Raw genomic sequence first — 70225 nt, forward strand, 5'->3', positions numbered from 1 at the left:
TACTCCTTTCTCTCAGACCCTGGCCAGTAAGTCTGACTGCACATGTACCCTAGCAAGAGACTTGCCCCGCTCCTCCCGTGTTAGGTCAGTCTCTGCTCTGTCACGTCACCAGGGAGTTTCGTCCGCATGCAGTCATGGCAGCGATGCATTGACCGAGCTATTGATCGAGCTGGGCAAAGAAAGGTCATTCCATTTCATGGAAGATTTGGATATTTCGAAATCTGGTTTCACTCCAATTTGGAACAAAACCCCAAATATCATGTGAAAGGGAATGGAGTCCCCGTTTCAGGACAGTCTGCCTGCCGGGCTGCCCCAGACCCAAAGACCCTGGAAACTCGGGGGTTCTTGATGCTGAGGCAGTCCAGGAGGTGGGCTGCAGAGGAGGTGGGTGGGTGGGTGAGCTGCCAGCAAGTTTCTGTCGGAACTTCATAGAAATCAAACATCTCTGAAAAAGGTTTTGATTTTGACAAATCGGCAAATTCCAATGACAGAATGTGACGTATCCATTGACTGATGTGGCATTACTCCTGATTACAAAGGGTGTGTCAGAATCACACTCACCTGTATAAACCTCAAGACAGCTCTCATTTGAATTCCTAAGTACCTGTGAGAATAACTGAGGTTCAATGTATACATCAATAGCTAATTTGAAGGAAAAAAAGGAACACCACTATAATTTAATGCTTCAGCAAAGCCTAAAGGGATTGGAGCACAAAAAACCTACTCTTCCATCTTTAGCTTGGCGTGGTACTTTAAACCTCATGCGGCACCTCCGTAGGAGCCATTTCATCATTGGGGGGGAATTACATCAGAGAAGAAATTGACATTCTGCTCTGTGATATTCCTCAGCCATCTGCATTAGGGCTAAACTAATTGGATCCAACCATCTCTCTCCATCTGGAGAACGAGCAGTTTCCTTCTAAGGCCTTTGGAAATTTGGAACAAGAAAAAACACAAATAAGAATATTTTATGTTGTTCAATCTGGAGGATCCGTTACAAAGGGTCAGTTATTCAGAGGAGAGCACGACCCAGTCAGTTGTCACTATACAAATAATAATTCCATCTACAACAAAACTGACATGGACAAGATGTTCAAGCTGCCTGGCTGAGTACTCAGGTTGGGAAATGCTTGATTTAAAGCTGCGTGGCTAGTTTGTATGCATTACAATAGCGCTTCAGTCCCAGGATCCTCTCTTGTTTCTCAGCTAACGCAGTAGCGTCTCACTCCCTCTCCTTGCACATGCTTCGTGTAGCGCCGTGCACCACAGTGTGTCTGTCAAACCAGCTGCGAAAGTCACTCATGTGCATGATGCCAGTGTGGCCATGATCGAAAGCCACGGAGGTCAAGGGGAGTCTTTCCACTGATTTCAGTGCCATTTGGTGGGGCGCATGTCGCACCCGACACCTTTCCCTGTGTACCTTACAAGACATGTCTCACCAAGAGGTGGACGACCCTGCATGGTATGATCTGATAAATATCACTGGGTGTGTTATTTGAGAAGCGGTACGTGGCATGTACTACAGCCGGTGTCCTAAGACATCTAAGGGAGTGAGGCACAATTAACTTGAGCATTTCCTTCGTTTTTGAATCTTTGCAGTCTTCATTTTTTTTTTAAATAAAGTTTTTTGATGGAAATTCCTAGGTGTTTTTCCTTACTCCCCTCCCCCCAAATTAGAAAAAAGGAAAGATGCCTTCCACACCGAGGTTCATAGCAGGGAGCACCTGACCTGTGTACAGAGTCTATCCTACAAGACACCTTCCCGGGGACAGTAAATTCTGTTCCTTGCTGCTTGTGGAATGAACTGCTGGTCCTGCTCTGTGCGCCGCAAGGCAACCTGGGGGCCTTGTGCCTCGACTTGGAATGCTCATGGATGTGTCAAGCAGGGCTGGGCTGGGCTGGGCTGGGCTGGGCGGTCCCTTGTTCCGGGCAAGAATGGCTGGGAATGTCTGTGTCTGCCAAGTGACAGCTGTATCCTGCTACGAACCTCACCGGGGGGTAGGGCTTGCTGTGCTCACATCGTGCCTTTTCTGGGCATGTGGGCAAAGGCTGCATGGCATGAACCAGGCAGGGGCTCTCCGTGGCCCAGCTGGCTGGAGCAGCTGGTCTCTCCTCCTCAGGCTGTGAGGGGCTCGTCCCAGCCGCTCTGGCCGAGCCTCAGCATCATCTCTCTAGCTTTGCAACGGACTGTTCGTGACCCCGGCTCACTCTGTGCAAATGCCTCCGCTCGAGCCTTGTCCATTTCCGGCCCAGCTCTCGCGACTGTCTGTCAGCTACACTAATGCGTTGAAGCTGCGTTTTAAGAGCCCCTAATGTGATAAACATTTTCAGCTTTACAGCCCTTCCTGGGCCCTCATCTGCTTACCCTTTAGAAATCTTTGGTTGAAGCACACGTCTGCTCCCTCCTTTGTAAGGCCAAATGTAAAGGAACTGTCTGATATTGCAGTGCTTCCCTCAGCCCCCGCCCTATTTCCTACGCAGACGCTATTGTTGGGAGGCTCAGTCTTGGGCCTCCTCGGCAGTGGGTTGGAAATGGCTTTTCTGCCAGGAGTGTGGGATTCGTGGGCCTCGTGGTCAATGTTTCTCCCGTTTTCCTGTAGGAATTCTCAATCTTCCAACTGCCCCCAGCCCTGGCTTTGCATCACCTCGACACTCCCCTCCTGGCCACAGGGCCTTCGGCAGCTGCTCCTAACCAATAGATTTGTGTGGGAATAAATGCAGATAGGGCTCTCGTTAGATGTCCATTAATGACTTCCATTTTTTCCTATGGACAATAACCATTTCCCATGAGGTCTCTCAAACCCATTCCCTCAGTTTGCTGTATCTGCCTCATGTAACGCTAGTTACTTTGAAATATCCTCCTCCCTTTACCATGGTTGCTGACTCCCTGAATGCACAGGACAGGGCAATGCAGATGGGAGCATTAGGACAGGGCCTGGCTTGCCAGGTTCACTGTCCTTTCCTGGCTCTGCGCCTCTACTCAGACCTGCCTTCGGGTTCTTCAGGGGCTCCTGCCTCTGTATCAGGGGGTTGTTTTCTGGGACTTGGCAGATTGTTTTCCCATCGGTAGCAATTCCACAGTGGCACTTCTGGCAGAGAAGTTGTTGATGTGCTTGTGACACTTTGTACCTCAAAGCAGCACCCTGGAACCCCCGTATTCACCACTGTCCTATAATGATGCTATGTTGTGTAGAAAGTCTGCCTTGTGAGGTATCATTTTAAAAGTCTTGATCTGTTGAATGTTAATATCCTGGTGGATTGTATGTGCTATCATTGTGTGTGAGGTTATGAAGTATTGTTGTCTATGGTACTGAAATATGTTGGGAACACCCACAACCAGCCTTTCAGGTACAACAGTGGAGCACCCAGACAGCATTAATGGTTCAGCAACACCCATCAAGGAAAAATCCACTATCCCTTGACCAATGGGAACTGCCTGATCCCCATGTCACAGCAAAGATCTTTCCAGCAAGCTGGAAGAAAGTATAAAAGAAGGGAAGTGACATCATCACTTGGCCTCTCTCACCCCCCCAGCTCCACACCTGGAGGACGGTCTGGAGGAGGACAAAGACTTTGAATGGGGAAGGGTGGTCCCAGGCTCGGAAAGCATCTCAGTCTGTGTGTGGAGGATCTGTAACCTGCTTGTATCATCTGGCAGGGTGAGACACTGCTTGATTCAAATCCTGCTTATTTGTAGAACTTAAACTGCAAATTTATTTTTATCAATTACTCTGACCTCCATGCTTGCTCCTTATAGTCACTTAAAATCTCTCTGTAGTTAATAATAAATCTGTTTTGCATTTTACCTAAAACAGTATGTCTTGGTTGGAGTGATTGAAAAATCTCAGCTCCGTTTACAAAGGCTGGTGTGTGTCCATTCCACGTTGAGGGGGGGAGATCTCGGTAATGAGCTTACACTGGCCAGACTTCTGACTTGTGCAGGAGGGCGCAGTTCTGGGCTGCAAGGCTGGGGCACTGCGGGGAATTAGCTGGAATCTCTCTATTGTTGGTTGATGAGTGGGTGGGAGATCATTCATGTAGCTCAGTAGGGGGGGCGGCTATGGATGTGCGGTGCCTGTCAGAGGCTTGTAGATTGACGTCAGCATCACAGAGGGAGAGACAACCCAGTTGATGGGAAATAAGGGCCCAGCTGTCCCACAGTCCAGGTTCCACCCTGGGAACCCCGTCATAGCCCCCCAACAACTGCATCTAGAGCACATACGCAAGTAAGTGGAGGAGTCTATTTGTGGCCCATGTGCAAGTGTGTGTACTTGTGTGCAAGAGCCTCTGGGTGTGTGTGTGAGGGAGCACACCTGTGTGAGTGTGCACGGGCACACACATCCGTACAGCGTGGGTCAGGTTCTCTTGTTTCCTGTGCTGGCTGTTTGCTGAAAGCCAAGCAGGGCCAGACGATTGCATAGCCGCAGACAGGACTGGCCTGGTTCCTGCAGGGCCCTCCCTACGCGAGGCAAGATGGGAGGGCTCCTCTCCAGCTCCCTTCCCACATCGCTGTGAGTAGAGTCAGGCGCGTGTGGGGAGGGGCTGTCGCAGGGGTGGCGTCGGCCTGCAGGCAGTTGGGCCCCGTTCCCTGCGTGCGTTTTCAGTGAGTTCCCACGGAGGGCGGGAATAGCTGGGAGCTGGCAAAGCCGCCTGGGCTCTACATGCCAACAAGCATGTGGCTCCTGCCTTCCTGCCAGCCCTGGCACTGCCGCGGGCACGTCATCCAGCCGTGGGCACAGGAGCAGCGTGAAGTGCTCTTGGCCTCCCCTCGGGTGCTATTCCCAGCCCCCTTACCCTGTAGCCATCGGTTGCGTTACAGCCTGGATCAGCGCCCCCCTGTGTGGTGTATTGGCTGCGTCTGGCCCGACCAATAGAACACGACCCTGACACCTGCACCGTGCCTCACGCAGCCTGGCGAGTGCGTGCTGTTACCTGCGACGCGGCAGCCCTGCTCTGCAAAGGGGGGGCAGGGAGGGAAACCTCTGTAACCAGCTAAAGGTGCCCTAAAACTGTCCCCACCGCTTCCCGGCGAGAGCTCCTTGGCATGTCCTGCCCTACAGGGCTGGAGTGTTCCTGCCGGCATCACCGCGGGGTGCTGTTACAGTCTGCCCGCACGAGAGCAAGGTTTGCTCCTTGGGGGCACGGGGCTGCTAGCTTTCGTTACACGAGGGGGGCTTTGGAGGAAGGGAGCTGTGTGAGCAGAGCTGCTCTCCGGGAGCTGGGCTGAGACTCCTGGAGGAAGGGGCTGCCCTGTGTGCAGTGGGCCGAGCGCCCCTCCGGACTGGCGTGTGTGTACATAAAGCAAGTGACACATAGCCTGCGCTCAGGCTCTGCCCCACAGGAGGCTTCCTAGTGCTGCAGAAAATCTGCAAGGCCCCAGGAACCTGCTCCCCCTTGGCAGAGGAGGGGCAACAGGATGCTGGTGCTGGGAGCTGTTCTGCAGCTGCTGCGTTTCAGGCCGGGGTGGAAGCACTGCTGGGGTGTGTAACTGAGCCTTGGGTGTGGTTTGTCTCGTTTAACAGTACGGGGTTCTTCTGAAGCCTTTGGGGATGAAGTGGCCGAGGGAAGTGTAAGCTCGTTATCACGTATTAGCTGTTCTCGCTAGCTGCAGACAGACCCACGGGGGCACCAGTTCTCTTTTCTAGCCTGCTCCCCTCGTCCACCAGCTGCCCTCTGAAGCCCAGCTGACTGGCAGTGGGGGGAGGGCGCTGCAGGCAACCCGACTAGTACCACTTGCAAGCGGAATAGCAGCCTGAGCTGGGCACGGGACGGCAGCTTTCTCCCCAGTCCCTTGTGCCCTGCTCGGCTCTGGCCTTACCAATGGCAGTTTAACAGCTGCGGGGAGCATCTTGCTCCTCCCTGGTGAGGCATTTTGGGAGGGGCTGGGGAGCAGAGGTTGTTACCTGCTAATGCTGCGCTTCCTTTGGCACCAGGAGACCAGTTCAGTTGGGCGTTTCCTGGCCCCCCAGGGGAGACCGGCTCAGTGGTTTCCAAAATGATACTTTAAACTTTTTTACAATCACACGGAGGAGGCTGGAAGCAGCGGCCACTCCACTGTGATTTAGATGCGAGTGGTAAATTGTCACCTTTGACAGAAATAGTTGAGATTTACTACAGAAATCAATAGATGATTCACCCAGGCCAGCACTTGACGAGGCAAATAACACTGCACCACCGTGCTGGCAGGCGTCCGCCTTGATAGTCAGTGAAAGGGGCCACTTGTTCCAGCAGCTGGGCACAGGCTAGTGAGATGGATTGCTGCAGGAGTGTGTAATTGCACAACCCCCTCTCCCTTTCCTGAACACACACAATCACTGACAGCAGGTTGGAGAAGACTTAAGCCAGCGGTAATACTGTCCAGCGCTTAGAGATGGAGGTTTCTATTGCCAAAACACCCTACAGACTTTAACCAGGAGCCTAGATACCCCGGTGACGGGTGTGGTCTAATGACCTGAGTAGAATGGACTAGAATACACCACCCCCAGGAGGCTGGAATTTGTTCTGAATCCCAGTTTTCAGCTGGGGAAAGCGAGGCACGGGCTTGGTCAAGGCCACCCCAAGGGCGGTGGCAGAGGTGGGGTTAAAACTGAGGCGCTCCTGCCCCCCCCACCTGTGCTCAGCCCTCTCCTCTATTTACGAGCACCCCATAAAGGAGGTTGAGGGATTCCCTGGGCGCGACCGACTCATACAGGCATGTGACTGGCTGGAGAGGAGAGGTTCTCTCCCTTTGCAGGCTGGGCTGCTGGAAACCCTGCTGCAGTGACCCCCAGGTAGTGGTGTAATGTGCTCGTCATCAAAGAGGCGTAATCAATGAGCCTCTGCGTGATGGGAGGGGCCCCAGGTGTGACTGGCCCTTTGCCCGGTTGTGGCTGGGCAGGGCGTCGGAGGAGTTAAGGTAGGTGTTTCTTCTAGACACTTAACAAGTCAGCAGTTCATTTCCTGGGGGGCCCGGAGGGGAGTGGGACTGCTCAGCACGGAGACAAGGCATGTTACACCCCAGAGAACTGAAAGAAACAACCCCATGATCACGAGCCGCTTCCCTCAGCCCCAGCCCAGCCCTGGTGCTGGCTCTCTCAGGGGCTCCAGCAGCTACTCAGACTCCTCCCAGGTAACTGAGGGTGGCTGGGGCGTTAGCTGGACTGGGAGTGAGGTGCTAAGCCAGGGATGTAGCAGGTTTGTTCACTCTTGTGGGCGCTTTTTATCCCAGCCCTGCTCTAGGCCCCAGGCACAGCGCTACCAACTTCACAGCCATGAAAAACACTCACGGACTGTGACAGCGGGTCTCCCCCATGACATCTGGCTGCTGTTGGGGATCACGGTATTGGCACCTTTACTTCTGTGCTGCTACAGCTGGGCGGCTGGAGAGCGGCGGGTGCTGGCCGAGTGCCCAGCTCTGAAGGCAACGTCGCCACCAGCAGCAGCGCAGATGTAAGTGTGGCAATATCAGGCCCCCCCCCCTTACAATAGCCTTGTAGCCCCACCCCCCCACCCTCTTTTGGGTCAAGACCCCCATGGTTACAACATCGAGATCTGATCATGTGACATTTAAGATTTTAAAAATCCTATGACAGTGAAATTGATCAAAATGGCCTGTGAGTGTGGTAGAGCCCCCGCCATTGGGGCGCTGTTGGGTGCTTTGCCGCACTGGCCCTTGTCTCGCCAGAGCCGAGGGCATCGTGAGCCTCTGCCGTGGGTTCTGCCTCCTCCTGACACCGCAGGGCTGGAGCCGGGGGAGCCGGCGGGATGGTGCTCGCGGCAGAGGGAATTTCTGTGAAGTCCCTCGGGCCGTGTTAAACGATCGGGGAAAACAAACCATCTGGTCCGGGCTGTAGCTGACAAATTAATTAGGAAAACACAGACGTCAGTGTCTGTGCTGCGGCGTCTCCTGAGGAAGGCCATTCCGAGGCACCAGGACGCTCCATCACCCGCTGCACGTGCTCAGCTGCATCAGTGCATGGTTTGTTTGAATGCACAACTGCCCAGAGCGGGGATGTAACTTTCCTCTGCCCCCCCCCCGCCCCCCCCCCCCCCCCGGGATAGTTCTGCACAGCGGCGTGTGGGAGATTTGACTCCGCTTCTCTTTGCAACGAGAGCAAGGGGCCCGGCCCAGCCCAGAACCAGCCCAAAGGGGCCGCGTGGGCCACGGGGAGGAGAAGGCAGGGAGGGGATTTGAATTAAAGAATTAATATGAGAAAATGAACTACGTGGTGTTCACGGCAAGAGTCACGGCACTCTTATAAACTCCCCCCCCCCCCCCCCCCAGGTGCGGCCGTAGCCTACTATTGCGTGTGATGCCCCAGTCACTAGCTAGTACCTGGCCTAAGGAGACGGTGCTACCAATCGGACCTGTGCCTTGGGCTCGTTTATTGGCTGTAGGGCCGCCCCTGGACGCCCTGCGGGTAGGAGCAGGGCTGGGGCAAAGGCCTTGTCACTTCTAGTCCGGCATTGGGCTTTGCTGAGGATGGGGCCTGGAGAGACCTGCCTTGACCCAGCGCTGGCTCTGTGCAGCCTAGGCCAGGTGAAGCGAATCATTTCCCTCTGCCAGTGCCCCCCCGATTGCCCATATCTGAGCTATTCAAGCGCCAGGCTCTGGAGGCGCGTCACCTTCGGCTTGGCTCCGATGTGCCGTATGAAACCGGGAACGGGTGGGCTGAGTGGAGCTGGGCGGGGCTAAGTGTGATAAGGGCATGTGAGGTGCAAAATTCACCCCCACTGCTCCTCCAATGCCCCTCGATCCCACCCCTTAGCCTCCCTCTGCTATGCCAGGCCTGGGCACTACCCCCCCCCCCGCCAGCTCTGCTATTGCCCCTCAATCCTGACCCACGGCTCCCTGCTGTCCCAGGGCTGGGCTCCCTCTTCCCCCTTGGCTCTGCTGCAGAGCCTGAGTCCCCACCCAACGCTCCCGGCTCGGCCAGCGCTGGGTGCCCGTCACAGCACCAGGAACCTCCGGCCATGCCTCAGCTAGGGCCCTTGGGGGTTGGGAGCCTCCCCTCAGACAGGCCTTTCCCTCCCAGCACACGGAAACACCTCAGTGCTTCTGGCAAACAGGCGCTGCTGGGGCTATTCATGGCGTGACCCACTCAAGGAGCAACTTGCCCCCCAGAGAACAAGGCAGGCCTGGGTGAGGCGCTGGGCTGGGAGCGGCTCCCCGGTGCTGCCGTGTGCCCTGCCTGGCGCTTGGCTCACCCTGCTGACTGCTCAGGCCAGAGGAAGGGGCCTCGGGCTAGCCCCTGGTGACGTCCCATGTTCCGTTTTGGGAAATACGGTCACCCCAGGCCAGCAAGAATCTCCCCTGCCAGAGCCACAGAAACGCCTTGAACATGCAGATTTCCCCACAAACCCCCCAGACAGGAGCTGACATAAATGTGCTGGGTGCGCCCCAGGCAGGGCCCATCCGTCATGCTAAGGGCAGGCCAGGCACAGAGAGGGCCCGGGCCTGACGAAAGGAGAGTTTCATACCTGTTATCAGTCGGGATCAATCGGTGCCTCATCAGGGTGGAAAATGGCAGCTCCAGCAATTTCCCCCGGTCATAGCAACCTGTCTCCTTTATAGCCTGAAATCCCCGCCACCCCGGGATACCCGGGGACTGCTCCCCCTAGCACCCATCCCATGGGTGTCACATCTCAATCCATCCTGGGTTGAACAGTCGGTATCTGTCCCCTCCTAGGTGCTCTGAGAGCACTGGTTCATATGGACAGGTTTTCTCTCGATTTCTCTCCCTCGTTTCTTCTCTGGCACCCGTCACTGCAGAATCTGGCCAGCGCCTGATGCTTTGGTGGTTTTGCATCGTGTATGAGGGCGTGTTTGAGCACAGACCCCGTGCTGGGTGCAGGGCGAACCCAGCTGTGGAAAGACCATTCCTAAGAAAAGTACCTTAATAAGGACCAGTTCTATTCATCTTTATTTCACAGGAAGTCACATGCTGAACAAGAAAACTAGTGGCACTAGAGTACCCGTACCAGCAGAAATCTGTGCTTTATTCACAGGACAAAGTATCATCACAATGTGGTTGGAAACATTTTTTTTCAAGCATACACATCACCATCTTCATGGGTACATACTTCGCTCAGGTGACAAAAGGCAAAATGGAGAGGCCCACCCCAGCCTCAGACGCATGGCTTCCCATGGGTCATAGAGCCCCATGCAGGCCCCAGCCCCTGCGGGCGTGGGGCATTCATCCTAGTCCTGGTAAACTGGACTAGGAGACGAGAGAGACTGACCCACCCAGAGCCCGGGAAGCTTTAGCCAGGGAATGCTCCAATTGGTGGTTATTTTCGGAACATGCACAAGGTACATGCCAGGTAGACGCTTGAGCCAGTTTGCGCATGGGCAGCAGTGTGTATCGACCAGCCATTATTAAAAATCAGATGGCCCGTGGCCTCCACACGGCCCATCAGGCCCTTTTCTGGCTGCTCGGGGTGTGCCCCGTCACAGTATAAAAACCAAATGCAAAACAAGCCCCCCCCAGCTGCTGACAGAATCTGGTGAAGGCTTGGCTGTGTCCAGCTGTCTCTGCCTGGCACATGTTGGGCTGCGGACATAACTCCACATCCTCCTTGGCCTTTGGCCTGGAAAAGCCTGGCCTCCCACAGGGTCTGGAAAGCCGCTCTCGCCAGCACCCGCGAGGAAGGACAAGATGGCCGACGGAGGGGGTGGCTTGCACGTTGGCCTCCAGTTTGAACCCTCATGGAAGACTGCGGCATGCTCGCCTCACCACCGCTCTGGGCCTGGACATTTATTCCCACCTGAAGTCCTGCCCAACGGTTTCATAGAATTTAATATTATATGGTCTATAAAAGTCCCGGAGCTGCTCTATCACCTCAGGGTCTATCTGCACATGAGTTCTCCCTTTGGACTTGCCCAGGCAACGCGGTAAAGTGCTGCTCTCCGTTTTTTTCAGGCAAGGAAACCCTTTTGTCTTGTTGAAGTAGAAGTGCTTGTCCGTGATCACACGCTTGATGCCCAGGAAGTCCTGCACTTTGCCCATCTCCCCGGCCGGGTCTGTGATCAGCTTTTCCCCGCTGACAAAGTGGATCTGGGAGAGGGGGAAGTACTGGAGCCAGCTCTGCAGGTGCACCACGTACATCCCGATGCGGATGGCGTTCCACGAGGTGTCCACCAGCCCCAGGCTGCGGTTCTGGAAGGACAGCCCTTCGAAGGTGGGGATGTCGGGCTTCTTGGAGAGCGTCTGCGTGTAGTCCGAGATGGCCCTGGTGACCGGGTTCCGCACCACCACGATCAGCTTGGTGTCTCTGGACATGTTGAAGATCCGCCGTGGGGCCTCCTTGGTGACAAAGTAACTGGGTGTCTTTTCCATTGTGATTTGCCTGCTGAGCGTCCTGGGCATCAAGCTTCTGTAAGCAAAGAAACGCACAGGTGAGGACAGGAGCTGGGACCCACACGAGGCGCTTGCAAACACAGCCCAGGCACCCCGTTCTCAGAGCCCAGGCAGCTGGTGATTGCCAGGTAGGGCACCGATAATAGCCAGACTAATGCGGACCAGGCAAGAGACTCATTCCCATCCGGACGGGACCACACCACCAAGAGGCCAGGAGAAGACAGAAGCCCCCGACAGTCAGCAGAAGCATGCAACGCCAGACGAGGGACATGGGAAACTTGCCCTGCACTGTAGCTACTGATGGGACAACTGCCACAGTCTGGCAGGTTCAGAGAAGCAACCAAGCAACCTTCCTCACCTGACCGAAGGAGCGCAATTGTCATTGCTTACGTCAGCTCACTGGCAGGACAAAGCCCCAGGAGAGGCACTGTCGGGGTTGCTTTTCTGTGGCCCCAGGGAAAGGGATTATTGATCTTCTAAGGCTTTCCCAGCTCTTGGGCTCCGTGAAAAACCCACCCAGGTTTTTTTTCCAAGAATGTTAATCCCACATTCATGTTTCAGCCATTCCCAGCCTCCCTGTTGTGTGCGGTTGGGCTTTGTAAGGTGGAAAAGGACTTGAGTTCAGACAGACAGACGGACATGTAGAACATCTGTCTCAGAAACAGAGAGAGCCCAGCTCAAAGTCCCCACCATGGAGGTGGGCCACAGGGACATTAACCAGGCAAGTGCAGGAACTGAAAACAAGACGGTTCCTGATTGAAACTTCCGGAGGGATTGAGAGCGGCCCAATGGACTTGGCCAGGGCTCGGGTTATCACCCCTACTCCTGTGAAAAGTCTGAAAGTGCCTTTGAATGACCAGGCTCTCAGACCTCCAGCTCAGCAGTGCACCTCCAGCACCACAGTGCCCCTAGCACCAAAGTGGGGTGTCGGCGTCAGCAGTAACGCGAAGAGGAGAGTGTGACCGACTGACTCACCCACATCATTTCCTGCTGCACCGGCGCGTAGGCGTCCCTGGGACGGCGCCCACCCATGCACTGACTCAGCCACAGCACAAGGTTGTAGTGCTGCCCGAGAACTAACCTCTGACGTGGTAATCTGCCGCTTCGCCCGCCCGGGGGCAGGTCAGTAACACTGCGTTAGTGCTAAGGTTGGGCGATACACAGATGGGTCGAGGAGAAGCTGGCCTGTCACATTACAGGCAATTACCCCGCTCTGGCAGACGGGGAGCGGTTTACACAGGATGCTGGCAGACTGCAACAGGGAAGCTTACGCACCCCTGACAAGGGAAGCTCTGGGTTTGAATACAGAGGAGCTGGCCACACCTGCTCCCTTCCCCAACCCCTCAGCTAGGACACGTAGGATTCAGACACCGACTCCCCCTGGGGCCTGAGGCGCAGTGAAGCGGTGGGATTTTCATGCACCCAGTGCTTCTCCCTTTGAGCAGCTGGCGGAGACTGAGCGCCAAGCCAGAGCCAGGCTGTGCAGACGAGCGTCTCCTGCTCTGCTCTGGATCCAGACAAGCTGGCCAAGGTGCCAGCAGCAATGTGCCAGGGCATCTCCGAGCCCTGCTCTGGCGTCGCTCGCGCGGCCCTCTCACAGCTCGAGCCACAAACAGAGGCCGGGCTGAGGTGCAGAAAATAAACCCTGGGGGAGACAGTCACGCTGTTCTGCCGCCGGTCTGGGCGCCACAAGCCAGTCCCTCTCAGGGACAGTATCTTCACTGACAGAACCGGCCCCTCTAGCCATCAGCAGAGTCTGCAGGGGCGTGACTGGGAGCTCGCCCCCTCGCTGAGGATTACCACCAGGGCAAGGGCCTGCTGTCTGCTAATGTTGTGCGATATCAATCGCCCAGCTGAACAATCAAGAGGCCCAGGGGGTTCCTTGCTTTATTAAGGCTCGGTTCTGTCACACGACTCCTCGAAGGTCCTTTCAGTCACTTATAGCCCATAGTGTGGGGGAGATCGTCACAGAGACCTGGGGCTGTGAGAGATGCAGAGGTCCCAGGGAGACCTCGGGAGTGGCTTGCTGCCGCAGGACCCCATCTGCCCTTGAAATAGTCATGATGGGATCTGTCCTAGTGCCACCGGCCCTGCCTCCAAGCAGCCCCAGCCGCCCGAGACGGGCATGCAGCCGAGATGGTTAAACAGACCCTGAGAGCCTGGGCAGGCCCCAGACATGAGCTGTTAGTGGTGGGGAAGGTCCCGGGGCTCAATCTCAACGACTGCTCTAAGGAGAGGGGCGTGTGCTGGGTATCTGGATGTGCCGTAGCACTGTTCACAACTTGTGGCCGCAACTGCGCACACGGCCTGTTGCCCCCAGGACACTGGGTCAAGTGGGCAAAGGTTGTCCCTGTCTGCCGGTGCTTGGGTTGGCCTGTGTGGCCGGAACGGGGGGCCCCAGGCCAGCAGGGCTGTGAGACTCGGGCCCAGTGAAAAACACCCCCTAGCTGCTGGGGGTGGGCGGGCACTGCGCCCACGGGGCCAGTCCCCACTGCTCGAGTGATTGACACACTTCATGGACCCTGGCGCCCTGAATTCAATTCCTGCTCTGCCACAGGGTCCATGTGAGTTGGGGCAAGTCTATGAATCTCCCTGTGCCTCAGTTCCCCTCCGTACAGGGAGGCCTGCACTGCTGGGCTGCACGGGGGCTGGGAGGGTTGGAGACTAGCATGAGGAGGGCCATGGACATACGGAGACAGGGCGATTTCCCCACACTGAGCATCGCTGGGCCAGCGGGATGGGGCCAGCTGAGCCCACCCCTCATCCCGGGCTGTACCTCTAAGCACAGATGCGTCAGCGCGGTTTCCAGCTACGGCCGTGCCCTGGGGGGCCTCCCAGAGCAGCAGGAACGATAGCATGGAGAACAATGGAGGCAGGGACGTATAACCTGCTGGGCGCCAGGCTGCCAGCGCCCAGGATGCTTGTCTCCATAGCCCCCTGGCTGTGCACTGAGGTCTGGAGCTGGAAAAGCTTTACCAATAGCCCTGCAGTGTATCAGGTTCTGTCCTAGCCCAGCGTCCAGGCACGTGCCTCCAGGCCCAGGGCTTTACCCAGTGGCATTGGACTAGTGATAAAATCACGAGCGCTCACAACATTGCCTCTGTTTCCGCGCTGAGCGGCACCAGGCGGCACCGGGGTGTGCTGCCCAGATCGCCGATACAAGGAGCTCCTCTGCACCCCGCGCATGGACACGAGCAGGATTAGGCCTTCACAGCCAGACCAGAACCTGACAGACATGCCCCCCCGCCTCACTTGGCCAGCAGGGAGGGGCCCCGGCAGCGCCATGGGGCAGGCAGAGCGGCAGTCGTAGGGGGCTGCACGTCAGGCCCGAGGGGCATGGGCAGCGCTGCAGAAGGAAGCCGGTGTTGAGCCGGGGCCGTTCTTCCTTCATTTTAAAGCAGTAAATTCCTTTGCGGTTTGAAAAGAAAGCCACGTGAACTGAGCGCAGGGCTGCCAGCGCTGTGCAGCGTCAGGCACCTGCGAGCCGTTCTGCTCACAGCCCCCTCTCCGCTCACAAGCCTGGCTCCCGGGAGCTGCAGGCCAGGCGGATCCCCTTGGTTACTACAGCACTTCTGCCATTTGCAAAACAAATTGCAGCTGGCGCCTTCTGGCATTATTGCCCTTGCATTGTTTCATTGTGCCCTGATTGCATTAACGAGCGAACAAAGCCAGAGCGCTGGCCCCACACCCTGCCCTTATGTGGGGCACAGCGCCAAAGACAAACCCACCGGCCTCGACGGGTCTGAGCTCATGGCAGGAGCCACAAGCCAGCCCTTCGCCAGGGGCTGCACAGCTACTAGCCAGCGGAGGAGCCGGGGAACCCTGTGCTCTCTAATGGGTCCCCCAACACAGAGCTAGTGGACAAACCAGTGCAGCCCGGAGCCGGCCCATGTGTCCAGCTACCGCGGGGCAAAAGCAGAGCCGCTACTCCGGTCCCCTCAGCCCTGGCCAACACGGGACGGCTGTGCCGGTGGGGGGGCCTCGCTCAGGGAGAGGGAGACGCAGCGTGAAGGGGCAGGGCCTGGCCTCAATGGGCCGCTCCTTGGAACCCAGCACCTGCTCCCCGATACCACCCACCCCCGACAAACTCAAGCCAGGCCTTGGCCTGGCCCTCGGGGCCCGCGGTGGGTTTCCTCCTTTCCACGGCTGCTCCCGGGACCCCTCCACGGCGAAGGCCGTGCCCTGGCCCAAGATGCAGGGGGCCCAGGCCCTTGGAGCAGCCTGGTGTCCTGCTGGCGATAAAGGGGCTGACCCAGGCTCGCGATGGAGCATTACCCGTTCCACGGGGGGCTGCACAGCACCTGACCCCTGTACTCCCTGCCCTGCCCCTGGGCACATGCTGCACCGGACCGGCAGGGAGCTCCCCATCCTGCACGTGCGCCACTGACGCCCCGACTGCTGTGCCTGATTTACACCAGGGCCTGTGCGGGGCGACTTCAACCCAGTGTCTGGCCCCCAGCTCAGGCTCCAGCTGTGCACCCAGCAGCTGCCCCACACCTGTGCTCAGCACCCTGGCAACGGTTTCCTGGGAACACTCGCTATGCGCAAGCGCCGTATCCCTAGTGCCGTCGGCCCGCGCGCTGGTTCCCGGGGGCGGCCGCTGCCTACCTCCTGCGGTGCTCCGGCCCCACTCCCCGACACAAGCTAACGCTAGCGTGAAAGAAGCCAGCCCGTGAGCGCTCTGAGCCAACTAGGCCAGAGGGGGCCGAGCGCCTGTCTGCCGTGACGCTGTTGGTTTCTGCGGCGCATGTGGCCCGGCCTGTTGAAAGCAAAGCAGGAGCCAGCGTGGGGCTGGCTCGGGAACCACTGGACAGGTCGGGTGGCCACGCACCAGCACTCAGCGGCCAGGCTGGTCAGCAAGGGCATTGCACTTGGAACGGGGCCAGGCCCAGAGTGGAGGGGGCCAGGCCCTCTGCAAACCGTGCCTGCCTTCCCAGCACGGGGCTACTGAAATCATGGGCTTTGACGGCCGAGCAGCCCAATCAAGTAAGCCAATGGGCAGGACAGATTTATCCATCAATCTTGCTTATTAGGAATAAATGGTTAAATCAATCAGGGCTGGATTTATTGCCGGGTGGGTTGCTCCCGGCTCGAGCTGGGCAGAGCCGGTGGATGCCTGGCTGAAAGCCGCCACGCCGACAGGTTTGCAGCCGCTCGTATTTGCTTTGCGACATGAGCGGGGCTGGCCTTGGGGAGCGGGCGGGCCAGGGCTCTGCACGGGGACAGGCTTTTGCACCAGGGAGTTCCATGCCACCACATGCGCCGTGTGAGGCTGGGCACCTCCCTGGCAGGGGGCAGGTGCCGCCGTGTGAGACAGGTGCCCCATCACGCCGCGGCTGCACCCAGCTGTAGTCACAGGAACAGCCCAGGGGCTGAAAGCGGCTCCTAGCAGCCTCCTCCAGCCACCACACCGATCGCTCGGCCCTGAAGGCCACAAGCCGGTAAGAGCGCAATCCTGTGTCCATTGCTGGCTGAGACCAGCTCGCCCAGCCCTGCTCCAGACAGACCAAGCACTCCCACAGCTGCCAACCCTGGCGACGGCAGCAGGGCGAGGGAGGTTGCTGATGCCCACTCCCAGCCAACCCTATTTCCCACCCACGAGGCCTGGGAGCGAGAGGAAATGTGGGGACAACGCCTGACTGCTGCGTGCGCCACGGGGCCCTGCTGCTCGCAGAGAATGAGGGGATTTGGGGGAACGAGATTCTTGGGGTGGGGAGGGGAGCCCCAAGGGATGGGCCCACGAAGTCTGATCGCGCTCTGGGATGCCCTGGGCTCACACCTCCTCGGCAGCATGGCGATAATCCTGCTGTGGGGCTTGGAGCCGGAGAGCCTCCCTGTGCAGGCAGCGGCCCAGCCCTGGAGCTGCGCTCAGGGACTGACCCCGTGTGAGAGAGCAGTGTGTGCACACGCTGCACGGCCCTTTCTCATGGTCTGCGGCACCCAACCTCCGGCACCCTCCAGGGACCCCCCACCCAGTAACCAATGGTCACAAGAACGAGGCCCTAGAACATAGGACCTGCCATGTGGGCAAACTGTGTCTGTGTCACTGCTGCCCCCTCTGCTGGGGGCGGGTTGGAGGCTGGCACCTGAGCTGCACGGGACAGGCGGGGGAATTGCACGCAGACTGCAGCTGCTGCTTGGGCCAGGTGGCGCATGACACCTGCTGACTTTCCCAGGTGTGACCGAGACGGCTGCTGATTGCCCCAGGCTATTAACGGGGTGGCTGTCGGTGTGGAGGTGGAACCGGGAGTTGAACTGCTGGGCAATAACCTGCTGCAGGAGTTTCTTCAGGGCAGCCCATTCTCACCATCTGCCCCCGCAGCAGCCACCGCCACGTCGCCCATGTCCTTTCCAGAGGGGCAGGGCCCAGGGAGCCGCTTTGTGCTAGTCCCGCAGTGCTGCAGGCTGTGGTGCCCTTTCTGTACCTCTCCTGACCCACAGCATCAGAGCCATTCAGCCTGGTGCTAGGCTGCCCCTGCCTGCAACACCATGGCCTCAGCCCGGCGTCTGTCTGGCACCCTTCGGGCAGGGAGCTGGGGAGGATGCCTGGGCAGAGACGGGCATTCCTTGCTCCTGTCAACCCCCCAAGCTGATAGTAGGACTCCTGCGTGGGGCCCCAGCCCCGCTTTCTCTGCGGAGCCATGCACCGGCTTGCTGGGTAAAGGAGAGATTTAATTTCAGTTGCTTGGTGCCCTCAGACAATGCCCACGCCCCTGCCTCGGCTTCACAGCAGGAAGTCAGAGCTTCCCAGGGCTGCTTCTCCCCTGGCACCCTCAGCTTCAGTGGGCATGTCTACACTGCAATAAAGACCCATGGCTGCCCCTCACCGGGAGGGGGAGGTCCCACAACCCATGCTCCAGCCCAAGCCCAAATGTCTACACAGCAATTTGTAGCCCTGCAGCCGAGCCCTGGGAGCTCAAGTCAGCTGTCCCAGGCCAGCGGGTCTCTGATCCCAGTGTAGACGTACCCAGTCTGGCGCCTGCTGCACCCCTGAGGAGCGTGTGCACGGCCCGTTGAGGTTCCCCGGCCCAGGAGCTGGGTCTCCTGCTGCTCCTCTTCACATTCAGGTGTGACAGAACGACCAGATGCTGCAATTCTATTAGCCCAGCGTCTCCACCCAATGGCAGGTTATCGGTTTCGTCAGCCAGGAAAACGAGGGTCCGCCTTCCAGAGGGAGCCTCGCACATTGGTTCCCAGCACAGCAAACCTATTCTGGGGGCTGCAGCGAGGCAGAATTCGGCAGCCAGGACGCTGCCCTCTGGCTTAATTTACACTCCAGCAGCCCCCAGTGAAAGTGACAGCCTGACGGATTTCAGTGCATGCTGGGAGCCAGCAGCATCAACACTGGCCCTAACAGCTTGTTCGGCTGCGGCGTGCTCTCCCCTACAGGTCATAACTCTGCAAGAGTTCATCTAACGCAACACCGTGCAAGGTGCTGAGTCCCTTGCAAACACAGCCTAGCTGGACTGCTGACCAAGGTGAAGTTCTGCAGCTGACATGCACCCCCCTCTCCCTCCCCTGCTTTCCCCCCATGGCACCGGGCACTCTGCTTTACTCTGCCCCTCTGATCCTCCTCAGCAGCATAGTGCAGGCCTAAGAACCACCATCTGAAGCACCGCTGGGTCAGCTCGGAGAGACTCACAGATGAATTAAACCTAATTATGTGCTCCACGGGAATTCTACAAGGGCTGGGGAAGACCAGTGGAGGTTCTCAGGCAGTCCTGGCGCGAGAGGGAGCCCACGGAGCAGGGTGGAGAAGGACCCAGAGCACGAGTCATTTTAATAGATGAGACCTGGTGGTGTGCAGTCTGGCCAGGATCAAGGCAGACAGGGACAGCAACGGCAGCAGTACTGCGCGCCCCTGCCCATACCCACTTATAGCAGCACAAGCACCCGCTGCAAGGGCTGCGAGCTCCTCTGAGCTTCCCCAGCTGTGCACAACCCCCTTGCCAGGGACACGGATTTGCCAGCGCTTCCGTTTGCAGTGACCAGGCAGGAGCACGAAGCTGGAGCCTGAACTCCCGGACCGTCGGAGTCTTAACCCCACTTCGTTCCTGCCATTTACTTCAGCCATTAGCCCCACAGCCACTGTCAGCATTTCCATCAGCCCCCAGTGTTGCCTTTGCCTTGCGCCAGCATGGCACCCTAGGCCCCAGCCAGCACCTCCCCCCAAGCAGGGACGGCAGGTGCCTTCCAGGGGTTGCAGTATTTCTATTGGTCTGTGCAGTGCCCATTTGCTCTACCAAATTTCTCATTAGTAAGAGAGCCAAGTAATTAGTTTGCATAAATTAATAGGCCTGTTCTACATAGGTACCAGAGCATGGGCCTGTCCCACTGCCCTGCTTTAGACCCCATAAATCCAGGTTATGATTCCTATTGTTCAATGACTGCCAGGAAATGCTCATTTAGGGCCCGGCCCCACTGCTGCTCTCTCTAGATCACAAACAAGTTTTTGTCATAAATCAGGGCAGGGCAGCTTGAGACGCGATTCCCCATTACGATCTATTGGCAGAGAATCATAAAACTGCTGTTTCATTAATGGCCCATCTTCAGGCTTGTTAGAGTTTCATTACGTGAGCTATTAGGTCTATGTATTTAAAAATGAAATTACATGTTCTAATCAATTATGAAAAATACAAAATAACTGCCTAGTAAATTACTGAAATGAGACAAGAGGATTTTTTTTTTAAATGAACTTCCAGCGCTCGCTGCTCCGGAGCAACGGAGATTGCTGAGACAACAAACCAGCCTGACTCGAGGCGTAAATCACCTCTGAAACCAGGCAAGGGGGAGAAGTGTCAGCCAGCCTTCAGCGTTGCGGTAACGGTGGGCTCCCAGGCCTGCAGGAGCTGGAACACGCATTGAAACTTAATTACAGTTCACTTTAAAACGATAGCTCTGGACTTCTGCATTGGCAGAGTTATTTGCATGCAAGTAGCACGTCATAGTCTTCAGCTTTATTTTTCACAGGTGATTTAGATTTGAAACCTTGCCGTGTCCTGCTCCTCGTGGAACACACCGAGGGCTCCCAGCAGAGATCCAGCTTATGGGGATTGTGGGTGGTGGGAGCGTCTTACCGTGTCAACAATCCCCAGTGCGTTACCCTGCGCTACCCGGGCTCATGCTAAATGAGCCACAGTAGGCTGTAGTCCACGAAAGCTTATGCTCTAATAAATTTGTTAGTCTCACAGGAGTGGGGCTGAGCTAAGGGCAAACATGGTTTGTCTTACTGCCACTGAAGGGAACAATAGCCAGGCAGTGGCTGCGCCAGGGACGGAGAGGAGGAGCAGCCGACGCTGCGGTTTGTGAAGCAGGACAGGTCGGAGAGGTGGCCAGTGGCGCTGTTTTCCTCTTCATGTGCTAGTGCTCCGCCCTGAGGCTGGCGTGCAGGGAGAACGTTCGAACGATGCTGCTCCTGCCAGACCCTTCAGTCAAGGGCAGCCCCAGGGAAAGAGGTTTCTCATGGTTCGCACTCGGGTCAACGCCCTGGCCAAGAGCAATGGGTCTGATCCTGCTCTGGCTGCCCTAACCCTGTGCAGCGCGACGGCCAATGCAAGTTCCTAAGGAGTTCCGAACAGGCCTGGGAGGGGCGGAGATCCTGAGTTCAGCTGGACCTGCGGAAAGTTAGGGCCAAGTACAAAAAGCCTCAATTGTGGAGCTGTATCTAACTGTCACCATGGAAACATCCAGGTCCAATCAGACTCCTCTCCAGGAGCCTCAGACCCCCAAAAGCTCTGGGACAGCAGGTGCACAAATGCCAGGGGGAAGGCCTGGAAGAGGAAGGACTGAAAAATAAACGAATGCGTCCAGCAGCCAGTGCGGCACCTTGATCCACCTTGGAGCCGATTTGAGAGGCGAGGGGCCATCGTAGAACCCCAGCACTGCTTCCGGGACAGGTCGAGGATGCCCCGGAGAGGAGCCACAGCGGGTGCGCTGTAGGATGAAATAGTTTGCCAGGGGCCCAAGTGCCCCGCCAAGAGATTTGAGTCATTTAGGCGCCGCTAGTCCTGGCCCCTCCCCAGTGAATGGCTTGGTCCCTTCACCTGAGCTTTTCTTCTTGTCACAAGTCGGTTCCCGCAGTCTCTGATTTTCTCACGTTATAAAGCACCCAGCTATGCTAGCTAATCATCACCTGGCTCACAAGGGTAGTTGCAAGTATTCGCTAACCACGTTCTGGGCTGTGAACGGACACACGGGTCACAAGATGCTGCCTCTGTGCCGTGACTGTTCGCAGAACTGCCCCCTGAAATCACACACCTGAAATCCAACCAGGCTCTCTGGGAGCATTGTCTCTACACCTGCCGCGTCCTTGCTCGAGTGCTCATGGAAAGTGAACAGGCAGGGCCATGAACACCGCACACATCACTGCCTTGTTTTAATGGCGTGAATATTCCTGGTGTATTTACCCAGCATTAGTGTTGGGAACGCAGTTTATTTGCCACTCTTGGCACCTGTTTCTCAGCAGCTCCAGCCGCTCTGCTTCCTTTGTGTCTCATCATTCTTCCCAAGAGGTTAAAACGCAGGCCCCAGAGGTATTTTAAGTGTCTGAAGTACCAGCGCTGTCCAGGCCAATCAAACTCTCTGTCTAGGCTACTGTGAATCCACCCAGAGAAAACACGCATCTGACGAAGTGGGTATTCACCCACGAAAGCTTATGCTCCAATACATCTGTTAGTCTTAAAGGTGCCACAGGACTCTCTGTTGCTTTTTACAGATCCAGACTAACACGGCCACCCCTCTGATACCAGAGAAAACTGTCCAATGGGACATGTCACACACGGTTAGAACACATGCTGCGTGCATGTGTTTCCTCATGCCTGCCCGTGCAGAGCCATCCCACATCTGCACACGCTGGGTCCTGGCAGGGGAAGCAGCGGGCTCCTGGCCTCACAGGGTGCATGCACTTGCAGACTGGAGCTGGGAATAAGGCACAGCACTGACAACCACAACACACCAGGGTATCACCCGAGATCTCCCAGTCACAGCCGGACAGGCCCCTTCCAGAGAGATGGGAGGTTCTCGAAGAGCAGAGGCAGGGACCAGCTGCCTGATGGGCTCCCCTCCAGCCTGAACGTGTCAGCTTCCTGAAAGCCACACCTAGTCAAACATGGCCCACTCACTGGCGCTGCCCAGCACTGCCCCCCTTGCTTCAGTCTTTGGTGCCTTCTTCCTAGCACGGCCACAGATGTGCCTCCAGCCCCAGCACTCCAGGTGCTACAGCAGCCATCCAATCACCAACCCCCGGACTGCAGGGGGCATGTGGGGAAGAGCTCAAGGCGTTTCCCTCTTGGGTTTGTTACTAACCCGGGGAGGGGGGATTTTCTAACGCCGGCTAAAGCGCTGGTTAGACACATTAATCTGACAGCAGGTGCAGCACGAATTCCTCTGGAACGAGAGATTATTTTTTACGGTAGTTACGAAGCTTCTAAAGCCTTTTGGTGCCAGATGTGAACAGTAAAGGTCACTTCAAGCTTTGAGATGTCAGGACTGTGTTTGGCCATGTCACTGGAATGAGCAGAAGAAACGTGTCCTCCAGCCCAATTAAGAGTAATCAGAGAGAAGCTGCCCCAGGTAAAAATACCTGGGGTGGACGGGAGTCTCCACTGAACTCACTGGGGCCAAGATTTCACTCTTGGTGGCCCCAAATCAGCTGTCAGGAGCCCCTGCCCCAGACTGTATCGCGCAACCCAACATATTCCATGGACAAGCCAGACCCAGGGCTCGTGGGCAGGCACCTTCCCAACCTGCTCTAGAACGAAGTCACACGCTGCACAGAGTGAAGGGCTCAACCCCCTCCTGGGGCATGGCTTTATGAACAACCAAGTCAAGTCAGCCCAGACTCCTCCCCAGACTTGGCTGCTCCTAGGGTTCCCTGCCAGGAATGCTCAGCCCGCCCCCTAGGTCCTTTACCTCTAGAGAGAGACTCCCACCTCCCCCTTACAGCCAGGTGGGGTAAGAGCCAGCTGCCTTAAAGAGTCCACACAGGATCAACACCTGCTAACAGGCCTGAGGTGTCTCAGGTTAACCTGCAAGCCGGGAACAGGCCTGCTTCACCGCACTGCACAGATGATAACACAGGTACACACGTAGATTCTATTTACCACCTTCTACAGCAAGCAGAGACACTAAAGCTGGTATCTTCTATCACGCAGACTAAGCAGTGTTCACGCAGCTCTGCCTCCCGCATGGGAGCAGGCGGGAAAGGAGGCTGAAGGAATGAATAGCCGAACAGGTGACTCAGCAGGACGGGATAATTCCCTGCGCATCCACTGTATGGCAATTCTCTGCGGCTCCGTCAAAGCAGCTGCTCTATCCCCGGTCTCTCCGCAGGCAGGGGCTGGAGTCGCATGGAGAGGACCCGGCCCAGCACACGTGCTCGCTTCACAGAGTCCCCTGAAAAATGGGTTCCTCAGCAAGAGCTCTGGATCCACCGAGAGAGGAGCCGGGGGCAGGGGGGTATCATTACTGCAGTATTCCCAGCTCTGCACACACATCGTGTCCGCCCATTACTACGGCCCAGCCCAGCTGTGCATCGCTGCTCTGCTCTGGGAAGCCTGGCGGGGACTGGTGGAGAAGCGGGGAGATAGATAGGGGGGGGAGGGATAGCTCAGTGGTTTGAGCATTGGCCTGCTAAACCCAGGGTTGTGAGTTCAATCCTTGAGGGGGTCACTTGGGGATCTAGGGCAAAATCAGTACTTGGTCCTGCTAGTGAAGGCAGGGGGCTGGACTCAATGACCTTTCAAGGTCCCTTCCAGTTCTAGGAGATGGGGTATCTCCATTAATTAGATCTAGGCTACAGGGCCCAGCCTTTCTTGGTTCCTGGCTTTCCCGTGCCCTCCGGTTGAGCTAAAGAGGGCTGCTTCCAGCCAGAGACGGGGCCAGGGTTTCAAAGGCTCCTACCCGACTTCTAGCTATGTACACACACACACACACACACACGCACACACTTAACCCTTTCCTGGGCTTCGCGAGCAGAGGGGACGCTGCATTCCATGCAGATCCCACATCTACCGGTCAGTAGCAAGCTTGGCTCATCGGCCTCCCCGTGCGGGTTACGGCCAGGCTGGCATTCCCTCAGCGCACGCTTGGAGCCGCCCGTACCGCGGGCAGACTGCCTCCCGCAGCGCCCTGCCAGGCTCAAGGGCACTGCTGAGCCCTGGAAGCCCTGAGACGGAGGCTGCTGTTTGTAGAATCACACCCCACGTCTGCATTATCAGAGAGCACATAAAACATGGACACACCCTACCAGAAATCACGTCGCCAGGCCGAGTGCTTGGGCCAGACCTGGCACCGTGGCTCAGGGACGTCTCATTTCTACCCTTCGGCCTCGTCTACCTGTAAAAGTGCGGTCGACACAGCGGTGGCACTCGGGCTGTGCAAAATCCCCCCGAGCACCACAGCCAGGCTGACTTAACCCCCGGTCCAGACACAACGAGGTCAACGGCCGAATGGTTCCGCCTGCCTCGGTACCGGCGCCGGGGAGCAATGGAGAACTCCCCGCCGTCACCGTGGGAACGTTGACACTCGGCGCGGCCGTGGCATAGCCAGGGCAGTGTGGCTGTGCCGCTGTAGCGTAGCCGTGGCCTGACACCGTTATCCATGACAGCAGCGCAACAGGCTTTGCTGATGGAAAGTCAGAGACTCAGGCAGTATTAACAACGCCCTGCACCTGTCTGCCATGGGGCCTGGTCTTTCATGCACCAGACAACGCCGATTCCCAGGGTGTCTAAGGCCACTAGAGCGTGAGCTCCTGCTGGCTGTTGTCCAGCACTTGGGGGAGCCCCTTGGACCAAGGCATGGCCCGTCTCCAGCTATTTAGTCTGGTGCTCTCACAGCCTGTAGCGTCAGTCCCAGGGGCTGGGCATGCTTGGGGAAAGCGGAGGTGGGCTTGGGAGGAGGAGCTGCCTACCCTTCCCTCCCATCCTGAGCCATGCTGCTAACCTGGCCAAGCTGCTCTGAGCAAGGCTTTTGCAGCCTGCCTCTCATGTGGCTTTTGCTAGGCACGTGGCGTTGCAGCCCAGCGAGTGCTGCCACTTGCCCGCGGTCAGGACTGGGGTGCCAGGGTCCTGGTCACTTTGCCAGGCTGCCTACACGCCAATGAACATTGCCATTTCCCACAGGTAGCAGCACTGGGCTGCGTGGTCGTCTTTCAGCAGCCCCACAGCCAGGCTGCAACTGGAAAGGACCCGAACACACAAGGGTTCGGACAAGGTCCTTCACCCTTCCTGGCAGCAGAGCGCTGCTGTCCAGCTCGCTGGCTGCGGGGAGACGAGGAGGGCGGGCACGGGGAGGTGGAACCAGCACTGCTTTCCTTCAGCGTCTCGTCGGTGCTCCCGGCTTTGTGCTACTGGGGAGAGCCGGGCCAAGATGCAGGGCCAGGCGGCTGGGAACACGGGCCCGTGGGGGAGCGTCCCACAAGATGAAGGCTGTTGTTTCTAAGAAGGCACTTGCCCATCAGGCTCCTGCCACAGCTTTGTGCCGAAAGACTCACGGGGCAGTGTTTCCTGCCTAACAGTCGCTGCTCCACCCGGCTAGGTCACCCAGACTGGGGGTGATGTGCCAGAATGTAACCACCCGCGTCTCGGGCCGGTCTCAGGCAGATCCTCCCGTGAACTGGCAACGCCTCCAAGTGGGCAAGGGGCACCCACTACGTTCACAACAATCATTGGCCCGTGCTGCAGCCCAAACTCCTGCCCTGCAGCGGAGAGAACACACCCCTTTGCCAGCTGCAGTCACACAGCCCAATGGCCATAGTCTAACTCCAGCATCACCACCTCCCCCGCTGCAGACGTGACACTGGGATTTGCGAGGGGACGAGAAGAGGCAGTCGCTGCAGGTATTGAAAGTCAGCCTCATGTTCGTTAAACTGGCTTTGTTTCAATTCTATGGGCTGCAGAGCTCAGTCCCCAGAAAGAGTTAATTCCCCAGCAGCACCTTTCTGAGACCCTGAATTATTAATTTCTTTATAATTTGCCTTCAGGCACCCTGTGGCCTGTACAACACTCCCACATTAAAGAAACATACACTCCCTCGCTGGCTGCAGTGCTTTGATATCAAACATCCCTCCCAGGGATCAACTTGTACAAAAATCCATCGGCTGATGGAGATATTGCTGATAAGCAGGTGCCTGTAACGACACATTACATCACGTCAGGCTAACTACGCAGAGCAGAACGAAGGTGGGGGGAGGCTCTTGAGTAAATATTTGCTCGTGCCGCTCGTTGTGTACAGAGGATTCACAGGCTGAAGTTGACTCTTCTCAGAGGCAATAGACTGAAGTGTGTGTAATCCTGGAGTTTAGCCACAGGCAGGCATAAAAATGAACTGTTTAGTTTAGCAAAACACCGAAGGTGAGCTCCCATGGTGGTGACCTGCCCCCTCCAGCTGCTGGCACAGCTCTGTTGCTGGTGTCTAAGAGATCTTCCAGGCAAGTGGAGCTGGGGAACATGGAGACAGCCAGGGCTAGTACTGAAGTGACAAATTTCTTCCCAATACAAGATGAGGAACGTGCTGACATCCCCTTGAGACCTGCACCATGGGGTGCTGGGCCTCTGAAAGCCAAGGCTGGGAGGCAGCAGGACTGAGATGGAGCTTGCAAAACCTGCATGGAAAAGAGAGAATCTACAAAAGACAAAATACGAACTCTGGAGGGTTTTAAACATCTGAGATGACAACAAACACACACCTTCTGAAATGCCCCTGCGCCTCACTGCACCTGGACTGCTATTAATGCTGCTCAGGGTTGTACCCACGCGCACAGCGGGAGAAAAGACAGACACCACTGGAGTGAACTGTAGATCATTCCCTACTGCACGTGTGACAACAGTGCCCCTTGCCCAGACTACTCCATAGGCGAGAGCCGGCCCGTTCCCACGCTCCACGCAGCAGCTTGCACTGGCAGAAAGCAATAGTGATGGACGGCCTGAAGAGAGAAAGATCCCAGTGTGCAAGCCAGCGGTAACTGCAAACAGCCGCCCTCCCGCTCATCCCCCTTAGCTCTCCAGTGCACTCTGCCTTCTCTGCGTCAGTTTTCAAGGCCACCGTTCCATGCAGGGACCTGGGCTTTCCACTAACCTTTCAGGACAGGGGTTAGGGTTAGGGCCATGCTGGGTTCATCAGCACTGCTTCCCAGCCGGCGTGGTTCCCTGTGACACTCGCCGACAGTAGCTAAGGCCGGGTCACAGCAGTCAGGCCATGCCCATGTTTTCAGTCATTCAGAACCTACTGGGACTCTTGCTTTCAAGCTGACATTTCCCATACTCAGACTCTGCCCAAAGGAGAATTGTTTGGTTTTTTAAATGAAAGTTTGAGCAGCACTGGGCCAGGCAGCTGGACGTCTCAGCTGTGGGGGGGGTGGTTGGGGGGGCTTTCCCCAGCAGAACCCTTCGATACAGGAACTGATAAATAAATAGCAAGCGGTCATGCAGTTAGAGACTAATTGTGATGTGTTCACCCATGCAACCTTACCAGACTCCTGGGCGCGCGGACCTGTGCTGTCTTAGTGCGCTCCCAATGGGGGTGGGGTGGCTTTACAGTGGAATAAAGTGATCCAGTTTTCATCCACCTGTAGGCTGGAGGCTTTGGGGGCTGTGATTGTGGTTTGGCCTATGGTGGACATAAGGCCCATCTGTGGAGCTGAGGCCCAGATCCGGGTTAGGCTGTGCAGGGAAGTTCTGATCCAGGGCTTTGCCGTGGCTCTGACTTTAGATCAAGACTCTCAGGCCTCCGTGCTGAGAGAGGTTGGAGTTGTTCCCAAAGGCTGAACTCCCTTTAATAAATGTTTATGTTCAAAGAATTTACGAGCGCGCTCACAGACAGATAATTAGGGACATTTCGATGCATGCCAGCGGTGTGAACACAGTAATTAACTTTGTTGCCGATTCATTTTTAATCATTTCAATGCTCTGGAGATGTCTAAGTGTCCTTTGAGCCAATAACTTCTCTTCCGCGGGGCCCACGTCCTTCATGCAGTGCACACGCCTAATTCCGCTCTTTCTAAACAGCTGGTCACCGCGAAATTAAACCGAACCTGGCAAAACAACCCAGCAGCAGCGAGGGGAACCTGGCAGGCAGAACCAGCCTGGAAACGGGGGGTCTGCAGGCAGCTGTGCTTACGTTCCATCACCCTGCACAAGCCGTACTGACAGCGCTCCAAGGACAGGCATTGCTAACACAGGCCTGCAAACAAACTGCTAATCTGCCTAGGTCTAGCGGCCACCGCAGCAGCCATGGGGTGATGGTGGATGTAGGGCTGCAAACCCAGCAGCGCTCACAGGAGGGTTAGGCCCTGAGTTGGCCACAGGGGTGCGCAGGGAGGGGCACGTTGAAAGACCTGATTCACATCAGAGTCGAGTCAAGAAGAAAGAGACGAGTACCAAGAATAGAGGAACCCTCTACCTGCCACATGCTAGGGACGTCCCACATCAAAGACGCCCTGGAAAACGTGGACAAGTCAGGCTTCATCTGAAGGCCAAGCAGGGCAGCAGAAGGGGGCAGCCAGGGCTGGGACACCTTCCCTTGGCTCGGCATCATCCTCTTATTCAGTTTCATTCTCTGTTGCTGTCGGCACCCTTCCCTGTGGGAGGTTCTCTCAAGCCTTCATCTCCAGCCTTCTCAGAGACAGCTCCAGGAAGCCAGGCTGGGGCGAGGAGCCTGGCTGGGGCAGGCCGTGCTTGGGGGAGCACCAGGTTACACAAGGACCTACGGTTTTGTAGCTGATGCATGGGCAGTCATGTGGCTGAGAAGCCCCTTGGAAAGGGCAGCGTTTGTCTTCTGGGGCTCCCACAGGAACGTTTCCTTGCCTGCCAATCCAACTCCCCCAGAATTGCTCTGTTTTCGCCAGCAGGGGGAGGTTTTGGTCTCCCAAAGTCACTAATGAACTTGCTGTCCAGCTGTTGTGCTCATCCATACACTGCTCCCCGGGGAGCTCCTGGCCCTGCGGCCTTCAGAGCACTGCCGCTGCTCAGTGCCACAGCGGGACGAGCTGCCTTCCCCGTGGTGTGCCAGCACTGAGTCGGCGGCCCCTCCTGCTGGGAGCCTCTGCAAAGATACAGCTGGGACTTGCTGACAGCTGCCCTGTTCCATCAATCCCACCAAGCCCCCAAGCATCTCAGCTCCGGCAGCTCCCACATCCTGCTCACTGCTAATACAGCCTGACTTGATAGTCTCCCCCCCCCCCCGGGGGAGTTCTGCGCCACTGCGCACACGCAGAATTCATGTCTTCCACAGAAAAGACGCTCTGCCAGACAGGCGATGCAGTTACGCCTTTGGTCCACCAGGGGCTGCTGTGGTGCCAGGGCAAAGGGCAGCGGCTCAGCCAGCCATAGCCAGGAGCAGCCAATAGGGAGGAAGCGACTGAGATTTTCACGGGGGGGGGGGGGGGAAATAGACGGGGGGGCACACGGGGCTGCCGCGGGGGCGGGGGTCACAGATGGGCTCAGAAGGGCTAATGGGGAGGACAGACCTGGGCAGGGGCTGAATGGGAGTGGGGGTGCAGGGCCACACGGGGACCGGCAGATGTGCCTGACTGAATGGGTGAGGCTAGGGGTCAACCAGGGTCAGCATGGGGAGCCCCCCCCCCACAATACCTCCCCCCCACACACAAAAAACAACCAAACAACTGTTCCATACCTGTCCCACCCACACCCAACAACCCTCCAGGTTCACTCCCCGGCTCCTTCCTAGCAATTCCCCGCTCCATCAGCTCCTCCGTTACCCCCGGCCTCCCCAAGCCTTTGCACTGCTTCTGAGGAGCGCAGGAAATAGGTTTCTGTAGTGCAATTTAAATGAATTATTACTCAGAGTTCTGTATTAATATACCTAGGAAGGAATCTATTTGTCAAAAAAACATTTCCTGAATCTTTTTTGTTGTCTGTTGAAATAAATTACTAAGATAATTGAAACTGGTGTGATCAGATTCTGTTATTTTGACAAATAAACTATGCAAAATTTTAAAATATTGTACGCAGAATTTGTAAGTTTTCGGCATAGACTTTTTAGGCACAGAATTCCCCCCAGAGTAAGATTCCCCTTGTAGGGACTCAGGCTTTTCTCATGCCACAGCCTCCTGGACCCAGCATGTTGTACGGCCACACGCCCCCCCAATGCACTACTTCTGGTCAGCCACTGCCCCCGCCTCGCCTTCCCTAGCCTGATCTGCTGGGCCCTGGCCTCTCCTCACTGAGCCTGCGCTACCCACCCTGACCCCAGCTCCGGCCTCAGCCGGGCACTGGCCCCAGATTTCTCTCTATTAAGTCACACGTTTAAATCCAGAGGGCGACTCCAAGTAGCACGTGGGATCGGAGGCAGGGTACTGAGGGTGAGTGATGAACGGAGGGGCCCCATCTACGGAGCTCTCCCTGTTGTACTTTCCCCCGCCCCTCCCCAACCTAGCTGCCTTCACTGCATTGAGCCTTATGGAGACTAGGACCTCCTTGGGACCCAGCCTTGCCATGCACGGTGCAGGGCACCACGCACACATCTGCCTCTGCATCAATTAGAATGCAGGGGGCACGGTTGGAGCAGGGACACCCAGGCAGGTACTTCACCCCCGTAGGGAAAGGAAACCCGGTGATGCCCGAGCCCAGTGGCGCTGTCAGAGAGCCGGAATCCCCCCCCTTGAGCGGCCCAGCCAGTGTGCCCACATTGCTGCTTCGGAGTCAGCTCCGCCAGGCATCTCCCCCGTCCCTCGTTGCTCTGGGTTTGCGCAGAGACCAGGGAAGCTCTAGGGAGGGTAAATCGGTGCTGGGCTGTTGCCAAGAAGCAGCTGCTAGGCTGCGGCCTTGTGCTCCTGACCAGCGCCACTGCCGGTGCGGATGGAGGGCAGCAAGCAGCCCTTGCCAGGCCCCCCAGGCTAAGCCGTCCCAGGGCTCCCAGGCAGGTGCGCCAGGGTGAGCTAAGCTCTGCTGGAAACGTTCACCAGACACACGGACAACAGGGGAGTAGCTACACCAGAGCTGGCTGCTGCAGTGGGCAGGACGGGATGCAACCTCCTGGGGGGAGGAAAGCACTGGGTCAGTTCGTTGTTAGGGTGGCAGGGATGGGGAGCAAACCGGGGCAGTTGGGGGGAGGAGGCCAGAGGGCTACAGCATGGCAGAGAAGAGCAGAAACCTGTGGAATTGGGAAGCACCAACACCAAGCCTCAAGTTGCCAGCGTGCTCCTGGCACCTGCCTGCTGAGGTGGCCGGAGACGGCTGCTGCAGAGCAGGCTGGGGGGATGGAGCAGTGCCCGGCTTCCTGCCCTCGTTTCGTAGGGCAGCTGAGCGGCCACCGGTGTGTTCCCTGCTGCCTTGCCAGCCAAGCAAGGGGCCAGCGCATGGCTGCCTCAGGAGCCGCGCCGTCCCCCCTGCCCCCCAGGTGGATAGACTGTGCTCCCCAGCACAGCCGGTCGCCCCCAGTGAGAGGCTCAGCGCTGGCCTCCTGGCTCCAGGCAGCGTCCCCAGCTGGCAGCAATCGGGACCCCTGCCCCGTAGCTGCGCTGGGTGAGTAGGGGGCGTCTCTAGGGCTGGCTGGCACAGTGACCGCCCCACTGCACTGGGTCTATTTTCTCTTAACAGCGTTTCCCAGCGGTGGGCCCAAGCCCTGGCATAAGGAAACATCCTATCCCTGTGTGGCTTCCCCCATCTTCATGGCTTCCCAGCAAGGAAGAAAACAATTCCCAGCAGACAGTCGATGCTCATGGAAGAAAGAGCAGTTCTGGACGATACACACGGCGCTGTGTAAAAGGGCCACAGCCCGGAGCTGGTGTCTGGGGCAGAGGGAGACACTTCAAAGCCAGCCCAGACGGGCAGACAGACTCTGACCTGAGTAACGGTTTCAAAGAGAGCTGCTGGGTGCGGCTGGTCATGGGGCATTCACTCCCTGCACTACACGGAGGGCCGGCCCTGGCAGATTCCCTTCATTAACCAAACAGCCCAATGACAATAACGAGGGGCGTTCCCATCCCCAGAAGGCTCTGCTCGGCTGGGATGCCACGTGCTCCTAATTAGGCTACTGTCAGATTTGAAGCACTAAAACCAGGAATCAATTCAAGTTCACAAGGTCGGTGTTGGAATGAATGTCACGGAGCTCCAGCCGTCAGAGCTGCAGCCAAAGGACGGGCAGCTCCCCAGGGGATCCGGGGGCCTGTGCATGGCTACGGGACCCCTACGGCCAGGCTGCCCTGGGCTTAGCGTGCTGCTGCTGTGTCTGCTCCCAGCAACTCAGACCCTGCAGCTAAGACAGGGCGAGCACTGGAGTGAGACTTAACCCCTGGAGTATGACAGACAGACAGACAGACAGACGTCGATTTTAGCTTCTGGAAGGCCCGGCCCCACCTGCAGGTGTGAGAAAAGGGGCCCCCAGCCTCAGGAATTGGAGTGTGCCGTCGACACGTCTCTCTGCCCCCTTTTGATCTGCCGAGAGCCCAGTAAAATCTCCAGCAATTTGTCCCCTTTCTGCTCCGCAGGCTCTGTACAATCCCCCTCTCCTAAACCCTGGTCTACAGCCTGTGACCTGCCCCTCACCCAAAGAGCCGTTCCCACCTTTGCTGCTGCGTGGCACCAAACCGGGGCTGGAGGAGTCCGGCCGAGGCGTTCCCCTGCGTGAATATGCTATAAACAAAACCACCAAAGTGCTTCCCGGGCCTGCGCCACCGCCGCTCTCTCCAACGCTTCGCTTCCAGCCAGACTTGTCAATAGGAGCAGCACCAACGCAGGCGCCCAGCGGGGGCGGAAAAGCTTTTTACTCGTCACACACTCATCAGACAAAGGGTCAGGGACACTTTATAAACAGACGTCCCTTCTCCAGTTCACAGAGGTCATCCACCAGGGAGCAGGAACAACGCCACAGGATTGACGTGACCAATCACACGGCGCAAACAGTAGCAGATACTCCCTGTCACGGAGGCTGCAAACAGTCCATTGGCTCAAAGTGGCTCACGCAAAATATTTACGGAAGAGCAAACGAAAGAGTAAAACTGAGGACCAGCCTGTGGGTAGTTTGGGACCAGGGTGAAATGAGCGGAACAAACGTTTCACTACAGATCTGACCGGCTCTTTCCCTCAGACACCAGACCACAACAGTCCCAGCCACCCATGGCCCATCATACAAAACCATGGAAATCGAGAAGAGAAGAAAAGACTCATGAAATCTCCTTCCTTCCCAGCTCCTGCTCCATCCTGCCAGCGCAGACTGGTCTCTACAGCACATGCTCCTCAGGAATAAGAGACCGGGCATGATGGGAATCCCTTGAGTGCTGTGCAAGGCCCACGGGCGCTTTGCCCAGCCAGAACCCCATGGCACGCAGTAGGGCTCAGCGACAGAACTCCTGGGATGCGGGGACGTGGCCGGCAACAAGGAGGGTCTCCGCTTCCCAGTGGTTTGGGTGCTGGGGGTAGGAGAGCAGCAGCCGTTGGCCTCGTCATTATTGAGCGAACATCTGGGAGATTCCCTTTGTTCTCAGCCCCATCAGGAGCCGACAGATCTGGGCACCAAACCCCCAGGGTTGTCTGCGCCGTTACAGGAAATGAGGGAAGATGAGGCAGTGTGTTGGGGGGCAGCCTGGAGCTCCTCCCCCCACCCCATCTCGAAGGACCAACTCACCCTCCTCCATTTCTGAGCAATTTTTTGTAGGTGAAACAAACATGGACAATAATAATATTCATTAAAAACCACTTAATAAGCTACAGCTGCTGTAATTATTCCCTAATTAAAAGCTCATTTAAGAGATAAGTTATCCACTCACCGTAATGTTCCAGCACATACACATGTGCGTGGTGGTGGTGGGGAGGGAGATGCATGGAGGAAAGTCCCCAGACATGCCTGTCACCAAGAACACAGAGCTTTTGGTGTTAAACGAGCCTTGCCCAGACAGCAATGGGAGGGGAGCGCAGGGCAGCTCCAGCTCCTATCTCCCTAACGTGGCCGGCACAACAGCATCCCCTGCCCAGTGCGTACAGGAACATCCTGCAGTTTGCGGAGGTCTGTCCACGTCGTCACTGGCACAGTGGAAGCAGAGCATCTGCACCCGCCCTGGGTAATGGTCTCCTGGATGCGTTCCTGGGGTGGAAAGAGAGAGACCAGGGCTGGGGCAACAGGGGGTGCAGGTGGTGGTGGTGGGGGGAGGATGGGTATTCGCCCATCAGCCAGTCCAAGCAGGAGTCCTTGTTAGGAAGAGGCTGCTGGACCAGAGGCACCGTGGACACAGGGCTTGAGGGACCACGGGTCTAGTCTGGTGCAGCAAATCCTGAAGTCAGACATGGGGCCCTCTGAATTCAGGCATATGTGGCTGACTAAAGTCTCTAGACGGAATCTGCTGTCAGGAACAGGACGCCGATGTTACACAGCTCTGGGTAGTGCCAACTGGTTATAGCTCAAAATGTGACCATGTAACAATGGCATCTTCTGACTCAACAGGCCATCTCCCTGCATGGATTCAGAGCCACATCCGCTGGCACAAGCAGAAAGCCAAGCACTTCGCCCGGCAGAGCCAACGCCGTCACCCGAATTCCACTCCGACTCGCACAGAACATGGCATCACGTCCGAATTGTGCAGTGCTTGTTACTGGTAATGCTGAAGCCAGGCTGAGCATGCAGCCCGGCCTGCTAGGAAACCCATCTCCTGACACGCACATCAGCTGGAGCATCTGGCATGTTCAGGAGTCACAGAGAGGCAGACTTGGAACCCCATAATTTGAGTCACTGCTCCAAGTATAACAGCACATTAAATGGCCCTATCTCCCGTGTGTTCTGGGAAGTACTGACGGTGACTGGCACGCTACTCTGGCAGCAGGGAAATAGATATTTTGACCAGGATTGGTAATGAATCAATATTCCACAGTCATTGGCTATTTGGTTTCTGCTGTCTTAACACAGATCTCTCAGAAATACCGCTCTGGTATTGTATTTCTGGCTAATGAGGTGGATTAAAGAGGCTGATGGGAATTGGGAAGGGCATGGGTGCATTGGATACGGAGTCATTAAATAGACCGCTCTGGTGCAGCACTCGCTGTGCATGTTAATACCGCGTGGAGATTTGGGGCCGTGGAGAAGGGCGAGGGAGAGATCTGAAAAAGACACCGAGAAAAGGCTGTCGGTTGGGAAGCAGGCAGCAGCGTGGAACGAGCTGGTTTGGATAAGCAAGATTTCCGGTGCCCTCTGGGAGGGAAAGATCAGGAGTCTCATCCACCACACAAGATTTTGATACCTCCAGCTCAGACTGCACTCGCGGGAGGCCGAAGGTGAATGGAAGTGAACAAACAACTGACCCTCCAGGAGTCTCCTGGAAGGCCCGGTCTCTGGCTCTTCTTTTCATTAGAGCCCATCTGCTCCTCCCTCTCAAAGCCCAGTCTGGGTCATTTACATGAGAGGGCCTGAACCCAAGACAGATGCTTAGGCAGTACTGTGGCGCGTGTCAGAGAAATGCCTCCTCGAGGACGACAAACCTGTTACGTAATCTATAAAATACGTAAGGTGGGGATGCGAATCTGACATAATTTACTTTGCTACGAACAGTGTTGTGCTAAATGGAGAATAGCCCCAGGGAAAACAGTTAACCCTGCTCATAATGAAAGAGTAAGGGAGTCAATTCAATTGAAAGGCAACCAAAGAACAGATAGAAGCAAATACATTTTCAAACATGGCACAGTTAGTCTGCGGAACTCATCGCCCCGAGCTATCAAGAGGCCAAGATCTTAGCAGGATTCAAAGAAATGGATTGGAGTTTTCTATGGACAGCAAGAACAGCCACAATTACACTACATCAGACTAAAAAAGATAAGGGATTTAAACCTTCATTTTTCAGGGCACAAACCAACCACTCAGTGCCCAGGGTCATGGGAAATTTCCCCTGTGGACACAAGGTTCCTGCAGCTGGTGCTGGTCATGGAGGCAGATCTAGGGGTCCCTCTGTTCTGTTACAACGACTTGGCCAAAAGGAGGCAACTTCTGGCCAAGACCTGAAGAGTCCAGCTTCTACCGGCTCAGCCAGCAGGGACGACTTCCAGGGCCAGGCAGGGGCGGACCCCAGCCACGGCCTGCTCGGCGCAGCACCAAATGATGGAGACTCCCAGCTGAGACCCAGTCAGTGCAGCGCATGCAGCGGGAGCAAGGCCGGGCTACTGACCAAGCCCCGGAGGAGCCAGCCGGGGTCTCAACTGCGCTTAGAGGCATGAGACACACTGGATGGCTGAGCCGGATGGGAACCCTGCTGGCTGGTGAAGCCTGCTTTAGCCCCAGCCCCCTATTGACAGTCACGATGTGCGTGGTCCCCACAGTCTAGACTGTAGCAGAGACTTCCCAAGGACACCCCGCCCCCCATGGCACCCTAGCAGAGGTGCTCCAAGTCACACTCCCGAGGCTGCGTGAAGAGGGGCTTTATTTCCCAGGGACGAGGCGGCGGGCTGGCAGCTGGGGTATCCCAAGAGTCTGGGAGGAGCGGCCTCCTCCACCCCCAGCCCGTGTGCTGGATCAGCACAGCCTGCAGGGGCTCTCAGGTGCAATAGCCAAGGTAATAAAGGACGCTGGGCTGGGCAGGTTAATTACATTAGCGCTGCGCGTCTCTGGAATCCAGCTGTCAATATGAAATCTCCTATTCGCTGCCCTGGGTCTATTGGCAGAGGAAGGGGAGCTAATCATGTTGCTGAGGTTAGAGCTCACCGACCCGGTCTACTTAATTGCTCCACTTTGAGAGAATAAAATCAATCCAGCGTTTTATACTTTGTGAGCTGTGCACTTACGTCTTGGCACATACGTGAGAGACAAAAGGAATCGAATAAAACCCAGGAAGTGTCATTTAATTGTTTTATCTGGCAAGATCTCCGCATTGATCCGAGCACAAACCCAGACCGCTGGGCAGCAGTTCAGCCGCTCTTCCTGCACGGTCAATTCGCATTCATCAGGCAGGCACAGAGCTGGCACCGCCCAGCTCAGCAAGTGCCCATTGCTATCCTCAGAGATGGTGGTGCTAAATTATTAATGGGAGTCTGTTTCCTCCTTGTCACGGAGCAGTCAGGTCACAGCAGAGGAGGCCAGCCCAAGCCGGCGTGATCTAAGGCGGGAGAGGCCAGTTATGCGTTATCTTTAATCCCGCTGCATGTCATGGCTGTCCGTTGGGAAGCGTGGCTCTGGCCCAGCGCTGTACCAGAGGGGCTCCCGGCGCTGCCGAGATCACAGAGCATTTCCTAGGTGACTGCTATGGCAAGCCGCCGGGGTGCAAGAAGAACAAGCGCCCGAGTCGTGGCCTGGAACACGTGACCCCTTGGTGTGGGGACTGTCTTTTCCCTCTGGAGTGCTGGCGCTCTGGGTGTGTTCGGTGGGGGGCTGACGGGAGGGGGTGCAGGCATAGCAGACCAAGTCTACGAAGGGGCTTCAGCCCACGAGCAGCATGGAGGCTGGCCCGGGCTAACCGAGTGGGCGGTTCACGGAGTGCTTTGGGCAGAGGATGATGGAGCAGAGGTGGGCAGGGCCCCACAGGGAGGCTGAAGAACTGAAACCAGACCAGGCACTGAAATGCCCCCACGACATCACTAAGGTGCTGGTGCCCTGTCAGAGGGGGATGCACATTAGTGCTGGTCACGGCTCGGGGTACGCACCCTTGCTGGCTTTGCACAGCGGAAGACACTGGCTTTTGCCAAAAGAAGCCGATCTGGCTGAGGCCCTGCAGGAAGAGCACCAGCCTTCCCCTCCCCCCAGGAGCTCCCATTTGCAATCCCCTCCCCGGCTGCACCCCACCAGCTGAAGAGAACATGGCGCAGGGGAGCATCAGCAAGCCAGGCACCCTGGTGACTCAGCCCACGCCTGGCATGGTCCCACTCGGTGGCTCCAGGCCACACCCACAGCCTGCCCACTTCTCTGGTGTGAAACCCAGCCTGGATCTACGGGGTGCTGGGCATGGGCCAGTGAGCTGCTCACAGGCGCCTCCAGACCTCTCCAGCCAGTCTGCGGGGAGCGGCACTCGTTCAGAGCTGTAGCGCAAGGGGCTGCTGTCTCCACAGCTGCGACCTCTGCTCTGCTGCGGCAGCCTCTACTTCTCCACTGCTCCATAAACAGCCCGTCTCACCCTTGGGCAGACTGGGCCCTGGCTCTGCTTGGCACCTCCAGCAACCGTGCCCGAAGCCAGAGCTCCATTAGGCTGCAGCATCGTCTCCAGGGACGTGGCCGAAACCCAGCTGCTCAAACAGACTGGGACAACAGCCCAGGGTGGGAGGGGATGGGCCAGAGGCCACAGCAGGACTGTCACCGCTCAGACTTCAGTCACCCTAGAACTCTACCTGGCCTGGCCCCTTTCATCCTGACCTTACATGGCCTTAACCCCCATTTCACAGATGAGGAGATGGAGGCACAGAGCAGGGCAGGATCTGGTTTCCAGAGGTGCTGCACACCCAGCACTGGGAGCTGCAGGGGCCTGGCCCCTTTGGCAATCAGACCAAGGGACGTGCCCGTGCCATGCCCACAGGCAACAGCAGGGTCGGCTCCTGGCGCCCAATCCCCTGCTCTCGCCACGCTGCTGCTGGGCTCGATGCAGAGTCCCAGTGCTGGTACACGAGGACGGGAAAGCTGCTGCCCCTCAGGGATTGGAAGGGAGTTTTCCGCTCTCCCGAAGCCCAGCCTCGCCTGGGCTCCTGGCCAGTAAGCGCTGGCAGGCCTCAGCGAAGCTGGATGGAAGTCCAGGCTCTCAGCAGGTGTTTGGCAGCTCCAGGGCCGCCGAAGTGACGTGAAATCATTCACCGGGAGAAGGAGAATCCTGAAGAGCAGCGAGAAATGTCATCAGGGTTAACGAGCCGCCTCAGCAACCGGGGGACTCCCCCACCCCCCGCAGCACTGGCCTGGGAGCTCAGGGAAACCCCGGCCCTGCCCAGGAGGACACGTAGGGATCGCTCAGCGAGATCACTACCCCCTCCCCAGGCAGGGCAGAGCTTCGCTGCAGGGTAAGGCTCTGGCCCAGGCCCCCACTGCCTGCATCCTGAACGCCAGCCTCTTTCCCTAGCCCGGGCAGCGACTGGGGGCAGCAGATGGCTGCAGGGTTTGAGCTCTGCTCACTCCCCTGTATTTCCTCTAGTAGCGCTGAGCTCATCCCATGTGCTTCCCACGCCTGGCCCCCAGCCTGGTGGGGAGCCCAGCTGAATTCCCCAGGCCTCCAGCATTAGAAGCTGCCATGCTCAGAGGGGCCTTTCCTGCTCTCCTAGACCAGGGGTAGGCAACCTATGGCACGCGTGCCGAAGGCGGCATGTGAGCTGATTTTCAGTGGCACTCACACTGCCCGGTCCTGGCCACCGGTCCGGGGGGCTTTGCATTTTAATTTAATTTTACATGAAGCTTCTTAAACATTTTAAAAACCTTATTTACTGTACATACAACAATAGTTTAGTTACAGATTATAGACTTAGAGAAAAAGACCTTCTAAAAAGGTTCAAATGTATGACTGGCCCGCGAAACCTTAAATCAGAGTGAATAAATGAGGACTCGGCACCCCACTTCTGAAAGGTTGCCGATCCCTGTCCTAGACCGTCCGCTCTGCCTGGGCCCAGCTGTGGGATGCCACAGGGGACAAAGGACCAGGAGAGTGCCACTGATTGCTTCTGAGTGGGGAGCTCGGCTCGCTTGCCAAACAGGAGACTCGCAGGGCAGCTGGGGTGTGCAGGGGACCCCAGAGCCTGTGGATACATTCGCAGCACACAAGTGGGAGCAAAGCTCCCCCTCCTGGCGTGTGTGTACAGCACCAGCCCGCAGCCCAAACTCCCCAAACTTGCTCCAGTGCAGTCCCGAAAGCCCAGGGGCCGGAGCAGCTTCCACAGGCTGAAGGCAGGGCCCTGGCCAGGGATGGCGCAGACTTGTTGTATGGGACTTAGGACACTCCAGGCACCCCTCAGACAACAGCCCCCCCAGTACTGCAGGAGGATGGCCTGGTCACGCGCCTGTTTTCAGTCCCCATGCTGGAGGTTAGTTCATTTTTAGACAATTTATGATGTGAGAAAGTGCACTGCCAAACCCAGAGAGCAGGGAGCAAACGGCACCTGCTGGGGGGGGGGGGGGGAATATGGCTGCTCCGAGTCCGCCCTCACCAAGCTAGGGAAGGGGAATTGGACACAAGCACAAAAGCTCCCCAGGCCGGGCAAGAAGAGAAAGAGGAGAGTGCTCCAGAATGGGCCCTACTCCCTGCCTGGCGGAGGTGGATTCCCTAGGGGAGCGGGAGGAAGAGACTGCGATTTAACAGAGTTAAAGTAGGTTCCTGCTCTATTTATAGCTCTTGTGCTCCACTTTCCCCAGCCTTGAGCAGCCTCGGCAGGTCTGCATCCCGTCCTGTGAGCACGGGGCAGTGCTTGCTAAACCCCCTGAGAGCAGGCGCTGACAGGAGAGTCTGTTCAGACACCTGCCACCTTCCCTCCTCTCAGGGCTGGAGCTAAAGCTACTAACAGCAAAGGGAGCCCTGGATTCCCAGACCCCGTGGGAGCGCAGCCCTTCCCCTACAGGGGTTTGGAGTCACTGACAGGTTCCCGCAGCACTTGGATACAGAAGCAGACACATGCAGACAGTGGCTCCAAGCCGGCTAGGAACATGGGCTTGCAGGTGGATATAGGAACACAGGCCATAAGGCTGGAAAGGACCTGCTGTGCCATGGAGTCCAGTCCCCGGCTATTGCCTACAATCCCCTTATAGAATCCCTTTAATAAATTTACCAAGCTCCGGCTTCAAACTAGGTAGGGTGTTTCCCCCCGCCCCCACTAATCTTATTGGGCGGCTGGTCCAGCACTTCACTCCTCTGAGGTTAGAAACCTTCTTCGCATCTCCAGTCTAAACGTATTCCTGTGTTCTTGTGCCAACGCTGTCTTCTAGCTTCAGCAGCTCTTCTCGCTCCCTGGCGTATTTATCGAGAGCAAGCAGATCCCCTCTCAGCCTGCATAGGGTGAACAAGCCAAGATCCTTTATTCTCCATTCCTAAAACAGGCTCTTCCTTCCCCTGATCCTCTTAGCAACCGTCCTCAGCACCTGCTCCAGTCTGAATTCATCAGTCTTGAACGTGAGTGACCAGTACAGTACACACTATCCCAGAAGAGGTCTCACCGGTGCCTGATACAACAGCATTAATTCCTGCCTATCGCTACTGGAAATATCTTGCCTGATACATCCTTGGATCACACTTGTTTTTGACTTGAGGTGGGCCCTGTTTTCTTACCATGCCGTTCCTTATGCTGCGGAGCATCGTTCATTTCCTGCAGTGCTGGAGCCGGGCAGGAAACGGTTTTCCCACTTTGTGAAAACGTTATTTCAAAACTAGCCTGTTCTGCACCAGGACGGAACAGAGACCTTTTGAACGGTTCACTAAAAGAGATCAAGATCCCAGAACAGCCAATAGCCACTGTGTGCGTGTCTCTCATGTGATCCTGGACCTCAAATCATTCTCTGCAAAATTGTCAGCAAAACTGGTACGTTCCCCACAAAAAGTGCCACTTTCAACCAATCTGCATTTTCTAATGAAAAACAATGTCAAAAAACTCCTGAGCAGCTGTACACAGTATATCACCCCGGGGCCGATCCTCCAGACTCGCAATGGGAGGATTTGGCAGTGCTCATCCTGTGCTCCAGAATCTCCACTTTCTTTCTAAAAGACAGAGCGGATCTCCAGCCCTTGGGGTTGTGGAGAAACCCTTCAGAACCCGGCCCAAGTACAAACGAATGCTGCAATGCCTGCCTGAATCTGCAGAGAGCCTGGAATGGCTCTGGGGGTGAACAGCCAGGGGGCATTAATTCAGCTGCCCAGCCTAAGTGTCCGCATAGCAATTACTTGTTTCACTGCTGATCAATACCCACAGGGAAGGAGAGGATCCTGTTGTGAAGCTCTAGCTACACAAAGGATTGTGGGTGATCGCTCGTGTTGGCACGGTAAGCGCCGTGGGAGACAGCACCACTTATCCTTCCCCCCAGCTCAGAGCCCAGCATAGCCCATGTGACCATATTTTAAATGTCAACACAATCTCCTGACAGGCATCTCATTTTGGCACCACAAACGGGTGGGCTGTGGAAGAATATCAATGCCTCCGGGCCCCCATTCGACACCTGAGCCGTGCCTGACAGCTCCTGGGGGTTTCTTTGCCCCACCAGCACGCCACTAATGGAGACGTGTGGGAATGGAGCAGGGCTGCCCGCCCACAGGGCCATTGCAAAGGCTGCTTCCAGCCACCTGGCTCCTGTAGGCACCAACTAGTGCAGGGAGCTCTTGCCTTCTGCATGATTCATTAGCAGACACTGAGATCACAGGCCCAGCCCTACCCACAGAGCACCCCACTGACATGAGAGCAGGGGCTATGTGAACACAGCCCACCGCAGCGTCTCAGAAAGCGATTCTGTGCAGCAGGTACCCGACACTTCAGCAGCCACTGAGCTCCCATCCCGCCCCCGAAAGCATGGCAGCCATCCAACTGAACGGCAGGGATCTGTGCTGGCCTCTGAACGCAGAGGAGAGGGGGTCGCACCCGCACACAGGCTGTTCTTATCCAGCACCCAGAAACTGAACTGCTTGGTATCGCTTAGTGCCTCCACATTTTACAAGAAAGCCTTTTATTGAAATTAAATTCTTCCCCCGTCTCCCTCTGTCTCTTCCTGGCGATGCACTGACTACCCTCCAAGGTTTGATTTATTAGAGACCTCAGATATTTTACACGTATTTGATTTCAGAAAGCAGACAAGCGGACAGAGTACATGAGATATTGCACTTTTGTAGAACCAACAACAGCAGCGGATTTCAGGACAGCTATGGAGCAAATTATGGGTAGTAGGACTGTGATCACAGAGGCAGTGAGTGGCCACCTGGAGTGCAATCTGTCAGATAACAGACCATACAAGTTGTGAAGGTCCCTTCACCTTAGCAATAGTTTATACAATGAGCTGGGGATTTCATGTTTCCTGATTGGCTAGGGCCCCAGCCTCCCAACCCAGCCAGGTACGGGATGTTCATACAGACTAAAGCCATCCGGCAGGTTGGGTTATTGCTGGTGTATCTCACAGCTGGAAATAGATATAAGCACAATGGGACTTTTTGATCCTCCAACAACCAGCAAGAAGAGTTTTACCCTTGAGCCAGGTTCAGCACTTCTTCCTGACACAACAACCCCACTGAAGTCAAGTAACAGACTGATCAATTATTAGCCCCAAATCGGACCAGGACAGCCCGCTTGCATGGCCACACACCCTGTTCTGCCATTCTACGGGGGCTAGTCTTGTAAAGAAAACCCACAGGCAGTGATCGGTGTGCTAGGCAGAGCCCCCCCTCCCCAAGGATAAACCAACCTCCAACCCTCCTGGCTACATGACAGCCCTCCTGGGGTCTCTGAGGCGGGGGAGAGGCAGGGATGGGGAGTGGGGAGCAAGGGGAATGAATAGGACACAGACCAGTCCAAGTGAGGCCCCTGTGGGGAGCAGGAGCTGGGGGAGCAGCTGATGATGGTGGGGTGGGCAGACACACCCCAGATAGGAACCCAGGGGCCAGCGCCCAGCCCCTCACGTTCTAACATGGGCCTGAGGGGCCCAGCCCGACCCCAGCCCCCCTGGGCTGCCCAGCGCTGCATCTCTGGCCCCCGCAACGGGCTCCCTGGAGGTGACAGGGTCATTCGGGCCAGGTCCCCTGCGGTGCTGTGCACCCCCAGCCGCTCAGCGCCCCTGAGAGCCTGGCCTGAGCCTGTCTCCTCTGAGGGGCAGCACCCTGCGCTAGCCGCCCTTGCCTGGGCTCTCCCAGTGGGCGACGGGTCCCGATCCTTGGCAGGGGTCACCCTCAGCGTCCCCCCGCGGGGAGCCCCCTACAGCCCAGCGCGATTCCCGCCCCCCAGCCGGGGGAGCCGCCGAGGCGCTAGTGGCAGCGGGGCTGGGATGGGGAGACGGCGGGAGACAGGGCCGGGTTCCCCGTCGCAATCCAGCACACGCGGGGCCCCAGAACAACGCCCCCCGCAGCCCCTCAGGGGTCCGGCCCTCGCCCAGCTCCAGGGGCTGCACAGATCTCGCTTCCCACGGCCAAGCCGGGCTCACGGCGCAGCGGGCCCAGAGGCACCCCGGGCTCGCTCCTCCGCCCCTTCCCGGGTACTGGGCGGGTCGCCAGCGGGGCGCGGAGCTGCTCTACCAGTTCCCTCGGGTCCGGGCAGGGGCACCAGGGGTGCAAGGGCCGTTCCTCGGGGACCGGGCAGGACGCCGGAGCGAGCGGACCCGGGGTCACAGGGGTCGCTGGGTCCGCCACAGACTCGGCCGGGACCAGGCGCCCTGCTCTGGGCAGCCACCAACTCAAACCTTCCCGGGGAGCGGGGCCCCCGGGTCCCTGCGCAGCCTCTGCCGCAGCCCCCGCCCGGCCCCCCGCAGCAGCCGGGGGCGGCGCTCACCTGTACCACTCCAGCCCGCGCTCGTAGTGCCGGTCGAAGAAGTGGGGCTCGGTGCCCACGGCGCGCACCTCGGGGTGCACCCGGATAAACTCCAGCACGGCGCGGGTGCCGCCCTTCTTCACCCCCACGATGAGGGCCTGCGGGAGCCGCTTGCTGCCCAACTTGGCGGGGCCGGAGCCGTTCCCCGCCGGCGGCGCCTCCTGGCCCGCGCCCCGGGGGCCGCCCCACGCCGGCTCGTCGCTCCGGGTGCGCCCCCAGGGGCTGGCCGCGCCCCCCGGCTCGCCGGGCTCCCGGCCGCAGGAGCGGGACTTCTGCAGAAGTTTCTTGGCGCCGGCGCTGCGGGCGGGGAGGCAGCGGCGCTCGGGGCCGGGCAGGGGCCCCCCGGCGCAGCGCAGGAGGTTGTAGCACAGGTAGGTGCCGGACAGGGACAGCGTGAAGATGAAGAGGAAGCGGCGCGTCAGCCTGGGGGAGGGTGGCCCGGCCCGGCCGCTCAGCGCCCTGCACGCCATGGCTCCATGGGGCCGGGGGGAGCGGCGCTGCGCTGCCCGCGGCGCATGGGGCCGGGGCCGGGCGCGCTGCGCACCGAGGCGAAGGCAGGCTCCGTGCCCGGCTCCCCGCGGCTCCGGGGAAGCGGCGGCGGCTGCCCGGGCATGTCCCGCTCCTAGGCGGAGGGGCGGCTCGGGGGGCTCCGCACGCTGCCCCTGCCTGCGGCCGCCGCCCCGAGCTCCGGCTCCCCCGCTCCCATGGCCGCCCCTGCAGCCCGGCAATCCGCGGCGGCGCGACTCCGAATCCGGGGCGCCGCAGCCGGCTCCAGCTTCCTCTGTCCCCGGGAAATGCCGGGGCAGCGCCGGTGCGGCTGCTATTTAAGGGGCCGCCTGACGTCAGCGCCTCCCAGAGCCCCCACGAACCGCCGGAGCCGCCCGGACCCCGAACCTGTCCCCCAGAGCCCGCAGCCCGAGCCCCTCAGCCCGGACCCCAACCTCTTACCCCCACTCCCCAGAGCCCCCAGCCCCTCCCACACTCCAAACCTCTCACCCCCACTCCCCAGAGCCCCCAGCCCCCCCCCCCACTCCAAACCTCTCACCTCCCCCGAGCCCCTCAGCCCGGACCCCAACCTCTTACCCCCACTCCCCAGAGCCCCCAGCCCCCCCCACTCCAAACCTCTCACCTCCCCCGAGCCCCTCAGCCCGGACCCCAACCTCTTACCCCCACTCCCCAGAGCCCCCAGCCCCTCCCACACTCCAAACCTCTCACCCCCACCTCCCCCGAGCCCCCAGCCCCTCCCACACTCCAAACCTCTCACCCCCACCTCCCCCGAGCCCCCAGCCCCTCCCACACTCCAAACCTCTCACCTCCCCCGAGCCCCTCAGCCCGGACCCCAACCTCTTACCCCCACCTCCCCCGAGCCCCCAGCCCCTCCCACACTCCAAACCTCTCACCCCCACCTCCCCTGAGCCCCCAGCCCCTCCCACACTCCAAACCTCTCACCCCCACCTCCCTCGAGCCCGCATCCCGATCCCCTCACCCCCAGCCCGGAGCCCGGACCTCGAACCTTTCCCCCGGCCTCACCCCAGAGCCCACATCTCAAGCCCCTCAGCCCGGACCCCAACCTCTTACCCCCACTTCCCCCGAGCCCAGAGCCCCCAGCCCCTCCCACACTCCAAAACTTTCACCCCGGCCTCACCCCAGAGCCCGGACCCCGAACCTTTCACCTCGGCCTCACCAGAGAGCCCACACCCCCAGCCCAGAGCCCACACCCCAAAACTCTTACCCCTGGTCTTACCCCAGAGCCCACATCCTGAGCCCCTCACTCCCCAGCCTGGAGTCTACACCCCAAACTCACTCCCACACCCTGAACCTTTCACCCCAGCCTCACCCCAGACCCTGCGCCCCTCACACCCCCCAGCCCAGAGTCCCATCTTGCACCCCTCAACTCTGGCCCCATCCCAGAGCCCGAACCTTTCACCCCAGAGACATCACCCTGAGCCCCTCACCCCCCTCCCACACCCCCAGCCAGGAGCCCACACCCCAAACTCCCTCCTCCACTCCAACACCCTGCCCTACCCTGGAGTCCCCTCCTGTACACTGAACCTCTCACCTGGCTCCACCCCAGAGCTTGCATCCCCAGCCTGGAGCCTGCACCCTGAACCCCCTCCTACACCCCACCATCTGCCCCAGCCCAGAGCCCCCTCCCACCCCTCAAGCCCCTCACCCCCACCCCAGAGCCTGCACCCTCCTTCTGCACCCCCAGCCCTTTCCCCCTCCCGCTCTTCCTAGGTGGCCCTGCTCCGCACAAGCCACCTGCAGCTGCTTGGGGAGGAGGGGTCAGGTGAAGATGCTCCAAATTTGGCTCCCTGCTTCGGGCAGTCCTGGACCCCAGGAGCCTCCACTTCAGCCTCTCTGAACCCTCTGGGGTGTGTCCACACTGCAGTTAACCCCCCTGCTGGCCTGGCTCAGCGGACTTGGGCTGGGACATTGCTGTGTAGACATCTGGGCTCTCTAGGTCCCAGCGCGTGGGGGTCAGGCAGCCCCCCCACAGCAACATTCTAGCTCCACAGCCAGCCCCGGTCAGGCCCAGGGTCAGGGACAGCCTGGGTTTAATTGCTGTGTAGACACAGCCACCCACACCTCCTCCAGCAAGTGGGACACAGCAGCTGCTCCCATAGGTGGCTGTGCAGGCCAGTCCCTTGCCGGAGATGCAGGTAGGGTTAGAGTGGTTTTGGGTGTGTCTCTGTCAAGGGGGGCGGGGGTTGGCCTGGCCTGCTAGTCAAGGACACACTGTGCCTCAAGGTCTGTCTACACTGTAATGTTAGCCCAGGGTTAATAAAACTCCACTTAGCAGACCTGGGGCTTCAGCATCTGCACAGCGTTATGCCGGTTGAGTGTAACCATCCGTCTTCCAGACCTCCTAGCGCCCTCCCAAATCAGGGCTGCTCTAGCCCTTTGTTCGCTGTGCAGTGTGGGGAAACGTGACTGGCCAGAGGATGACGCAAGTTGTCCCGTGGGATTGTGGGATCCTTTTCACAGACGCCCACAGCACGAGTCCAGTGGGGCTGCATCCACACCGCAGAGCAATAGGGCTTGATTCCTGGGCCTGGCCTGACATAGGCTGGGACCCTCCGCCCCTGTGGGTCCTGGGACTATGGGTCTGAGCCATGGGTTAGCGAGACTCGTGAGTTGATGGAAGGGGGCCTAGGCTCAAAACCTGGCTTTACACTGCCGTGTAGACCCGCAAGCAGCCTGTCACCAAAACACACCCTGTTCTCCCATTCTGCTTTGCTCAGGCGCCCTCCTGTGGTGGCTCCTGGCGAGTCTGAGGGGGGAGCCCGGAAAGACTCCTGCAGAAGCAGACAAGCCTGGGGCGCCGAGTCCCCAGCCTGTGCCAGGCACAGGGCCTCCCTCCAGGGAGCAGCAGCCCTGCTGCAGGTTCAGGGCCGGGATTGCTTAACAACTTGTCGCGCTGTTGGCTTTCTCCCCCGTGTGTCTGGAGCTGCTTTCCCACAGACACCCCGGCAAGACCTCTTCCCAGCGCGCCCGCTGCCCTGTGTGGGGAGATCGGGGGCGTGGTGCCATCAGGGGCAGACAAGGCAGAATGCCCATGGGCCCCTGGAAACTAGCATTAAGCACATCTGCCTCGCCCTGCACCAGCTTCAGGGGAACCTCGTGGCAGGTCCCAGCCTCCAGAGCTGCTGCCCGCTCTGGATTGGGCAGTGCATCTCAGGGGCGGGGTTGGCGAGCGCTCTGTGCACACAGCTCACGCTCTGGAGAGGGGTTCTGGCTGTGTGAAGTGACCCTGAGCCTCTCTCCATCTGGCTGTCCCTGCTTTCCAGCCTGCTATCTCTGCCCCTGCCCAACGGTCCGCTGGAGATTCCCTGGCAGGCCAGAGCAGCAGAGGGCTGGACAGAAGCACACAGACTGGAGAGAAGGGGGGAGGCCAAGGGAAGATGACCAGGGTGCTGAGAAGTGAGAACAATTTTGCTCCATAAATACCAGTGTCAGGGAGCAGGTGGTAGACGTTTGACTGGCAGGCTAGGAAGCACGGACCCACTCAGACTAGATGGCACAGCAAATGCAGGATGGTTTGTGAGTCTCTCTCCGGTGTCTGTATGAATCTAGTCCATGTTCCCATGTCATGAGGTGGCAGCTGTTCGGTGGCTTACCTGTAACAAGTTTGGGAGGTCTTCCAGGGGACAGGTCTCTGCGTCACAAAAGCCATCACTACAATTCCCTCTTGCTGGAACTCTTGGTGGGGAGTCCATTTGAACGGAGAACACATTCCCCTGGATCCGTGGGGACGGGGTGGCAGCGCACTAGCAGGGCAGTGCACGTGATGCTGCGTCTGCTCTGTGCATAAAGAGAGGCTCTTGGTCTCCAGGGCTGTCAATCCGACACCTTTCACCAGCAATACATTCACTGCAATGAAGATGAGGCGAGCAGTGAGTAGAGGGGTGTGTGAGAGAAGGTCTCACGCTGTGTTTGGACATTGTGTGCTACAGACCTGCTCTCCCAGCACTTTCCTGATGATTGTCACAATTAGGAGATTAATTGAGTGGAATAGATCCCCGCTGACAGGGATTTTATAAGCCAAGATGGAGACCGGCTGCTTCCTGGCATGTGTTTGTCACTGAAACTAGCTTTGACTTCCTGGACGCAAAGCCAGTTTTGTAGACGGCAAAACAAAGACTTTAGATGTCATGAATGGCAGGGCCGTGGGGGCACTGCAATGTCCTGCCCCACAGGTATGCTGGGCAGGCTGTGAACACTGCTGAGGCCGTGGCGAAGGGCTCGCCAGCTGTGACAGCTCTAGGTCACTGCTGTAGGGGTAGTTTGCAGCCTTCTCCAGCTGCACGTGCTCTTGTCAGTTAGGGTCATAGATCCTGGGCTGAACAGGGCTGGTTCCTGGGCCTTTCTTGCCTTAGTGTCCTGAACTTTCCTCCCATATGACATAAGGCAAAAATAACGCCTGTAGCGAGGATACTCTGCACAACAATCCATCCACTTTCCATCCCTACAGAGCTTAGCCAGGGTAGGTTTAGGCCTAAGCAGGGTTGACATAAATAGGTGACCCAGGAATAACAGTGTACCAGTAAGGTTACAAGCTGCGGACTGGCCGATGTCTTGCTACAGAAGCTAGGAAGCTCCCTACTCGACTGAGTTACCCGTGGTGGGGCCCTGCATCTCTGGAACACTGAGGAGGAGCCGCACGGACACGTTTCTGAGTTCCAAACTCACCGTAACAGCTCACACCAGAGACCCAGACCTCCCTGTGGGCAGCTCAATGGAAGCCTCTGCTCGTCTGCAGCGGTGCTCAGAAAAGCAAATGAAACTAAAGTGGACCGGAAATGATTTCCCATCCCTGGAATACTTTCCGTTTCCCCCATCTCAAATCAGGAAGAAAACTTGAAACAAACATTTTTTTTCAAAACCCCCCCCCCTTTTTTTTTTCAGTTTGGGTTAATTGAAACATCTTGTTTCACAAATTTTGAAATGTTTTTTTCTATTTTGACCTTTAAGAATTTTTTTAGTGTAATTAGTTTAAAATTTGAAGTAAAAAGTTATTTTGAATCAGAAAAACAGACCTTTTCATTACGAAAATGTCAAAGTGAAATGTTCTGACCATTTGGAAACATTTTTTGAGTTGTAACTGTCCCTGGTTTGCAAACAGTTTCAGTTTAAACAAATCAGCAGTTCAAAAAAAAAAAGTTTTGTTGTTCAATACCCAGCCCACTCTAAATAAAACGTTTGGGTGCATAAGGAGTGGGATGGAGAATAAAACAGAGAATATAATTGCAGTGCTGTTCTAAATCAATGGGTCGCCCTCATTGGCCATACTGGGCACAGTTCTGGTCACCTCCTCTCAAAATGGATTTTCCAGAAAGAGATGGGTGATGACAGCAAACGGTGGCTTGCAGAGATTGAAAAATCTGGGACTAGTTACTTTAGAGAGGAGACATAATAATGGTATACAATATCATGAATGATATAGAGAAGTATTGGTATTGCAAATGGATATTCACTTTTTTCCATAATACAAGAACAAGGGAATATTCAATAACCTTGAACAGCAGCAAATTTAAAATGGATGAAAAGAAAGTGTTTTTTATACACAGCACACAAGTAGCCTGGGAACTCATTGCCATTAGATATCACTGAGGCCAAGACCCTTAGCAGGATTCAATAAAGGATTGGACATGACTGTGGGTAATTAGAACGTCCAGAGTTACATTAGTACGGATTAAAAAAACCCCAAAAGACAACACACACAAAAAGGCCTTCTGCTTCAGGGCACAGCCAGTCACTAACTAATGAGGGGTAGAAAAAGCTGTCCCTGGGGACGGTTGCTCTATACCGCCCATAATGGGGTTTCTGGGGCAGCTGGCGTGGCCGCTGTTGGTGCCACGAGGTTGAATTAGAGGGAGCTCTGCTCTGACCCAGCCTGGCCATTCCTATGTTCCATGAGTGGGAAAGACAATTCCGCTAGAGATGAGCCTGAACCAAAGACTCAGAGTTTAACATTGAATCTTAACCCAGAGGTTGCAAATGGCTCCAATCTTTTAATGTGTCCCAGTTCCAAACCACCCCAAATTCCTGAAACCCAGAGCTGGTTCCTAGTTTTGCAGCTCGATCCATCTCTGTTTAATGCATATTCGATGCTGTCTTCACACTTGAGGACGTGGCTCTGAGGATGTGTTTCTGTAAACGCTGTACCTGTTCTGTGCCGAGACCTTCTACTGAAGAGAAATCTGTTGTGTGCCTTCCAAAGTGTGAAAACCAATCCTGTTCCTTAACAAGCTCCCATCACATCACAGGTAGCCTTTCCTCTCTGTTCATTTACAAGTGGCAAATGGAGGAATATCCAAGTTTGTGTCAGTCGTGTTAAGAGAAGTGAGTCATTGCTAATGTGGATGGACACAGATGGGCAGTGGAGCAAAGTTCTGGCAGCTCCAGGTTGAAGTGGGGTTCTCGAGAGATGCGTGAGAGCTCTGCCTCTGTTTGGAGAAAGGGGCTCCATTTCCACTGCCCCATTGCACTAGGGAGAAGCCTTGGAAAAGGAGTGCACCCTAATGACTGTACAGATGGGCATTTGGGGCCTCTCTTGCCATGGCCTGCATGTGTAGGGTGCCTGGAAAACACTTTGAGCCAATGCAACTGAAAAGTTATGGATTGTCCTGAGATTGCCCACTGTAGGCCTGGCTTGACATGAGTAACTGGACATGGGGAAGGCCGCACTTCTTGGGAGACAGGATTAGGGAGGCGAAAGGACCAGCAGGCTGGTCACAGAATAGCTGCACTAGCTAAGGTAAGTGGGACACCCAGGGAACCATTTACAATGGAGAAGGTAAGTCGGGCATGGAAAGACGAGGTAATGAGTAAGTCGGCCGTGGACAGAGCGTGCTGGACAGGGATTGGTTCCTGCAGTGTAACCAAGCCAATCCCCAAACGTCCTGCAATGGAGTGTGTAAATGTATAGACTGGAAGAGATGGACCGTGTAACTGTGGATGTGGCACGCCCTATGCCCACTCCCTACACTTGAGCCTCATCAACTCAAGTGTAGTTTAATTGTATGCCATGAAAGGAATCTTAAGTGATAACCCCCCCCCGATCTGACCGCCTCCCTCCCACACACGTGCGGGGCGGTTTCTCAGGCTGCTGGTGCTCGGCTAGCCCGGGAGCACTATCTGCAGAGCCAGTTTAAACAATAATAGTGATTGTCTCTGCTTTCTCAGCACAGAGAGCTCATTCAGCTGCATAAAAGTACCTGTCTGGGTACGTGGGAAGAGGGATGATAACAGGATGAGATAGGGCAAGATATGCTAGTCCAACACAGCGGGATGCTGCCAGCTCCTTGCCAGCCCGTTCAGGGCCGCATGCTGCTGCTTTGTTTTATGTAACGTCGTCAGATGAGTTCAAATGTAAAGAAAACAATGTTTCCTGAACAGCATGTTCTAGCCTGTGTTCGGGTGCCAGGCGTGACACAGGGATTTTGCAAAGAGGTTATTGAGGAATAAAGACTCCACTAGCTCAGAGGAGTCCTGGAGCCATAGGCCAGGTGCCCGAGTCCCTGTGGAACAGGTGTCCTGATGTGATCATTAGATCCCCAAGGAGCACGTGGGTCTGGGCCACTTGGTTCATTTTTGTTTTGTGCATTATCAGCTGGAGGAGGGCTGGGGTGGCTGGTGAGAGCTGCCGAGGGTGACGTAAGAACAGACCCACTGCGAGGCTGTGGTCACTTCAGAGCTGCTGATCACCTGCACTGTCAGGCAAATGTGGCCGAGTGAGTCGGGGCGGGGAGGAGGAATTAGAGATCTGGGACAGGTGCCCAGCTGGGGTAGGTCAGTCTAGTTTCATTCATTTCAATTGGTAGATCTCCAGCTGGGGACCTGGCCCATTGGCTCCACTGGAATGATGTTAATTTACACCTGGTGGGGATCTGGCCCATTGGCTGCAATGGCTCTACCCCCATTTACACCAGCTGGGGACCTGGCCCTGTATATCCCAAAGCAAGGCGCCATGCAGAAAGCCTTGAGGAGGCTTGGCAGTGACTTCCAGCCGTCTCAGCTGGTGGCATTCTGCCCTGGCTTTTCCTCCTAGGTGCTGAATGGGACTGGTGCAGACCTGGGGGATGTTCTGAGCAAGATGCACAGGAAGCAAGAGACCTGATCTGCTACAAAGAGACAGACACATGGCAGGCTCTCCCTGTGCAGTCTGTGGTCCCGGTCCCAGTGTGTGTGTGTGTTTGTCTGGCCCCACTCCTCACCAGAACATCCTGCTGCTCTAAATCCAGACCCTGGTGCCTGGCCTGAGTTGCTGGGGTCTGGTAATGGAGACATAATGGGAGAGCAGGTGGGCAGGCTCCCCCATGCCCTGGCATAGTGGCGCTGCCCGGTTCTGCTGCAAGGGGCACTGCGGCCACAGAGCCGGGGCCGGGATTGGCTCCTAGGGATGACACCAGGGCAAAGAGGGTTTCTGTGGCCTGTAGCGAGACCGGATCTGAGCTCTCCCCCTGCCACACACAGCTGTGGGAGGGCCCTGCGAGCAGGGGAGGTGCTCTCTGACCCAGCCTATAGAGATGTGCAGCCGTCCCAGGCACAGCTCTGCAGACAAGGGTGTGAGAGTTACATTAGCCTCTTGGGGTACAGTGCGGCCGCTCGCAGGCCCTTTGCTGGCAGCAGAACCGGGGTCATTCCAGTCTGTCCCGTTTCCTGACAAGCAGCCAAAGCGAAGCTGCAGAAAAGTTGGTTTTTCCACCTTTAGCCATTTTATTATCTCCATGTGCTGAGAGGCCTCAGCAGCAAAGCTGCTGCTTAGGCACCGGCCAGTAGAGGAGCCTGGAGAAATAACGCGGGTGCCTGTCGCTGAACTCCCCAGCTTCCCGGCTGGCAAGGGGGGTTTCAGTCTTAGTGCCCTGCAGGGTTTTTCCCAGGACATGTTTGCAGTTTACAGCAGACATGATGTAAGCCAGCTTTGGGGACCTCCTGCGCATTTCTGGCTCTGGCTTTTGTGCTAACAGGAGCCACAGGGTGTTGGGCCTGATTCTGATCTCCCCTCTGCTGGTGTAAATCCACAGAAGTCATTGGAGTAACTCCCCTGTCAGGGAACGGAAAGAGGCCCTTTGAGGGTAGAGAGAGCAGCTCCCCTTTCCGGACACTAGCGCAGTTGTCAGGCCCTCACTCACTGGAGACAGGAGCGCACTCCGTGTGTTCTGGAAAAGCATGAGCACCTTTGCCAGGCCGCTTCTCTCCTGATGCCCTGTTCTTCTTCACCCACCTCTCAACCTGAGGGCTCACTTTCCACCCTGTGACAGGGTTGGGACTCACCCCCTGGCGCCTCCTACTGGTTGTCTCGGGAATTAGCTCTGTCCAGTAGAGCGCCCCCTCCTGGTGGTGTCCTGTCCGTTGTCTCGCCCGCAGTTGGCGTGTGGACCCGTGTCGCTCTCCGGCTTGCGGCATCCTCTTCCGGACCACTGCCCTCCGGCAGTGCCCCTCAGTCCATCCACACCCCCTTCTGGGGGGGCGGGGGGTTAACAGGAGTCTTGCACTGGCCTCAGCGGCCTGCCACAACCCCCAAGTCTAGCCCCTCTTACATCAGGGGGCAGGTTGCAACCTGACACTGCTCCACAGCCCAGTGCAGCACAAGGGGGAGAGGGGGGGACCCAGGCCCACCCGCTACTCTGGGTCCCGACCCAGGGACCCTCTAACGGCAGCCTCTCAGCCCTCCTTCTCTCCCCTTGCCTTCAGCCTTCCCTGGGTCACTTCCCCTCTGACCCCATTGCACCCTCTAGGCCCTTCCACGCAGGGCCGGCAGGTATCAGGCTGAAGCGCCACTCTGCTTCCCTGAGCCTGCCCAGCAGTGCGCCGTCCTGGGTGCTGATCCCCTGCTCAGGAGACAGACCTTCCTCCCTGAAGGTCTGGGACAGACTGCCTCTCCTCTCGCAGAGCAGCCTTTTTATAGGGCTGAGCCTGGCCCTGATTGGCTGTCTCCAATCCAGGCCCTGATTGGCTCCCAATAAGCCCTTCTCTTACTGGCTGCTGGGCTGCACAGGCGCACTGGCCTGCTGCAGCCCCCTCTAGCATGGGGGTGGGGCAGACACCCCACCACACACCCCCAGCCATGGGTGCTGGAGCTAGGAGTGCTGGGGGGGGGGTGTCACACCCCCTGGCTTGAAGTGGTTTCCATCATATCCAGGGTTTAAGTTCAGTTCAATGGCTCTCAGCCCCCGCACTGTACACATTGTTCCAGCGCCCCTGGTCCCAGGCTCTCCATCTGTTCCCCCAGTGCCTTTCCTTGCTAGCTACTTGCCTCCCTTGCTCATCCTGTCCCATTACTTCACCTTTGTACCAGTCCTCTTTAGTATCCCCATCTTCTAGCCCAGCCCCATTCCCCTCCTCCTTCTCCCCACCCCTCTTACAACCACTCCTTTGTCCCCTTGCCCTCTCCAGCTCGGCGTCTGCACTCCGCACTCACCCAGCTCTCCAGCATCCTCCCCACGGTGAGTCGGAGCTCCCCCAAGACCAGGGCTGTCCAAACCGCAGCTTCTCATATCATTGTCCGTACCCAGCTCCCTGACCACGTCACTCCCCTCTCCAAGCCCCTCCACTCGCTTCCCAGGCCAGATTTCCACTTCTTATCCTACCCCCCTCTGCCTCCCCCTCGGCTTTTGTCTCTCCTCGTGCCGCAACGCACTCCCCCATTGCCAGCCGCCTGCTTGCATGCCCACCTCTCCCACAGACAGCTCCATGCTCTGCCTCCACGCTGCCCCTTAGGCAGGGAACGCCATCCCGCAAAGAGTCCGTGAAGCCACCACCCACTTCTTCAAATCCCTCCTCCAGACTCACCCCAGGTATCAGCCAACTAGCGGCCGTTGGGAGGACCAGCGGTTGGGGAGAGCTAATGCCATTCGCTTTCATATTAATAAAAGGCAAAGTGTGAGTGACTTGCACGTTACCGACTCAGGTGACCACGAGATCGCGTGCCATTGCCCTCCTGTCTGATTTGCTCACTGTGATATCCTGTGGCCCATGTCTGACTGTGTCTTTGTGCAGGGCCCAGCACCGCGTGGCCCCAATCCTGACTGCGGTCTCTGGTTGCTCCCACGGTACACAGAAGAAATGCTAGTGATAACACTTCCCGCTGGGGTTTGTAAGGGAAGGAGTCTGCAGCCAAATGCGAGTCTAGTACATCCTAGGCTCCCCTCCAGCACAGGCAGCCTGCGAAGCATGTTGAAATGGAAAGGGCTATAGAAATGCAAGGGATTATGGAAGAGATTTGTACAGACGTAGCAGAGAGAAGATCGGTGCGAGATACACGTAACACTATTCTATAGGAGAAAAGGGGGCCAATAAAATACATGCTGAAAATAGCAAATAAGATTAAAGGCGTCTTTCAGCCTTGATGTCTTTGGGTTTTGGGAGAAGAGATCAAGGTTAGAATTTATTTCCACAGCCTAAAAAAGACCTCAGGGCCGAAATGGCAGGGCTAATCCATTTTCCTATTTCTAACGTGTTTGTCATTCGCCTGCGTTTGATTCTGGAGCCTACAAGCTGACGTATTTTTCTAATCCTGCCAGAATTGATCCCTGTATCGTACACATCCCATGGGTGGGTTGGGAACTCCAGGAGTCAGGAGGCAAAGTTGGGGCTGCAGTGTTTCCAGCCAGGTGAACTTGGAAATATGCATTCACTCAAGCGCTTGCATGAGAGCAAAACCCACTCTGTGTTTGAACTGATCTGATGCTCTTGCCTGTCTAAGACAAGGATCAGAGCAGTCCTTGCTGACGGTGAGAGACTGGACCCTCTTAGGGATGTTAAAAGAAAACAATGGACTTTACTAGTGTGTTCTGCTGCATTGGGACTCTGCACGCCCAGGTACTGAGCGAGGGAGTTGCTAGATAGATGCATCGGCACTGGGGTGGATGAGCCACTTCCATGAGCCCATTTATTTGTTCTAGTTTTATACTGGAATGGAGCCCCCTAAATATCCTCACCTTACGTATCCACCAGCAGCCGAAAACAAGAGTCTAATTAAAGGGCTGATACAATTTGTTCTCATTCAGCAGAACAAGCTCGGCTCCTGATGGTCATTGGAGCAGGATTTGCCCAGTATGTTCAGATGGGGCTCAGGCTGTCATTGCTGAATCCTGACACCATTCCCCGGTCTCGCTGCTTCCAGCCTGGCCTCCGTTCCATGCAGACCAGATTTACTGAGGAGAGGGGACCCAGTGACAAACACCAGTGAATTTACTACAGCAAATGCCCTGTTGTGCTCCTGCAAAGATGGTGGCCCCAGCGAAGCTAGCTGGGAGCAGGTTTGTGGCCTGACGCTGGCACTCCCCTCGGAGATGGGGCCTGTGACACACAGGAGGTCACCTCCCACACAATGGCTGCTACCCTGAGGGGGCACAGAAATGCCAAGTGCTCCCAGAGACCCACACCTCACTGTCTCCCACTATTGAGAACCAGGCCTGGCTGGGCGATTACCCAGCCTGCTTCAACAGAGGCCTGGACTCTGTCCCAGGCCCAGCACCATCTGAATGGCCTGCAGAGCCGTCTTAGAATCATAGAATACCAGGGTTGGACGGGACCTCAGGAGGTATCTAGTCCAACCCCCTGCTCAAAGCAGGACCAATCCCCAGACAGATTTTTGCCCCAGATCCCTAAATGGCCCCCTCAAGGATTGAGCTCACAACCCGGGGTTTAGTAGACCAATGCTCAAACCACTGAGCTATCCCTCCTGTTCACTATAGCTAGTACAGCGAGAGCCAGGCAGCTGTTGTCTTGGGCCATCTCCCTTTCTTTTCACTGGCCCATGTCCCCCGGCAGCGTGTGGAAGGCGGGTGGGATATTCGCCCCATTAGCTGCTGCTGTTTCTGGTTCCCTGGCCTGGGCAGGCTGTAATGCAGAGCAATGTACATTTTCCTCAAGCCACGAATTCATTAGCACCACAACCAAATTCCAGACCTGCTGGCCAGCTCGGGAGTTCTAAAGCGCCAGGATCTCCCTGCTGCTGGAGCTGGAGGTTTCTGTCCAAATGCAGCTGGAAAATGAATCCCCAAAGCTTCAGTGTCATGAATCCAGGCTGAAACTTCTATAAGCCTCACGAATCAGTTCTGAACCCAACGTGCTCCAAACAAGGTCAGAGGCAAAACATTTCTTCCTGACTCCAGTTCAAGCGACTTCCGCCTCAAATCTCAACCGCTCGCCCAGCCGGAGTCGCTGGGCCTGGCCGTGCTGCACAGCCTCGTTTCATTCGGAAATACATTTTTAAGCAGGATGGAATGGTGCTTAAGAGCTAAATGGCTTCCCCCCAGACTTAATCACTTCTAGTGGAGTCCTGGGATGAGAGGGATTAAGAGCGGGGCGGGGGGGCAGGCTTTAATCCTGCTGAGTAGATTACAGAGATTACTTCAATCTAATCCTTACCTATCTGTCACTGACGCTGCAAAGAGCATAACGAACTGAGCGGAGCATGCGGGCTCCCTCTGTGCGGCCGGGGCCTGGTATGTCAGGAGCTGTGGCTGTAAACGCGTTGCTGCCTTCATTGGAGATAAAGACTAACACCTCCAGTGTGCACAGGCTCTGACTGACAACAGTGGTGTGCCCACAGGCACGTCACAACCGCACACAGCCAAGCGCAGCTTGCTAACCAGGGACCTGGGCACAGGCTGGCCCCTTAGCCCCTCTGCCCCTCCGAGCAGCCTGTACCGACCATTGCTGAAGGTCCAGCATTTCTTGTGCTGATCTTTTCCTTCTGGTTTTGGGTGGACAGGAAGCAAAACGATCAAATTGCCAGGTTGTCACCCCTTTGGGCTGGGCCATAGCAAAACATGCCGAACGTCTCCCTAGAAGGCCTGCAGGACCTCTGGACACTCGTTGGGTCAGCCCCATGGGACCTTGGGTAGGTCGCTCAGATTGACACCGCCGGGTCAGCAGGTCCTGCAGGCTCTCCAGTGAGAGTCTGTGCCTTGGCCTTGCCCCCATTTTATCTGCATGCACCAGAGGCAGGCGGGGTCAGCAGGGTAGACGAGGAGGCTGCCAGGTAAACTGTGTCTAAGGCAAGTTCTTCACCTCTGGTATAATTCACAGACAGAAAGTCTCTCCCAGCCAATAGTGTAGGCAGGGCAATGCCTGTTACTGTTCAGAGATCAGAGCATTACAGCACAGAAGTGACAGGGGATGGATCACTTGATGATTCCCTGTTCAGTTCATTCCCTCTGGGGCACCTGGCATTGGCCACCGTCGGAAGACAGGATACTGGGCTGGATGGACCATTGGTCTGACTCAGTACGGCCGTTCTTACATTCTTATGTTAAGCAACGCACACAGCGACATGAACCTTCTGATCCGTTCAGCTGGTGGGATGAGCAGCGAGTTTCTCAGATACACACACACACACAAACCCTTAGCATGCATGGCCTGCATCTATCCCAGGCCTGTGGAATGCAGGTGTAGGCAAGGGGTGTGTGTAGTTGATAGTACAGGCGATGGGGTTTGGGTGTATCCTGCAAACACGTCTGTAACCATGTCTGCATCCTCAGTATTGCACCATTGTGGATGAAACTCTTCCCAGGTCTCCAGAGCTGGCTGTGCAGGTTACATCTCGTGAGATTTCCTGTGGGATCAGAGGGGCAGGCACTCGCTAGAACTCGTTGGCTCTCAGAATTTCCACAATTATATTTAACTGTAAATGAGGGATTTATATTTAACCCAGGCTGGTGACTCTTGTAAAAAGCTTGTTTCCAGCATTACCTAGTGTTAACCCTGCCTAAGGGATCATTTATAGCTCTTTCCTCTCCTTAGATAAACTTCAGACAGAAGATGAAAGGAACTCTCTGCCTCTACCTCCACAGTGCACTTTGCGGGCCAGGTTAGCCCTGGTCACGTTCAACAGGGAGAGCTTTGCAGTTACTCCTGCTACAGAGGCTAGGGTAGGGTCTTTTGATAATTTTGTTTGCAAAACAAACCACCCTGTCTCCTGTCAATCACACAGCGTTCTTCGTTGCTACCCCAGTGGGGAACTGGGGCTCCAAGGTTTGCTGGTGTGAACGCAGCCCCTTCTGAATGCCAGATTCGCTTTTCTGTGTCAGTGCCGGCGGAGCATGCGCTAACTGGCCTTTTGGCTGTTTGCAGCCGTGGCAAACTTCGTATTGATTCTGTGGACACTTTGCACCGTCCATCACATGCTAGGAACACGCTGAGTCAGAGCAGCAATACCAGTCAGAGGCTGGAAGATTCCAGCAGCCCAGGGCACATGGGAGAGGCAAAGCACAAGGCATCCTGTAGCCGCGAATCTTGGGGTTGCCTGCAGGTAACTACCGTGAATACTGAAGCGATGCCGTGCAAAGCATGTTGTCACCAGCAACGTGGGCAGTTGAATTGGTCCGATTATGGATGGCGTCAGTGTTATGGTCTGAAGTTTACAGCTGCAATGAACGATTCTCACAGTGCACTTTCCAGTGGAGCAGCTCGGTTGACATGGGATTACATGGTTCACTGCACCACTGGGGACACCCGAGAGCTGGACGGTTTCATTGGCATCCTCTGGGAGGGGTGTCACAGAAACCAGCCAACCTCAGAGGTGTCGCACAGCCACGCGGAGAGTGCCAGCCATCAGGGACCCAAGGGGGGCTGGAATGTGACTCATCCCCCAAGTGAGGAACCCGGGGAGAAGTCAGGCTGAAAAGCTTCATGGGGTGGGGGGGAAGCACTCGCTTGGGTGAGGCTCGCTGGCTCTGGGGAAGGGACTGCGCTGGGGCAGCAGAGGGAGGGAGTTGCTTCAGCAGGTGTCAAGTCCTGCAACAGCAGCACAGTCCTGGTGCTCCACCCCAGCAGTAACCGCTGCCAAAACCTCACCCCATACCAAACGCTCCTGTGTCCCTTTGCCTTCCAGTGAATGCAGCAGGGCCTGGCTGACGGCTGCCTGCACTCCTGCCCTGCTCCTCCCTGTGTGTGTGAGACCAGCGTGCTGGGCCTGGCGCCACGGGCAGTCCCCGGGCAGTCGCCCCAGGCACTGAGGGCTTGACAAGGGCCACGTGGTGGTGCTGGGGTCACTGTAGAATAGTCACAAAGCACTGGGCTGGATTCGGCCAGCAGTAAATTCAGCTGGGTCCTCTTAGGAACTACAGCCAGTTTGTAAGGTCCTGGCCCACGCTGTGCTCCGGGGAGCAGCCTGCTGCTCTGCCCCTAGGAGGGGGCAGCGTCTTGTTCCCTCTGCTGCCACCCCGGCTGCACAGGAGGGGGCAGCCCTGCCTCCCGCTGCTAGCCGAGAGCAGCCCTCGGGAACTGGCTAGTCCTGGGGCTTCAGGTGCTGCCGGCCACTGGGGTGATGAAGCTGCGTGGTCACCGGGATGGCACTAGTGTTGGCTGGGACCCCCACGAAGGCTGCCCCAGGAGCTGTGCCCTTGAGAAATACGCCGGGCCGGGTGCCTCTGGCCGTGCCCAGGAGCAGGCAGACACTTGGGCGCCTGTCCCAGCTCAACTGAACCGCCAAAGCTTTTGAAGTTTCACCCACCACTAATTTAAATGCAACATCTAATGCTCTCCACACTCTTCAGCTGGGAGCTGTAAAGACGCCCGCGACATAAAGCTACACCAATAAAATCTTCATCTCTTTCATGTTGCTCATTAAGGGAGTGAGCTGCGCGCAGACGCTTGTTGGGTGACAGATCCGTGAAGGGAAGGAACCGTCCCAGATTTAGCAGTTGCTCTTGATGATTTTTTCTCCTGTTTTTGTTAGCACCAAGGGGAGGTGGGAGTATTCGGCTGCCCCCATCCACCCCCTTCCTCCCTGACACAGCCCTGCCCCTTATTAGAGACACCCTGAGACACTAAACCAGCCGCCTTGGCCAGCAAAGTACAGCTGCCTGGTGCAGCCTCGCGCCTGACACCCACTGCTCACTGGGGCAGTTCTCTCTGTGCCGCTGATCTGACCCCCCATCACCAGAGTATCTGAGTGCAGCACGGTCCTTACCGCATTGATCTTCACAACACCCGGTGAGGCAGGGCGGGGCCCTTAACCGCACTGTGTAGATGGGAACGGAGACCCAGAGAGGCTAAGTGACTCCCCCAAGGTCACACCGGAACCCGTGGCAGAGCTGGGGCTTGACCCCGGGTCTGGGTGAGCTCCGGCTACTGTGGTTCGTGTCCCTCCACCTGCACCCGGAGTGCATCAGGCGGAGAGAACACCCCCCCCCCCCCGAGTCAGCCGCCAAAACCAGGCTCTCCCTGGCAATAGAGTCAGGGCATGAGGCCAAGCGCTGCCCTCCCGTACCTGTGCCCTGATCATCTCTGCCCTTGGACACAGGGCACTTCACTGGGAATCGTACATACGCATCCATGGCCCAGCTGGTTTGGAAAGCCGCACGGTTCGACGCTGTTCTGTGCACTGTGGTTTAGCCGCTGCCGAGGGACGGCTCTTAAACAAACCTTCATACAAGACAGAGAAGCCAGCGAGCCTGCCCTGGCCCGGCAGGCAGAGAAGCGTTACCACGAATGCAGGCAAAGGCTCGCAAGAGGGGCAGTTTGTCAGCAGGGGGACGGGAGGTGGGGAGCCTAGACCATGTGACTGAACGTTAAAATGGCCTCAGAGTCACGACTTGCCTAGAGGAAGGGGGATCCCAGCTCTCAGCACTTGGTGTGCGGGGCCCTGTCTCACACGGGCTCCCCCAGTGCAGGGACGGGCTCTGCCTCCGTTGCTGGAAAAGCGCCTTCTTGCTGACTTTTCCAATGAGAGAGACTCACGCAGAAGTGATCAGGGGCCAGTAGGTCAGACTTACGTGCAAGATGGATTGACAAGCATAAAGGCAAACACCCTTTAGCGGCTTTGCACTAAAATTAGCTTCTTGTTGGAAATCAGATGTGTGTATTTCCACGGACGGGGAAAGGGAGGCAAGCAAGGACACCCTTTGCCAGGGGCCTCAGTGAAATATTCCTCTCCGTGTCTGGAGCTGGAAGAACTTGAAGTTGTGGCGTGCAAGCCGGTGTGTTTCTGGATCACTGGTGAAAAGGTAGCCAGGCTTGTGGAATGCACGCCTGAGCGCTGGGATAGCAGGGGGCTCACAGAGCTGTGCAGAAAACCAAGGCCTTGATTTGCACGGGGAGCTGCAGGTCACTGGCAGAGTTGTGCGCGAGGAGCCGGCACTTGGGCCTGGGTAGAGGTGGGGAAGCCAGGGTGGGGTTGAGAGGCCGCAGTCGAGCTGTGAGTGAGGAGCCCACTTGTGGACCGGGCTGTCTGCAGATCCCATTCTCAGGAGGATCGCTCCTAGGGAGGCTCTGGAATCTCCCAAACCATCAGAAAGTGTCACTAGTGAAGTGTGTTCTCTACACAAAACCAAACAAGTGCACCGGCCCCTTGCGATGCCGTCCTGGGGAACGCATCCAAGGCCTCCCTGAGGTGCTGTACAGGCCAATGGCGGAACAGCAAGAGACACCGGATGTGACCGGCCAGAGGGCACAAGACAGATCAGGAAAAGCCCTGTTTGAATTCAGACCTTGACCGTTCAGTTGTGATACAAGGGCTGAGCTGAGATACTGAATCGTCTGTCACTGGATTTCAATAGTCAGAGATCTGCTCTTCGGCACACCCAGGCTGACGGACCCTCCTGTCTCTGACGCCATCAGCTCCCACTAGCAGCAGCGGTTACAGGAGGGCAAATGCACCAAGAGGAAAACATCCCTTTGTCTGTGTTACCCTCCCTGAGAAGGGCAGTGCTGGGCACCCCCCCCCCAGCAAAGAGGGGCACTGCCAGGGAGCAGCTGGGCGCACTGGTAGTCGTTTGGGTTGTGGTGGTGCCTAGAGCAAGTGAGACCTCAATGTGCTGTGCATGCGTACAACGGAGACAGCCCCTGCCCCGGAGCGCGCACAGCCCACGGCTCTGTCTGCACCAACGAAATCTGCCCTGGGGGAACCACGCAGGGGTAGCTGAGCGGCTGCAAACCCTGCAATGTAGGCATGCTGCACCCCAGCCCACCGGGGTCTGTGCCACTGGCGTCCCTTCAGGATGGCCCCAGGTTAGGTTGCCCCGGTGCAATCCCTAATTTGCGCTGGTGTGTCTGCCCCTGTCAAGGGCTCAGGCGGGGGCAGCTACATCGATGTAGTTACACCAGTGTGAATTTCCCTACTGCAGCCAGGCTAGGCATGGCATGAGAGACGACAGGTTGGTGCAGCTATCAGACAGGGTGAACACAATGCACCAGTCAGACAAGCGGCCTGCTAAGCAGTGGCCATGGTGTACCAGCCCCCTGCCCATGCCGAGTGCTTTGTAGGCACCGCAGCAGGGGTGAGTTTTAAGGAGGGACGTGGTGGCCTTGTGGATTTTGATAGGGAGGGGACCGTGGGAGACAGCGGGAGAGTGTCTGTGGGAAGCTGACTGATGATCAGTAAGGTTTGGCACCGCTGGGGAGCGGAGGTGGGAGTCAGTGTCTTGATAGTGTATGAGAGATGGTAGGTCAGGGTGGCTAAACTGCCATGGGGCACAGAAGCGAGGAGGAGGAGGAGTCTGTGTTGGATGCAGGGGACGAGGGAAGCCTATGGCGGGATGCAAAGTGGGGGGGGAGGAGGGAGAGGGCTAGGTGATGTGGTCAGCGGCACAGGCCAGGAAGAGCATCTTTGCATCAGCGTTTTGACTGGATTTGAAGGGGCAAGATGCCCTTTTCCAGGTGTATTAGGAGACAGATTGTTTGCTTTCGTTCAGCACAATGGGCGTGGAGAGGTACCAGGCAGCGCTGGTGTGGTGCAAGGAGTGCAGTCTCCAGAGGGACGGAGGGAGGAGAGTGTGGTGCCCTGGCAAACCAGGATCGGAAGGCGCTTGTGTTCCCTTTCCAGGCTCACACATTCAGCCTGGTGCATGGCATCACGCGGCCAGGAGCCAGGGACCAGAGCAGAGGCTGGGCTGCTCTGGGAACGTACCCCGGCGTGCTAAGGACACCGACTGCACCTTCGCACCCAGTGTGGTGGGAGTCAGGAGGCCTCATGACACAGGCACAGAGTGAGATGGACGTTTTAGAACAGAAACATTTCAGCAGATACGTTAAACGGGGTTGGGTTTCTTGTGGGGTGGGGAGCGGCCATTTGAGGTGTCTTGTTTTATTAACTACCTTTTCGTATTTGTGCGGGGTTTGTGTGTTCAAAGAATTCTCCCATGGTCAGGCTCGGTGTAGGGTGGGGGTCTACCCGAGAGGAGACTGGTGACTGGAGGAGAATGAAAACCCAACCGTCTACTGAAAAATAATTAAACCCTGGAACAGCATGGCTTAAACCCTTCAGAACCAGCCGAGTCGTTTGATTCGTGGCGGGATGCGGGAAGGAAGGGCGGGAAGAGAAGAGTTTGCATCACAAAAGCTATTTTTTCTCTCAGAAGCGTGAGTGTGTCAGTGCACCCCCCAGACAGACAGCCGAGCCGAGCACCCTTCCATCTGCGCACACACACGGAGATTGTATCGCAGATGACACTTCAGTCGCTCCCATGCTGCGTCCCCCACCTCCTGCCTCGCTTTACTAAGCCGTTGATGGAATCCTGGCCTGTTACACAATGGGTGTTCTGCCCCGGACTTTCCTGGGGCCAGTCTGCTCCCGCCAGAGCCACACAAGTACCTGGATTCACCTGGCCCAGGAAATGCGCGAGGGAATGCGGCGAGACAGGGGAAATGTCACCAGGGACATGAGCCGCTCAAGGAGGAGGAGACACGGCTGCCAGTTGCAAAATGGCCGTTTTAGGACTGCAGCTGCTGGTCTCTGACAGCCCCACACAGGCATGCCGGGAAAAAGGTCTCAAAGCAGATCTGCTGTGCCCTAGGGCGAGTTAGCAGGGACCAGGAAGTCACCCAGGAAGCAGTGTCTAGCCCAAGGGTGCAGGGACGAGGTCTCCGTGTCACACTGTGGGAGTGACTTCCAGCTGCCTTGTGGGAGTTGCTCACATTCTCGCCCCCTGCCCAGGATGCAGGCCCCTGGAGAAGAGTGGGTGGTGGAGGAAATCTGCTCTCTTGTTCCAGCACAATCAGCCAAAAGATTGTCGCCCATATTCTCAGGGACAGAAAATCGGCTGTGTGGCTATTTCCTGAGTGTTTCTCCAGAACTAGGTGGCGCAGCCAGGATGAAAGCATGCTTTGTAGCAACTGTTGTTGAAATGATCAACCTCGCCCAGCGAACACCGGTTGAGAACTGTGGGCCCGGGCCCATGGGAGTCAGTGAATCCAGGACCGTGCCCCTATTCTCACCACGGAGCCGAGTCTATCAGAATAGACGGCGGTTGCAAAATCTGACAGCCTGTTTTTAAAGAGGGGCTGTATGTACCAGGCCCCCAGGAGCTCTGGGCGCTATCTGCGGGCTCCTGAAGGTAAGTTACCCAAGAGGAGGAGGAGCTGTTAGATCAGAAGCGCTCTCCAGCCCAAGCCCGTTGTAAAATGCTGCCTTCTATTTTTAGTGGGATTGAAAAGAGAACAAAACCATTTCAGAACTCAGAGAATCAAAGCAAGTTCCCCTGCGCCCCCAGCACCCCCAGCACCCTCCCAATGACGAATCAATGCACTAGAATGGGGAGGGGGACAATATTTAAGCAAACCCTGTTTACACTGGAGCCAAATTCAAAGCAGCGCGTTTTTCTTTCAGGAGAAAAATGAGGTGGGCATTTGCCCTCTGGTGATAAAGTTTCCCATTATGAGCACATCAATTTCCCTGGTCTGGCCTGGGCTTCTCGATCACACCACAGACAAGGACTTACTTAGCAACTAGATATTATGAACCCTGCGCCAGAGCTGTACACGAGGAATCAATATTCACCTGTCATTTTCTCTGGAGCGTCTCGATCGGCCTCTTCCTTGGGGACGTGGAGCGGACGCTAGAGAAGCCAAACTACCAATAGCAATGGGCACTTCTGACACATCCTTCATCCGAGGCTTCCACGGAGCTCTTCCAAAGGACGGTCAGTTTCCCTCGCCCCGTTTGCCCCCGGGCGGCGGGGGCACAGAGAGGTGGAGGCCCACACAGTTCTCTTCAAGGGGCATGTGCAAAAGTAAGCCCACCACTCCTCCGAGGTGGGCGTGAGCGTTCCCAGACACGTGTGCTGCTCCCTGAGGTGTGGGGTGCACTCAGGGCTGCGGGTGCGTGGGAAAGGGTGAACATGTGAGCGCCAGTGACTTGCTCCGGGCCACACTCTGAGTCCGGCGGAGCTGGGCCCAGAACACAGACATCCAGGCTCCAGACAGTGCTGCTGTTACCTCAGGTCTCTGTTATTCTGACTATGGTGTCCATGATGGTGGCAGTGCCTGGGACCAGAGTCCTGGGCCAGGACCCCACTGGACTAGATGCTTCAGGGTCTCTCCTGCATTCCCGGCCAGTCTTGCCGTGAACTCTCTGGGCCTGGCAGACGTGGCCGGGATGCATATTGGTGTGAGGTGCTGACCTGACCCAAGTGCCGGGTCAGAAGAAGAGTGATGCAGAGATTGAAACCTGCACAGACAGCTCCGGAAACTCCTGGGGCCCCCTCACCATTCTGATCGAAACTGGGTCAGGTTGGCCGGCACTGGGGGAAAAGCCAGCCCTTGTCAGCTGCCATCTGTGATGCCTGCCTGGGATCACAGATTTCTCTACTTCAGTCCTGGCCAGACAGATTAATTAATCAAGGAACCCAGAACAAATCACAGAGAAATTTAAGGCCTGTTAATTACCCCTGATTAATTGGGGTGAATTTTTAATTGTATCCCTAAGCTGAGATGTGCAGTTCAATAGGCAACATAATTAGTGACCCAGCAATCAGTTTGAAACCAATTAGCCTTGTGTAACCAGTGAAACTAGACCAACGCTACCCAGCGGGGCTGGACCTACTTCTGGGGAGCTTTGGAACAAACAAGGTATTAATCAGCCCTGGGATGAGCGGACGGCTGGCTGTGGTGGGACAGGAGCTCCGCTCTGTGGCCACGGTCCCCGGGGCTCCGCAGACAGGCCCCCTCCATAAAACGGGCGCTTTCCGAGTGACACGACAAACATGGAAGCTTCCCCCCTCGTGAGCCGGTCTCTGCGTGGGCTTTCCCTGGGCTAGGGATAAAACAAAATCCACCGAGCAAACGTGCGGTGTGACCAGTGCCCTGGGGAGGGCGAGACGGAAATGGCGTCTCTGAACCTCCTGCCGTTCTGCGTGCTCAGCCCGAGGGAGGGGAGCTTTTCCCTTGCCTGCTTCTGGTTCAGCTCAGGGTGAGGGGCAGGCCCTGAGGCGTCCCAGCCCATGCCAGCCTGTGTACTAGCTGGGCAGGGCTGCCAGGGTCCTGCTTTCTTTTGGATAGGTGCCTGGCCTCCGGGATCTGTGTCACCGTGGGCAGGCCCTTCCCCTCAAGGTGGGGTCACAGACTGATGGCCCAGCCTTTGCCATCATCAGGGGACTTGCCGTGTTTCCTTTTCTGGGCCCCTCCCGAGGGATTGGTGTGAAAATGTGTGTTGAGAAAGAACGTTCACTGCTATTCATTTTGGAAAAGTTCTCTCTGCGAGAGGCTGTGGAGCTGCAGGTGTCTGCTAGGTATTAGATCCCAGACAGACAGACCGACAGACCGACAGCTGGATAAGTCTCTCTCCCCTCCTTCCCATGGAAAGCAAATTCGTTTTGACTCAGCTGACGGCTGGTCCTTTACACTCTGTGCTGGCAGCTTGAGGCTGCAGGGACTGGAGGCCGCGGGCGTGAGCCTGTCTCCAGCGGGTGTCTCTCCCTTCTCTTCCAAGGGATGTGCACGTGAGCCTGGTTCTCGTGACAGGGGCTGAATTGACAGACTCAGGGTTGCTCTCACCGCAGCACAGGGGCAGGGTGGGGAGTGGCTGGATTATTTCCACCACACACCATCCTTGGCTAACGCGCTTCACCCCTGTCCAGAGCAAACCCCTCTGCAGTCCACAGGGCTCACTGAGTCCCTCCAGGAGGCCAGTAATGGTTCCAATTGGTGCTAGACGCGATGATGGTTTTCCTGCTGTGAACAGGTGTCCACTGCGAAGCAGACTGAGTCCTACCACACCCATTCCCTTGACATGGCTAGCAGAGAGCACCTGGCTGGCCTGGAGAGTAGCTAGCGTGGCCTAGCGGACAGAGCACTGCCTGGGAGTCAGGAGACCCGGATGCTCCGGCCTGTCGGGTGACACTGGGCAAGTCACTTCTGCTCCCTGTGCGGCAGCTGCCCCATCTGTACCAGGGAATAACGATCCTGTGAAGAGCTGTACGGCGGACAGAGCTGTATGGGTGCTAGTGCTCATTGGTAGCGTTAGCCGTGGGCAAAAGGCTCAGTGGTCCACGGCTGACCCATTCTGCCCCACCCCGCTTCCCTCCGTCGCTGCTCCCCTGGGGAAATGGAGCTCCCGAGGTTGGATAAAACTTTCCACCCTGTGCAGGGACACGTTTTCATCGGCTGTAATTTAATATCCAGGTCGGGAAGCAGATGGAAACCAGCCCGGTTGTCCTGGATAACCAGAGGCAGCCACAGTTGTTTATGAGTCCTGTTTACTGAATTAATTAACTATGCAAACAAAGCAACACTTGCCCCTTCACCCGGCAGCTCCCGCCTCCTCCCCTCAGGATCACACCACTCTAGCCAATTCCCAGGAGAACCAGAAGAGCGAGGATGAGAAGAGATGAGGGGCGCTGGGCACCTGACCCTGTGCAAACTGCTGAGCAGAACATTGGAGGGAGGGCTAGGGGGAGCGACACCTGCTCCTCCCAGGAAAAGGAAAAGGAAACGTGCCGTGCCTGGAGAGAGGGAGAAGGGGTTTAGCTGCCCAATGCCCAGCCCAAAGATAACCCCCCTCAGCCAGCTGAACCCAGAACAGAATAGATGCCATGGGCAGGCTTACAATGACCAACGCTTGCGTTTCCAAATGCACCGGATGAAAACAATCAATTCCTCCCTCTCCTATTTAACAAGAGCTGGAGCCAAGGATCTGTGTGTCCTTGAGCTTTTCCCCAAAGAGCGCGTTGTCCTTAAAGACACCAGCAGGTCATTCCCGCAGTAACAACCCAGCATGTGGAGCTCCGCACTCAGGAGCAACCCTACAATAATGCCTGGTGCATAGCAGCGTCCTCA

General features: G+C 56.9%; 1 protein-coding gene across 1 annotated transcript; it reads right to left on the reverse strand.

Moving 5' to 3' along the window:
• Positions 1-9883: 9883 nt before the first annotated feature.
• HS3ST2 (heparan sulfate-glucosamine 3-sulfotransferase 2) lies at positions 9884-45334 on the reverse strand. Its single transcript, XM_005289167.4, has 2 exons — positions 44678-45334; positions 9884-11355 (listed from the first exon to the last, which is right to left on the reverse strand). Exons 1-2 carry the CDS (start codon positions 45184-45186, stop codon positions 10737-10739), a joined length of 1128 nt encoding a protein of 375 aa, XP_005289224.1. The 5' UTR covers positions 45187-45334; the 3' UTR covers positions 9884-10736.
• Between the last annotated feature and the right edge of the window lie 24891 nt (positions 45335-70225).

The sequence above is a fragment of the Chrysemys picta genome, chromosome 10, assembly GCF_011386835.1.
Source record: "Chrysemys picta bellii isolate R12L10 chromosome 10, ASM1138683v2, whole genome shotgun sequence".
In the NCBI taxonomy this organism is placed as follows: Eukaryota; Metazoa; Chordata; order Testudines; family Emydidae; genus Chrysemys; species Chrysemys picta.

Coding starts and splice junctions, on each gene's coding strand:
- HS3ST2 (XM_005289167.4), bottom strand. CDS start 45,186: ATGGCGTGCAGGGCGCTGAGCGGCCGGGCCGGGCCACCCTCCCCCAGG. Junction 11,356..44,677: donor CGCGGGCTGGAGTGGTACAG/GTGAGCGCCGCC, acceptor CTTTGCTTACAG/AAGCTTGATGCCCAGGACGC.